The sequence below is a fragment of the Molothrus aeneus genome, chromosome 6 (assembly GCF_037042795.1).
Source record: "Molothrus aeneus isolate 106 chromosome 6, BPBGC_Maene_1.0, whole genome shotgun sequence".
Taxonomy (NCBI): domain Eukaryota; kingdom Metazoa; phylum Chordata; class Aves; order Passeriformes; family Icteridae; genus Molothrus; species Molothrus aeneus.
The window spans coordinates 40,816,431-40,872,729 of NC_089651.1; the positions used below are offsets into that span (position 1 = coordinate 40,816,431).

Below are 56,299 nucleotides of genomic sequence, written 5' to 3' on the forward strand. Positions count from 1 at the left end.
TCTATGGGCTAAATAACTGAAGAATGGAATGAAAGGCATATGAATATAAAGAGCAGACTTTCAAAGACTGTTTTAGCCACAGGCCTTTTCATGTCAAATATCTGGTGTATCCAGGCTGTAAAAAGCAAAGCAGGAATTTCTAGGATTGATTTTCATCTCTTTAACTCATCCCTTTCCTTTGCCCATTTGCTCTCGTAAGACAGATCCAGAGTGTGCAACAGGAAACCAAGCAAAAACAATACAAGAAAAACGCATTTTAATTTTAGCCACACAGCTGCTTCTGGGTTCTTTAAATACACTCCTCTCTAAGTGCTTCCATACACCAAGATATCCAAGTGCTCTAGACAGGCTGAGTCTCAACTGCAAACTCATTCCACAACTAATCTCTGTCTGGCATTGTTACAGCAATCAAATCAAGTTGGTCAAATGCCTAGTTGGGGTAAACTGGGTGCTTATCCAAGGGCTCTCTGCTATGTGACTTGAAATGATGAGCCACAGACTCCAAGTTCTTTGGGCAGAGACAGGTTTGTGGACAGGAATTAAAGACAACTTCATTTTTTCCTTATCCTCTCCCTCTGCACATTTATATACAGCATAAGAAACCAAAAATATCTTTTGAAGAAATGCCTGTGAGTGACACTGTGCCCTAGTATAATGTGACAGGTGACCTATTCTCCTTGTTCCAGTCTGCATGTAGCCTTGCCGTCTGGAAAACTATCTGGGGAATTTAAGGCCTACCAAGAGAAAAATGGCAAATCTAAAAGCTCAGTCACATACTCAGTTCTTCATCTTGGGTTGTTTTTCTCCCTATGGCTTTTGAAGGTGAAACACGCCACCTCTGAATTCCAGAGGTTTTTTACTGCCATCATGTGGAGAATTTCCTTAAAAAAAGAGAAAAACTGTCTTCCCTGACAAGATATGATTTTTCCTGCCCTTGGCAAAACTGAAAGAATCTAATTCAGTCTTACATCTACACAGAGCTACTCCTGGAGTCTCAAATGCCATAACATCTGGTAAATATTCAACTGTCCTTAGTACATTTTGCTTTTGCCCTATTGAAACAGTTTATTTGGTGGCACAGCAGAGCTGGACAAGATTGTGACAGCCAGAGTATGCCTGTCATTTCTGATATTCCATTACAGGTTTCTTTCTCTGGTCTGCAGAAACATACAAGCACTTAATATCAATGCTGTGTCTCTCCATGTAGCAATGCTACAAAGAAAAACAATATTACAGCAGGGTATCACAGATCCAATTACATAAATTATCTTGGGATCAGAAATACACATTTTTCAGGCATTCCTATTCCCACTATGCAATCCTCCATTTTATCTGACCACTATAACAATCACACTTGAGAAATCTGATAAACAAAAAAACTGTTCCAGGAGGTTGGAAATTTAGAGGGCTATATTAATTTTAATAAAAGAAGAGTATTTCTACATTCCAGAGAAGTCCAAGATTTCAAAAGTTTTCAACAAAAACCAATTACTGTATTTCAATTAGGAATGTCACCACATTTTATACCTATTTTATTACTTTTTAATTCTGTACTGTACTGATTAATATTGTATTCACGAGGAAACTATGTAATTTTTCAGTGAGCTTTTCAGAGATATTGACAGATATTCCTTAAGGGTTCTCCCTGTATTAAGTCAATACAATCTGAAAGACAATTACTGTCAGAATATTTCATAGAAACTCTGTTATTTTCCCAAAGACATACAAAAAGTGGTCCCATTTTCAAAACTGGTGAGCCCCCAGTAGCTCCTCATAAATTCAGCACAACAGAAATCAGCCTTGCACATAGATTAGAAATCAAATTTATATCTTCTGTCCATTCTGCTATATCATTTTAAATAAAAACTGGGTTTTAGTTTCTCCCTGACCATAAGCTGCAAACAGTAATTAGGGACCTCAGCAGGGTCCATAAATGACTCCAGAACAAAAGCACATTTTAATTGATACTGACATTCCCCTAACAAGACTTCTTCAGAAGATCTTCCACACTCACCAAGTTAAAAAAGTTAAAAGACCTTTTTAAAAGGTCTGAAGATCTGTGAAGTACCACCACCATGGCATCGCCTTTTTCTAGTGTCATAAAAATCTGTTCAGATTTGGCTACATTATAACAGTCACTGTAGAAATCAGCACTTAGCAGATTTTTCTCGATCTGCTCCCATAAGCCCTCCCAATTCCTGTAGCACTGGACACAAACTGTTCAGAGTTTTGCTGTGCTAGTCAGTACAGTGCAGGTTTCTAAGTTAAAGGTAAAATATATCCCACTACTGTTCCCTATAATAGGGGAACATACTTTGCCCTGCAAACCAAGAGGCAGTTCTATATTTGGCTTTCAGATGGTTCTAGTAATTCTGAATGTTTCACAATCATACTGTTAGGCAAAGCTTCAACCACTACTAAGAGAACCCCCAGACACCAGATTAGCTCAGGCATTTAACATAACAAGCCCACAGGGAAAGCAACTGAGTCACAGTGGCATCTGAGCTTCTCAGAAAGCCTCCATCCAGTCTATATGCCAGGCTCATGTGTCCATAGTGTGAGGCACAGCACAGGGCTGGATCAGTGTTACCACATCATATGATCTCCTACTGACTGGGCTGTAGGAAATGTAATCCTTCTATGTGCAACTAATATGGTTGGTCTTTAATCCTCTGCAGCACAGGTCTGTACCAAAGGTTCAACATTCAAGTTTTCTTCTGCATGAAGTCCATTTTTTATCCTTGTATATAAAGTTACAAATTCATGCCTTTTCATTTGCTTGCAAAAATGATGAAAATAACAGGCCAAAATCTTTACCAAAATCATAATCTCAAATACAGCCATGTCAAATATAGTTCCCAAAAATTAGGAAAATACCGATTTGAGATCACCAATTCATCCTTGGTTCTGCTATGTTATACATTTATGATACCAGGATTTCTTTAATTACCTACTGATATCTTAGTGTTTTTCTGCAAACAAAGTGTCATTCAGTTGAATGACTAAACGGTAAGGGGAATAAATATAGAGAATTAGGCTGTTGTTTGTAGTATTCCTATTTCATATTAGTTGCCCTTGATACATAAATAAAGAATCACAGACTCACAGAATATTTTGAGTTGGAAGGAGACTACAAGGATCATCAAAGTCCAGCTACTGTCCCTGCACAGGACAGCCCCAAGAATCACACATTTACCTAAACAAATTACATTATTTTAAAGTAAGATTTGTGACTCCTTATTGTAATCCGATGTAAATTAGACAACGGCCTTTTTACCCGAAAAAAAAAAAGTCCATAGGCAGTCCTTGATTGGACTAAATTTGTCCTTCTCGATGTCCTGTAATCCAAAGAGACTCACGACACCCAGTGGTTATTACAAGAAACGCAGGCATACAGAAGCCATGCAGAATGTGAAGATGCTTATCTCAGTGCTCAGGTTGACAAAATTAAGATGCAACTAGAAAAATGAAGACACTGGACAAGTTACAATCCATACTAAAGAGTCTGTAGAGATGGTCGTAGAAAACTCAACACTTACCAAAAAAAAACTCCCAAAGCCACCATCAACATCTGAAATATAAACCCAAAAAAATTTTTGAACACCAGGAAAACATGACATCTAGCCTGCTTTGGAACAAATAGTAGCTCTTCCATGGCAACAGTTTTAATCCTGTAGATCCTTCCCCCAGAAAAAAAACCTACTATAATGAGGAGATATCCCTGAGAGCACTGCACTGATTAAGTAAAGGTATCCTTCTACACCCTGTAGCTTTCCACACTCTGTATTGAAGAGTAGACAGAGAGGATGACTGTGCTGGGGAGGTGAGGGAACACAGAAGGCCTTGCTGCTCTCCAGAGCACTCTGGACTGCTGCAATGCTCTGATGCTGCAAGGGTTAAAAGCAGCCACTGGGGCTGCTCTTTTGCACTGCTTCCCCAAATCCTCAGTTGGCCCAAAGTCTAGAAGTTGTAAAGGGAATATTAAATCCACCTTTGTTCTCCTCCAACATAAAACAGTGTAGAAGAGTGTAAGAGCATCAAAAGTGCTTTATTATTGATATGCCAACTTTGTTAATCATTTGTTATTTTTAAATTACCTTCATTCTGCCTTGTCTTTAATTGGATATATTTATGGTAAAGATGAAGCTGCAGATGGATATAAGAATATGAAAGATTTGTACTTTGAAAAGAATACATACCTAAAGTTGAAATTTAGAAGAAAAGGAGCCATTACTAAAGTACTTTCATTAGAGAAAAATCTTGCTAAGTCAACTTCTGGGTGAAATTCTATGATCTGTGACAGACTGCAGGTGAGAGCACATGATCACACAATGTTTCCTGGTTTGATATTTATGAAAAGATATTAATTATTAACAAAATACATACGTGGAATGTCCTTTCAAAAAGATTTTGAGCTTTAATATTGTTTAATGTCCAACAACACACTTTGTCTGGATGAATTAATTCTTTTGTTGAGACCATGAAAATTTATGAGGCATCATTTAAACAATATTCTTCTATTTATATATTAAAATTACAGAAGTAACAAAGATACATGTATTAAAATATCATAAAAATTAGACTGGTTCAATGAAGTGAGGTGAATAAAGCTATTTATTTGTAAACTAACTTAATACAATGTAGCACTTGTTAAATTGTATTTTGCCTGTGATAGCAAAACAAAGCAGAGAGTATATGAAGAAAAAAGATTGAGTACATGGTGTTTTCAGACCTAACCTTTCCAGTTCAGACAGTGAAATATGAAACTACATTCTTCTGATCTGGCTATGCTTTACTTCCTAAGTTTGCCAAACATTTCTTTCTACCACTGTGTTAGGACAAAAGCTTCTTTGTCCCACATGCATTTATGAAGTCTATGCATCAACACCTTTATTAATTGTTCAGTAAGCAGACATTATTTAACCACCTAATAAGATAAAAACTTGCCTTTGTCACTCTTAAGCCATGACAGATGATTTCTGCATCTTCTCCTGAAAGAAGATATTCAACACCTTTTTTTAATAAGTGTTGAAACACCTACACTGAATAAACATGCAGTCATACTTCACTCACATTCTTTTCACTTTTTTCCTGTTGTATGACCAGAATAAACAGGGAAGTGAACAAAAAGTTAATTCTTATTCATCAAAACACTCACCTTTAGCATAAACAAATCAACCACTGTATAACGTAAGGAAAAAGGAAAACATCCTGTTGCCACTGACTGTAATCACTGAACTCACACAGTAAATGAGACCTTGGATCAGTGAAGAATCAAATAAAATGAAAAGGGAGAGAAGAGGCAGTGACAGAAATATTATTTAAACTACAAAACCAGCATATTTGGAGGAGGAAGAATTTAGATGATGTTCAAGATAAACCTAAGGTTTAAGTCAACCTTATTCAGGGACAATTTGGGTGATAAGATTTCATTCATTTAGAACAGAGGTTTACCTTGACTATCCAAGAAAACTTCTCTATTAAACAGTAATAACAGTATTTCAGTTATCCTACCTGTTGCCCCTTGGAGGAAGGCCTGGTATCACACATTCCAAATCTGTTCTGAATCACTGGAACTGAACAGCATGCTGTCTGTCCCAAACACAGGCCACTTGCTCTCTGGTGAGCTGTTTTCACTGAGCACCCACACATACTCCTTATCCTGAGAAATCCAGCCTCTGGAGAGGACAGTAAGGGTTGTTTCTGGGTACAAGGCAACCCAGGACCATGCCTGTACAAATAAGATGATACAACAGCATTCTTAGCATGCTTTTCCTCAGAACTCAAACTCCTGAACAGTAAGGCATCCAAATCCAGACTCTAGAGATCACACATCTCACACTACAGCTTAGATGCACTCAGCATTAAGTGCTCAAAAACACATCCTAAGAGTCACTAGTGTTCTCTCACAGCATTTCAGATTGGTAGGACTGGAACCCAGCAGTGCCATATTTTTTAAAATGACGGTGTCATTTCATGCAACATCAGACATTTTTGTGTTGCATTTGGCAAGTTGTTTATGAGACTATGCTGAGATTAAAGGTCTTTCTCTTTCTCATTCAGGAATTTCTTAGATCTTGTTGACCTCTTTAATCAGCACATTTCAGGTTCTTTAACAGGACCATCATAACAATGAAAGTGTTTCTTTCCATTTCTATTTAAGGAATTAATTTTGTATTTGCTCAGGTCTTCCTCATAGCCTTTTCAGTTTTCTCTAATGAAATGGCTTTCATATCCAAATGCAAAATACTCTGACAGATTTCTGGGTGCTGGTAGCATTTATGGAGTTCTCAGAACAAGAATAGCTACTCTAGTTTTTTCATTGAACCAGGGACTCACTTCCTCCTATTTATTTGCCCTTGGTTTATATGCAGTCCATGTAAACCAAATCCATGTATTTTATACTTCCCAGCCATGTAAAAGTTGGTTGGTTTTTTGTTTTCACTCATAACAGGAAAAAGTGATTCCTCCTCTGTACTCGGCATTGATGAAACCATACCTTGAATTTCGTGTCCAATTCTATGTCCCTCCTGTGAAAAACGCCAATCACTTGTTTTTAAAATTTTTAAAAGTTTAATAGTAATAAAATGGTTATAAAAATAGCAATACAATTAGAGTAATAATAATTTGGACAAATTGAATTAGGACAATATGAGACAATAAAGGCAAAGAGTTACGGACATCCGGGTACCTTTTTCTGGGCAGCACGAGCCTGAACAAAGGATTAGCCCTTAAAAACAATAGCCTGTTGCATATTCATACACTTCATACATGATGCATAAATTCCATTCAAATAGAGGATTCTGTCTGGTCATCATCAACTTCTTCCTCCGAATCCTAACAGCGCCTTTGAGGCAGGAAGAAGTTCATTTCTTCTGATAAGAGGGCAATAAATTCTTCTTCTCTGAAAGATTTAGGTGTCCTGTGGCTGCTATCGTGCTGCGAGTCCTTTCTTTTTTAAAAAAAGTATCCTACATAGCATCGTTTCTATTTTAACAATTTTTATAACCTAAAACTATATTTAACACAGTACGTAAGAGAATTAATACAGCATTACTTTCTAACACAACACATATAATATTCATTTTAATATTTGGAAAAAGCCAATCATAAAATACATGCATTTTTCACACCTCCCTTCAGGAAAAGACACTGAGGTGCTAGAGTGAGTCAGGAGAAGGGTGATGAAGGTGGTGAAGGATCTAGAGCACAAGTTCTGTGAGGAGCAGAAGGGGGTGTTCAGCCCAGAAAAAAGGAGACTCCGGGGTGACCCTATCACTGTCACAAGGAGGCTGACAGGAGGCTGTAGCCACACAGGGTTTGGCCTCCTCTCCCAGCAACCAGAGACAAGAGGACAGTCTCAAGCTGTGCCAGAGGAGGTTCAGGTTGGAGATGAGAAGGAATTCCTTCACAAAAAGGATTATTAGACATTGGAACAGGTTGCCCAAGGAGGTGATGGAGTCACCGTACCTGAAAGTACCTAAGATTGGATGTAGCACTTGATCGAGTTGACACGGTGGTGTTAGGTCATAGGTTGGACTCGATGACCCAAGGTCTTTTCCAACCTAACTGATTCTGTGATTCCTTTTTTCGCCCTGTTTTCCCTCACTGAGACAAGTTTGAGACCGCTCTGATGCTGTTTCCTTCATATTTCCTCTCACATTCATGGACTGAGAGAGGCTGCACAAACACCTAACCTTCTGTGTGGGGAAGAATCGTACTTTTTTGTACAGCATTCGGGAGGCGCAGCGCCATTCCGAACTCCGGGCTCCGCTCAGCCCGCCCGGCTCCCTCACGGCCGCGGCTGCGGCACGCAGCTGCCTCACGGCCCGCTCTCCGGCCGACCGCTCTGCGCATGCGCGCTCGGGGCGCGGCGGCCGTGAGGGCGGGGCGTGCCCGGAGCGGGTGCGGCGCATGCGCGGCGCGGCTGAGCTGTGGCGGCCCCGCGCCCAGGTGAGGGGCAGCCCGGCCCGGCCCGGCCCGGCCCGGCCCGGCCCGGCCTGGCCTGGCCTGGCGGGAGGCGGCGGCCGCGGCCGCGGCCGTGGCCGTGGCCGTGGCCGTGAGCGAGTAGTGGCGGCCCTGGGGCCCCGGGACTGTGCTGTACCTGGTGCGCCTCGCCCTGTGGCGGGGCGGTGGCTCGGGACCGGCAGCCGAGTGGCTCGGCCCGACTGCGCGGGCTCTCCTCGTGCCGCAGGAGTCTGGCGTGCGGGCCCGGGAGGCGGTTGGGTGGTATCAGCGGCACGGACAGCCCCGGACGACGGTGTGGGCGCCCGGTTGTAAGGGCGGTGCGCGGCCCAGGTCCTGCTCTGGCCCGGGGATGAGCAGGAGGTTTCTCACGCGCGTGCCTCGGGGGAGTGGCACTTCTGGTTTGTTTCTTTTCGGTTGTGGTTGTGGTGTTTTGCCTTTTTCTGTGAGAGAAGATGGTGTGTCAGCCCTTTCTAAAGCTTCGCTTAATGCAAAGCTGGCAGATGAGGTGTTCTTACTTTATTTTTAGTCCTCTTTCTTGTTTTGGTTTGAGGTGGCCTTGGTTTTTTGGGGTTTTATTTTAGATTAGCATTTCTGCTTATCACTTTCTTAAAAAATACATTTGTTTTGGAAAGGGTTAAGTGATGAAAGCGTGGATCAGGTCTTAAACTACTTCTTCTATTGCAAGGATAGCATCTAGGTTGTGCTTGTGTAACCATGTTTGTTCCATACCTGTTAGCAGGCAGGCAGGTGTGACTGAAGATGGAAAGTAAAAGTGATGCAAGTGGCTACTTGAGGAAATTTTCTTCTGCTGACCATAATTCTATCATTCCTGTAATAGACAGTCATATTCCCATTTCAGAACTCAGTACTGGTGCTAAGACTCGGTATTTTGGAGCACGCTTCTAACAAAGGTGGCAGGGCCTGAGGAAGAAACTTGGATTTTGGTGTAGATTATTTCAGAATGTCTGTTGCAATGTCATTTGAAGCAGCTTGTACTGCATGTTGCTGCTGATAGACCGCTGGCCTGAGTATGATGCAGACTCCAGAGTTCCTGTTTTTGTAATTTAAATATAAAACTTAACATTGAGACATAACTTCAGTGGGTTACTTTATAGGAAAATAATTTCTACAAATAATAGTAGAAATTATTTCTGCACTTAATTATGTCAGTTTTCTGTTAGCCAGTTTCTCAATTACCTTCTTTAAGAGAAGCAGAAACTTAGTCTTACTGGATGCTGCCTACCTTCAGAAAGCAGCTGAAGGTTGTGAGAAGTATGTAGCGTGAGAGGCCATAATGTTACTATGTTTTTCTGATTTTCATAGCTTTTAGTTTCAGCCTTTCAGTGTTTTCATTCTGGGTGTGAGCATTTCTAAGGCTCTGTCTCCCCTAGGAGTGTATTGCAGTATGTGTTGCTCTTTTAGTAGCAGATTTCTTTAGCCCCCAGTGTGTTCGCTGGTCACTCATTCTTTTCTCTGATGACTTACTCTACTCTTGAGAATGAAACAAACTGTATTCGCAAAACCACAGCTTTGCAGGTTCAGCTGTATTTATTGTAAGAGCTTCACCCAGCACAACTGTCTTGTTTTGCAATTCAGCCCTTGGGACAACAAAGTAAGATAAATAATGCCCTGAGTAATTCCCATTCTTGAAATAAATGTTGTTTATGAATAGCCTTTAATTTTTAGTTTGTTTTTGGGGTGGAAAGACATGTCCAGTACATTAGCTTTTGATCTGAATTTCATTCTTTCAGCATTTTGAGATATTTCTTAAAGTCTGCAGTTAGATCACTGGCAGTATAAAGGGAGATATGCAGCTATCCTCCATTGTTATCTTATAGTGATGGAACTTTAGATTCAGATAAAGTCCTTTTATTGTTCTTAACTGTTTTTGTAGTTCCTCAATGGAAAAGGTGTTGAAAACTGTCCACGGCACCATGGAAACACTCAGACAAAACAGTCATCTACTGACACTGGTGAGGAATTGTTGGGCAGAGTGAGGGAAATGAAGAGCTTCAACCATCGCTCCAGTATGGCAGCAGCAGAATCTGACAAAGACTCCGGATATTCAGGTTTAGAAGAACACTGTGTTACCTTTTTTGTGTGTTACCATGCTGAGGCTATGCTTTAATTGGTGGTGTTTAACAAATCTGAGTAACCCCTTCCAGTTTGTGTCTCATTACCTTGGAGGGCCTTTCTATGCAAGATAGGTTTCACCTGCAATCAGCTTACCACCAAAGTTTTATGAATGGAACATTACCAAATTACAAAGTTCATCCTGTGAATTGAATGGCATGGGAATTTAGAATTAATGGAATAATCTTAGACTCTAGAGTCTAGAAGTGGAGATGTCAAAATTACTTTTTCTTTGCAGTGATGAATGAATTGTTTGATTATACTGCCCAGTGTTTCTCATGATCTGACCATATTGTCAGTAGAGCCTGATAAACCAGAGGGTAATGGTTATAACATCAGTAAAATAATAGACATGATGTGCCATTTTAGTACTCAACAAAACTGTGAAAAAATGACCTTTAAACATGAAAAAAAAGTACTTTCTATGAAAAGTTACCTGCTTCACTGAGTTTTAGATAAAATTTCAAGACACCAAATGCCTGCATCGCAAACTGTGGATGTGGCAATGCTGGAGCCTGTAGTGCTTTCCTGTATCAGTTTTTAGACTAATGCAACCTTCATGATACTATGCAGTCCCTTGGAGACTAAGTACAAAAGAGCAGAAAGTAATAGATTTTTGGTGTAGAAAATGTCTGTATAAGAACTGACCTGAAATACAAAGCCTTTTATTAGAGGCTGCCTGACAGCTGTCATAGCAGCTTTAATTTTGTTGATATTACAGAACTAAACTTTTTTGTTCTTTATGGCAACTTGGTTGAAGGAGGCAGAATATTAGAACTGAAAGGCATGTAAGCATGTTGCATGTGGAACAACTAACAGCTGAATTCTGCATCTGGCAGATGGAAGTTCAGAATGCCCAAGTGCTATGGAGCAGACAGACTCGGAGGATGTGCTGAATGCGCTGTGTTGGAATGCAGAGGATGGACCTTGGCAATGCCCGAGGACCACAAGCAGCTCCCTTCCTGCCCTATCTCCTATGGTTGTTATGAAAAATGTGTTGGTTAAGCAGGTAGGGAAGACATAATGTCTTGAAAAATATTGCATGTTCTTAATTTTTTTTAAAAAACATTTTTCCTTTCAAAAAAGATTTTGTAATGTTGTTGCAGTCCAGGAAAAAAACTGGTAATTTAAGAAGTTGTAGTATGATTGTCTGTTCTTTGGAAAGGCAGCTGAAATCACTAAAATGAAATGTGAAATAGAGATACTCTGCTGAGTCTCCTAAACCTCTTTGTCTCAAAGGAATCCCAACAAAACACATCTTCATAGCATCAAAGATTAAATAGCACCTGAATAGCACCAAAGATTAAACAGAAAAGGGTGATTTGCTTTTGAAAGCTGCTGTTGTTTTATTATTCAAAAAAGATGATGAAGTAGGATGATAGGTTTGTTGCCTCATTCTTAGATTCTAGAAATGCTTCAATGGAAAACATAAATCCAGAATGTTATAAATGAAAAAGTTAAATCCTTATCTGAAATCCTTATCTGTGGTACTTCTGCTTTAATAGTTTTTTCACTTAATTGCATATGATGGCTCACATTGCACCAATTACAGCCCCTATTTATGTTCTTCAGTATTCTTGTGATGTTTAGTTCCTCCAGCACATCTGTGAGACCCCCTGTGTAACTTTAACATTTTAACACAAGGTATGAGAAGTACGGTCATATTATGAGACCTCGTGCTCTGTGCTCACTCATTTTTGGAGCAGAGCAAAAGTTTTTCAATGCTTTTTACTAGAGTACTTCTGAGAATACAGTGGGAAGGGGAAAAAAGAATATAAATCCTGATTCTTTTTCTACTGAACCCGTTATGACAACAAGCAAGACCTAATATTCCCTGTTAGTATTTAACAGATTATGCAGTTGTGGGGGAGGTGATTCTGCTTTCTAAGCATCGTGCTTTATCTTGACAAGAAACAATTTTATTTTATAGTCACATTCCTAGATGTGTGGACAAATTACTGTGTAAACAAATGCTGAAGTTTTTATTTGTAAAGTCAGGAATAGCCAAGCTTCACCAAAGGCTGATAGCCTTTGGCCCAGAGCACAAAAATTAAGACATTACCTGCACTGATTCCAGTGTTAAACTCCAAGTTGTGTTGCAAATAAGAAAAAGTAGCTCCTAATAATAAGTAGCTTATATAGAGAGAGATATAAAAAAATACAACCACATATGTATATATAACCCTGGTAGTATAGGAGAAAGGAAATTTGGCAAGAAAGACTTGGAGATGGATAAAATGTCCACACTTGGTTCTCTTGAGCAGTGCATCGTAATATCTAACTACATATGATTAAAGACAATAATGTCAAATTGAAAAATGTTAACTACAATAAAGGAAAGCAACAAGTCTAGGTCAGAATAATAATGAAATGTCTTTCTGCCTTTTTTCATTATGCCTAGTTAGTTCAGATGGTCATCTTTTTAAAATGGTCTTTTCAACACAGCGCTCAGTTGGGCCTGCTGGATCAAAAAAAAAAATAGCAGCATCCAGTTACTGCTGTTTATTTCTTCCAGTTTCAGTTTCCACCAGCATCATCCTTCCATCTTGGAACCACTGTGATCCTCTACAGTGGTTGTTACCTGCTGGCCCAATTTCACAATGTAAACAGCTAACAGTAATGATGCTAAAAAAAAAAGTCAGGTGGTGATTAATGCCAGTGCTGATTGTGGTAAGGTTTCTGTAAGTCTTGTAAAAGTCTTTAATAAATGGGAAGGCTTTTTAGGCAAGTGACAGTGATACATCAAGAAGTTAGCTTTCACTAAAAAATGCAACAAAACACACAATTTTCAGAGTTAGTAAAATCAAAGTGGCCTTCTCTACTGAAAATGAGATTTTGAGTAGGAGAACTAGAGCAGAGTGCTATGTGAGAAGGAAAAGAAGAAAAAACAGAGATAGGAAGAAACCCAAGAGGAAGATAAACAGTTACCACAGCTCTTTTGGCCTCAATGATTATGGGGCTCTGGTGTGCTAGGTGCTGTTCAGCAGTGCAGTTACTGGCAACTTCTGGCTCCAAAGCCTTGCTTCTTAAGGCTACTTGTTCTGTCCTGTGTCTGTATGGCTACAGTATTTATATGCTTCCTCACTCCTTACATCTCCAGATATTTTTCTTTTGAATGTTCTTTCTTCTGTGTTAAGGTAGTAATATTTATTTTTACAGGTAGCTGTTCTGTACCCCTATTCCATAAGCATCTTGCCCACTGAACCAAAGAAACATTGTGTCAGAGTAGGTAATTGAATCTTATCTCCAAGTCTCAGTGTCCTAATCAGTGGGTAGTACCTGCTTTTGGTAAGTTCCAAGTCCTTTACTGGGGGAATGGACTTTAGCAAAGCATGTTAGCGTTTGCCAGTTTAAAACTTATGAGACTGGTGGAAAGGATATGGATTTCAGATGACTTAATATAGACTAAAAATAATAATACATATTTGTGGTAGCTAAAAACTGTGCCTTCAGAGCCGGCCTGCCAGTTGTGTTCCAGTTGTAAGGAATTGGAAAAGCAGCTGACAAAAATATATTAGTATAATTGTAGCAGTGATGGCTTAAATAGATTAAGAAGTGAGATTTTGCTTTAGACAGAAATAATGTCTCTTACTGGACCATTTGATGTCTTTGGAGAAAAGCAGTCATGTTTTGGGCCAGAAGGTCTCATGAAGATCTGTAGTAAGGTGTTGGAGGAAAAAGAGGTAATGTCTTGTAAAAATGGATGTTTTCCCCTATATTCCAGAGTATGGCTTGTGGGAGGGAATAAAGCCTTGGGCGTTGTTCTTGAAATAAAATGCTTTTAAGGTTTATCAGTGCACACGCTTTTCTCCTTGCATTGGTTGATATTCAGCCTTTTTTTTTCTGTTTTATAGTTTTAAATTTACTGAAACTGTGTATTGTACTTCGGATTACAAGGCTTCCTGAACAGCTGTTGTGTATCTTAAATAACCATTTCAAAATCTTGCTATAATAATAGATTTGAGAAGATTTGAGTTGCTACCTTTCAAGAAAGAGGGAGCCTGATTTGTTCCTAAAATGTCTGTGCAATCTTTCCTTGACTCTTAAGATATTTCATAACAGAAAGCTTAATTATTTTTTCAGCTTTCCTGTTCAGTTGTAGTTTGACCCCAAGTCTGGGTTGAACTTTTAATGAACATTTTACAATATAAGCTTGCACTGTAATCCTCACTTAGGAAAGCATATATAAATTGAATTGTTTTTAAATACATCTGCTATTGCATAGTAAAAGGATTATGGATTACAGCTTTATTTCCAGCGTTACACTACACTGTCAGAAAAAGAGAAGGATGAGTTTGATAGAAAACTCTTTACACATTAATTGGATAGTACATATCAAATGTAGAAAAATGGCACAGTCCACCTGTTTTGTTTAAATTTGTTTTTATCGTCTTCTATGACACTTCTGTAAGACTTGTGGTTTTTCCCTGTTTGTGCTTCTCAGGGGAGTTCATCACAGCTCCAGTCTTGGACTGTGCAGCCATCCTTTGAAGTGATTCCAGCTCAGCCACAGCTAGTGTTTCTTCGTCCATCAATCCCACCTCCCATTAATCCTCACCCTGTTGGGAAAAAGAGAAATGACTCCACTAATTACCTGCCCATCCTGAATTCTTATCCCAAAATAGCACCACAGCCCTGCAAAAGAGATCACTCCTTTGATCTAGAAAAATGTCAGGAAACCACTTGCCATAAACGACTCTGCACAGAAGCACCCAAGATGGAGACTTCTCCTGGACTGATGAGCACAGGCTTGCCTACTAGCTCTTTTTCCCACCTACCAGTTAGCTTTAAGACCCCTCAGGATTCTAGCCAGCAAAGTTCTTCAGCACTGGTGACAAGTGGAAAACTGTCAGCTCTTCCTGGTTTTCATCGCGTTTCCAGCGATGCTCAGAAAGTGCCAGGTTTGACTCCCATTTTGCCTTTTGGAACTCTGCAGGCAGCAAAGTGCACCCTTCATGAGAGCGAGAGTGCATCACAGACTGCAGTGCCTTCTGCAGCGTGGAGCCCTCCGTTGATACCAGAAGAGATTTGCAGCACCCCTGAGTTGCTCTTGCAGCAGCAAAGCAAGTGCAGGCGCTTTCAGAACACGCTTGTTGTGCTACGCAGGTCAGGACTGCTGGAGATCACCTTAAAAACCAAGGAGCTCATTCATCAGAATCAGGTGACGCAGGCTGAACTGGACCAGCTGAAGCACCAAACACAGCTTTTCATAGAGGCAATAAAGAACAATGCTCCACAGTCATGGGCAGAGCTAGAAGCATCCCTAACAGGATCTGATAAAGCTGATAGCAACCTCGAAGACCCCACTTATCCCAACATGTAGTAAAAATGTGCATAGCTGTTGGTCAGGTTACTTCTGTGCCTCCTTTTTCCTGTCTTGGACTTCTACTTGAGCATTTTTTGAGTCCAAGATTTGTAAAGTTGCAATGCCATTAACAATTTGTCTTCAGAGCCAGCTGTGGGACTGGAATAGCATGGTGGGTTCCAGGCAGAATGGTTACTTAGTACTGCAGCGTGACCTTGAATTTCATGCTAACTCTGTGTCATTTGTTGGTCTGAATAGCATGGTGGGTTCCAGACAGAATGGGTACTTAATACTGCAGCGTGACCTTGAATTTCATGCTAACTCTGTGTCATTTGTTGGTCTGAATAGCATGGTGGGTTCCAGACAGAATGGGTACTTAGTACTGCAGTGAGACCTTGAATTTCTTGCGAACTCTGTGTAATTCGTTGGTCTGAAGAAGTTTGTATATGTTCTGCTGGCATGTTCCCATTCTTGAAGTGAAGACAGTCATTTGCAGTATTCTGCAAGCATCTTCTTATTCCCATCTTCAGATAGTTGTTTCTGAGAGTGCAGCAGCAGAACAGGCCCCACTGTTGGGCCATCATCAGTTCCAAGTAGGTGAAGGGAGTTGGTGTGAGGTGAAAGAAGTCCTTCTCCCATCCCCTTCCTTATTTTTTTTATTTAGAGAAATTGAATAGAGAGGAGAATTTGAAGTTCAGAATATGTATTTTTAGGAAGCGGTTGCCCTAGAAAACAAGATGATGGGCTCAGGGTATGTAGAGATGAAAGGGAGGCAGAAAAAATGAAGTCCAATTGTAGCTGTTTGAGACAAGGAAAAATGAGTCTACCAGTGACCTTCTCCATTCTATTTCCACTGCTCTAATAGAGTGTAAAGGAATGAAAAACTTGCTTTGCAGGGCAATACCCTCTGACTTAGGGAGACTTAGCTGGTAGAAATCTCTCGTAGTCCTTATAGTACCACATGGACTTTTTCTCTGACAGTATGGAGGGTGGGCTGAAGTGGGTGTGCTTACAGCTAATGGGCCTTTCTGCTGGTGTAATTTGTATAAATATATATTCAATAAATCTGTGAATAAAGTTCAGCAGCTGGTTAGAAATCTCCTACTGGGCATCAGTCCAGACTTAAATAGTATTTACTGAACTAGAAAAATCCACTCTGGAACTCATACTTAAATCTGGGGCTCCTTAGGAAGCATATCCCTGGATAATGGGAAACCCTAACTCAACATCTATAAAAAAATAAGGATGTTGAAGGTCTCTGGTGATAAATGTGTCATCAGGTACCACTCTGTTCCGTTTTCTTAGCTGCCTTTATTCCTGGGAGCCCTGATAAAGCTTTAAAACAATAAGGGCTTTCCTTTCTTGGCTGCAATGTAATAAAATAGGTTAACTTGGAAATGCATTTGGAAAATTAGTTGACTACATCAGGGCCAGGATAAGTCCAGATTCTGGGCAGGATCTGAAAGTGGTCCAGTAAATTTGAACAGAAGTGTTAGCCTCTGAATGGAAACTGTAAGGAGTGAACTCACAGTTGCTTTTGATCCTCAAAGCAGCAAGATTTAGTATTAAGAAGTTAGCTGAAGACAGTCTTTGTCTAATCAATCATATGGCCTGCTGCAGCTTCAGCTGTTGCTAACAACTTACAAGTGGGGTAGCTTGATGTGTCAGACAGACTGGTTTTTGTATTAAGTTTTAATAAATGTTGGTATTTTTGATTACTTTTACTATGTCTTTTTGAAATTCTACTGTTCTAGTTGGAATGTAGGTATTTTCTGTACTTTCAAAGCCCGTTGCTAGCTCTGAATACAGTAGCCTAACACCTCTGTTATAGAACATGACCTTTTTGCTAAAACTTTACAGAAATTGACTGTGAAATATGAATGAAATAAAGTATGTACTTGAAAAGTTTGTGGATTATTTAGTGCTGTTGAACTGCAAAGTCCCTGGTTCCAAAGCATGCTTTAAATACAGCTTCACAGCAGCATGTTGCCCATGTGGGAAAGTGCAGATACAGAAGTGATACTATGATGTATCTCTCTGAAGAGAGTCATGTGAGCTTTAACAGTATCTATGAATTAAAAGGTCTTTGGGAGGAGCATGCATAAAAATGGGCTGTACAGAGCTCTAAAAATATATTGTCGTGGGTGACCACTGCCATAGATCTGTCATGAACAACCTGGAAGGATTTTTCCATCTGAGCTGTTGTCTCCATGATGACTGTACATTATGCTCACCGTCTGTGCAGGGTGAACTCCTACACTGTGTCTTAATCCTGTCAGCTGGGTATGCAGAAGTTTGAAATTGTGAAGTAAGAATCTTGGCAACTGAAAGAATTACTGGAGTAAAAAATGTTACACCCTTCTCTTGAAGAAAATTCTCCAACTAAATCTGTATACCAGCTTCTCACCAACACACATTACTTCAAAATGTGGCCATCTTTATGTGATCTTTGTTTTGTTCAAACGTTACTTGCAGGGAGAACTAGGTAGTCATGCTCAAAACATCCAGCAGCCTCGTGGCATGAGATCTTTTCCTAAGATACAAGAGCTTCTATTCAAAGCTCTTACTTGACACCAGACAAGACAACTTGAATCTCATTGCCTTATATCCAAAAAGGAGTGGCATCAATTGGAATAATTTTATTTCCTGAGATTAGAAACTCAGTGTTTGCAAATTTTATGTTCACGAAAGTATGGATACAATTCAAGCAGGAAATTCTCAGGTTTCTGTCTCTTCTGACTACCTTTTCCTTTACATGATTAAGTTTATCTGCAGTGTGTCAGGCATCTTCACCTTTATTTCACCAAGGCTAAAAAGGTGAATTTCTTCTTTTGGGTGTATTGCATCTCTCTTATTTTTCTTTCTCATGTTGAAAACAGTCTGAAAGAAACAGTACCCCTGTAGGCTTGGGCTGAGCAATCTCCTGGCATGCAAAATTTCTGGCACCCACTAGATTGAACAGAGTATGCTGTTCCTGCTTTCATTTTCATAATTTCTAGTACAAAAATGAGGGTCTCTCCCTACCTACACAATTTTACACCCTTGCTGTACCTAGGTGATGCTTCTTTCAGGCTGTGCTGTTATGCATCCATATAGTCCCCACTGTATTGCATGATCCTGTGTGTCCAAAATGCTCCTGCCCGCTTCTCTTCCCTCCTTTGAGGTATTTCCATGAGAAAAATTTAACAGTTCCAGTGTAATCTGATTCAGAAGGCAGAAGGAAACAACACCATGTGTTCAGTCTGCTCTCTTGCTGAGCAGTTTCCAAGACTTCCTCAAATTCTTGTTTGAACTAAAGCTGTTCTTAGAAGAAGTATTCTGCATTGATTTGAAAGCTCCTACAATTAAGAATCCACCCAAATTGTTTAAAGTATAATTACTTACTATTAAACACATGCCTCTTACATTGAGCCTGAATTTGTCATCTTTCCATATCCAGCTGTCAGATCTTTTGTCTTTTGTCTGCCAAACTGAAGTGCATGGTGTGACATTGCTGTTTTCGCTGTAGGCATTTTCAAACTGAACAAGTCACTCTTCAGCTTTCTTTTTAAAAGTAAGTAAATAGACTCAAGTCTTCTGGATCCTGTGTTCGTGGCACTCTCCTTTGGATCCTTTACAATAATTTAAATGCATTTTTAATTCGAGCACTAATAGCAAAGCAGGACTGCTAAAAGAATTGTATAGTATCAACTCTATTGCTCCTCTACCTCATTTTTATAACAGTCTTGGCTGTGACATCACATTTGAAATATAAATAGTCCCTGTGCCTATTGCTTCTGTGGTCGGTGAAGCCCTATAATGTTTCTACATTCCTTTGAATGCAGTTCACAGCCAGGAAACAAAGCAGGCTGGTTGTAGGAAGTGGCCAGTTGTATTCACTCGTTTCCTCTGCTTCTCTCCTTTGAAACTTTTTCATCTTTAGATGAGATTTGAAAGGTAATTTCATCTTGTATTTCAATTATTGAAAATAATGTTAAATAATGTTATAGTAAAGAAGCAATTTTTAAAATAAGAACAGACAATTATGCTTAATGGATGTCTGTATACAATTCAGAAACCTTAGTTGCAACGTACTTCATACCAGAACAGTTAATTTTGTATAAATCTGGCTTCAGTCTGTCACATGGCACACTTTTAAATGCCCATCAGTAATAGAAATACTACACGTGTGTTGGCTTTTTCTTCAACCAATTTTGAATTCTAGCTGATCAATATAAGGAGTCAGTTTTATCTAACCAGCTCTATTTCTTGTAAGCTTTATTAATTTCAATTAGTTTTGCTTTCTATGTCCTGGAATGATCAAAAATTATGGGTTATTCCATTATTTCCTTCCCTTTTCCTGCTATGTCAATTTAAATCAGTATACCTACTTACTGAAAAGCTGATGCTGTCTTAGTTCTTTCCTCACCTCAGTCCTCTGAAATCTTTCCTAGAAGTGGCAAATTCATTTAAATAATATTGGTGGTCCAGAGAGCTTCTTGATTAGCTCTGTCAAATTTTCAGTAACAACTTGCTCAGACTTGCTTAATTTAAAATGCATAATAACTGTTGTTTGAAATGTTCTGAATTACTTTTTGAAGTTAAAATCAAGCTACGCTTATGATCTGAGAGGAATAATATATCTTTTTTCTAATTGCTCAACAGGAATTTTTGTGAAATGCTTTTGCCATTGTGCACTGCAGCATTATAATTTTTATCTTGAACTGAAGCCCTGCCAGCAAAGATTTCTTCTGCATCTCATACATATTAAGAAATGGAGGAAATGGATTTTCCAAGGCCAAAAGGGGAGTTTCATCAACTTCTTGTTTTCTTCATGTTATTATTGTGATTAAATTAATTTAGTTAATGGGAACTGAAATGCTTCTTACCATGCTCACTGAACACAAACTTACTTTTTTTCCATAGCAGTAGTATAGATTTTTTTTATGCCATGTACTTAGACCAGGACTAAGAAATCCAGTAACAGACAGAAAACCAATCCTTAGTGGTTTTTAACAAATAGCACTGCTTGAAAAATCTGTATGTTTTCAGTGAAAAACTCAGGTGTTTTTTCTTGAAAATGAAAAAGTCTTTTTTGAAAAACACTTAAGCTTTCTGAAAGCTTAAGTGTTTTTCAGTGTTAGTCATAGCATTCATTTTTCAGTGAATCTCAAGCACTATGGAAGTAAGTGTGGACTGTGGGAAAGGGGGAAGATGTTACTTCTCTAAAGAAATGAGGTAAACCTTCGTTTCCGTCACCTGCATTGTTTTGGGTTGTACAAGAAACACGACCCCAACTTTGATGAGTGGTTTCACCACCTCAGGCTGATGATGCAGAAGCCCACATAGCCAATCAAAACTGCTCAGTTGTTTGCAGAGGCAGAAGAGACTAATAGATCCCAAGTAAGTGAGGATGAAACAGCATCTCCTGAGAAGATTGCTGGCTTAGTGAGTACAAATGCCATATTTTCACCTTAAAAATTCTAGCTTAAAAAAAATAAAACAGTTTTTTTGTTGGCATAAGACATTATGGTTCTGGATAGGTCCTGTTCTACATTTGCCAGAGGCATAGTTCAGTGCAGTGAAATGAGCAGCGTTTAGTGTGCAAAGTGTGAAATATGACTGGACAGTGACAAAGCTGTTTTACCTAGGGTGAATGTTAGCAGTGCCTATTGTTTTGTGTTCTTGCTAAATATTATCTCTCATGCAAATGATAATGTTATACCTATCCAAACATGCTCCAAAGTCAGAATAAGATAGTCTGTATCAAAGTGAAAATGGTTTTCACTGTTCAACATCCTATCATTAACCATGCTTGTAGAACACTTACACATTAATGCTTTTTTAGAACATTCTGAAAGGGGGTTGCTGAGATTAGTTGTGTGATAAATGGCCAGAAAGCATTCCAAAATACTTGATTGCAAACTGATCCTTATTGTGTAAGGATGAAAATCTGAACTTGATGGTAATCATCTAAACAGTGAAACGCCTCCAGATGCATAACGGGAGCTGCAGCCAACCCAAACTGGGACAGAAGAAAGCAAGTAACTGCACTGAGGTCTGTTGCTGTAGTGCTCCTGGTGCTGTGCAGTAGCAGCGTTTGGGTAGAGAACGTTGAGAGACTGCAGTTAAGACAGATGTTGACATTGAGAGTGAGATATTGGTGCACGGATAAACCAATGGTCCTGACTACCTTTTAGCAGTTCAGAAACAAGCTGGGCAGTCTGAACACACACCTCATGGCCAAAGCCTCTATTTCTTTGAAAGCCTCTATTCCTTTGAAAGACTGGGATGCAAAGGTCAAACTTGCATGCACATTAAAATTGTTACCCTGTTCAATTTTTTCCACAGCCAAACTTAAAGCAATGGTGTTAGGAGAAGCAGAGTGATGAACTGCCTCTGCCTGATCCTGAAGCCACTGGAGTTATGGGAAGGATAATTGCAGTTTCTAAGGCTTGTTGTTTTTCAAATTCCACTGCTTCTTCAGCATCTAAACACCTACCAGCCTGAGACACTAGAGCCATCTGATGTGGCATGTGTATCAGTGAGCTTTGTTGGGTGAGTGGAAGAAGATGGATGCCTTCCATTCCAGGGGGCCAGGGATGTCTTGATACCACTTTTCTGTTTCCACATGATGACATCTGTTCATCTGCAGATGAATGCCTCAGAGGAGTGCCACATTCTTGCTTCATCTCACTGCTCTGGCAGTCAGCTCAGTAACAATCAAGGGCTCACTAGCCACACAGACATTCACTATTTCATAAAATATAATGACAATAACAAGTCACTGCCTACCTCTCATATTATTATGGGGAAGGGAGGAAAACACTCCATTGTCCTCCACAGCTTAGATTATCTTTGGGCATGCTTTTGAATTTTTTTTATCACACCCTGTTCTGATGTAAGATCAGTCCTTAACACATCATTTTTCAGTAAATGGGCCATTGCATCCATCTTAGGCCCCTTCAAAATATAAATATAATTAAAAATAAGCCTCAATTTTCCTGAGATTGTTTTCTGTTTGGGATGAGAACAAGTATAGCAGCACTCAATTCTACTTGGATCTTCATACATTTCCATGGCACCCAAGCTCCAGGTGAGAACTTCTCTAACTTAAGCAGACACAACAGCATGAAATTGATACTGGCAATTGTGTTCACACTTAATGTCCTACAAGTGCCAAGAGCATTGACTGTCTAACATATGCTTTTGAACTTCTTCCTTATTTTGAGATTTGCCCCAGTCTCTTTCTAGTCAACTCAAAAAAGATCTTGATGAAAATGCAATATTTACAATGTGTAGCATCAGCTCTCTGTCTTGCTTTAGAGATTACTATTAATGTTCCATATTTCCTTGGCATGAGAAAGTATTTGTTTTAAATCACACACTGTTGTCAATGCACTGTAATTTTCCATTGCTTTTCTACAGTCTAAATTGTCACATCAGGTAGAAGATAAAATAAGAGAACTTTGAGTGAGGGACTGGTTGCCATATGGCCGATACCTAAAATCTCGGCAATTTGGCAAGAAGAAAGTGGAAAAAGATGAAGTAAATTCCACAAAATTAATGCCATAAGTAGGTGGCAGCTGTTAGTAAAGAAGAACAAAGGCAAGGGAAAGGAAAAGAATACTGAACACCAATGCTACCGAAGATTTTTCTCACAGATGTGTGAAAATAGATTTCAATGTAAGTGTCCACACAGTAGACCAGTTTCCCAGGTTTCCTTTTAAAAATCTATTTTTAAGCACAAAGATTTTTTTGCCCATTTGATTTAGATACATAAGCTGAAATGTATCCTGGTGGTGAAGAGGAACTAACTTGCTGCTTTCATTGAGTGCTTCTTCCTCTCTTCCTGCCAAAAAATATGCTGTAGTCTTAAATTTGTCACTTTAATCCCACAAATCACACCCACCTCAAAAGCACTTGGCACTGGCATTGGTACTGCTGCATTAAATAATTCAAACAATAACATATGGCTGGAATTGACATGGCCCCAGGCTCAGTTTCTTGCTTCCCCTTGTAGAAGACACTTTTATCTTCTCAGCTGTAAAATGAGAAAAGCAAAACTTATTCCCTATTTGAAAGTGCTTCAAGCTCCTTGTATAAGAATTGGAACACCAAGTCATGGCTGTGAGCTACCATGGTTCTGGTGCTAGATTTTCTAAGGGCTGAGTATTTGTGTAGTTATACTAACCTACATTTTGTTTCATGTTAATAGATTAAACTACATTCTCACTGGGTTAATTTCCCTAATGTAATTCCACAAGTGAGCATAGAGACTGTTTTCTTATGGTTTGGAAAACTGAAAGGAAAAAATGTAGCTGACTAAAATCTCTACTTCTATGCCTATGCAGGGAAACTTTTATAAATATCTCAAGGTTGATAAGGCTAGAGGAAGGGATAGGGTGATAGCTGGCTGTGTTGAGACACTAACAAAACCTTTTGTGGTGTAAACAGACATCTCTTGTGCCCCTCAATCATGTGTCCATTTATGCCCATGCATGTAATTTTCCTTTCCAGCATGTAAACCTCTTCATGTAACTGTAATAATGCAATATATGAAACTGGGGTCAGAAGTCTGGAGACTTATCTGATGTCACATTATTCTATCTAAAAAGATACAATATTTGAAGTCAGAAAAATGCCCTCAATGCAGTCCTGGAAGTCATTGATTACTGCACTCTAACCAGCATACCTGGAAAACACATTAAAAAAATGGTGTGAGTAGTGCAGCTGCAGTTATGGGATTATGTCTATGCTAGAAGCTAAGAATATGCTCAAATCTTTTCTCAAGGACTGGGATACAGTTCTCTGCTACCTGTAGGACTGAGTGTTTTCATTATTGTCTTCATCTATGAAGCTTCTGTCCTGCTTGCTTTCATGTGTTTACATAGTTTGCACAATTTTATTGGAGAGATGCTGGGATTTGTCAGAGCCTAAGGTAAACAGGATCAGGACTTCTAAGTACTGACTTTTGAGATGGTATAATTTTTTTAAATAATCTCAGGTGGCTTCTAATCTATCATAGTTAATTAATGAATGGAATTTTTGCATGCCTTGAAGAGTCTTTAGGGGCACAGCCTTGCCTCTATTGCTCCTGCCTTGCCTCTTGTGAAGTGAACTGAGCAACATATTCCATTTATTTCTAATTGATAACTCTGGAACAATTATTAAGGTGACTGGCAACATGTTAAATGAAGCACTGTGCAAACAGTGTATGACACTGTATATTGAGTCTGCATGACCAGGTTTTGGTAGTGGAGAGGGTACAGGGTGGCTTCTGTGAGACACTGCCAGAAGCTTCCTCCATGTCCAGCAGAGTCAATGCCAGGTGGCTCCAAGATGTATGTGCTGCTGACCAAGGCTGTGCCAATCAGGAATTATAGTACATCTCTCTCATAACATATTGGAGAAGAGAAAAAGTTGTTGAGCACATGTAATTGCAGCCAGAGAAGTGTGGGGTGAAAACACATGACAAGAATGACTCTGCAGGACACCCAGTGGAGCAGAGGGAGGAAGTGTTCCTGGTGCCAGAGCCAAGATTGCCCTGTAGCCCATGTGAAGACCATGGTGAGGCAGCTGTCACCCTGTAGCCCACAGAGGGCCACAGGGCTATAGGGATCCACCTGCAGCCTGTGGCAGAGACCCACAGCAGAGCAGGTGGATGCCTGAGAGGAGGCTGTGAACCTGTGGGAGGCCTGTGCTGGGACAGGCTCCTGGCAGGGACCTGCAGACACATGGAGAGAGGAGCCCACGCTGGAGCAGGTTTCCTGATAGGACTTGAGACCTTGTGGGGACCCAGCTGTAGCAGGCTGTGCCTAAAGAACTATATCCCATGGAAGAGTGACCCCAGTTCATGGAAAACTGTTGCCCATAGGATGGACTTATATTGGAGAAGTTTGTGGGGGACTGTATCCCATGAGAGGGACTCCACATTGCAGCAGGGGAGGGACTCCTGTCCCTGCTAGCAGCAGAAATAACGAGTGCTGAACTGACCATAACCCCCATTCCCCATCTCCTTGCACTGCTCTGGGGGAGAGGAGGTGGATCTCAGGAAGGAGGGGAAAGAGGGGTGGGGAGAAGGTGTTTTTAAATTTCATTTTACTTCTTACCATCCCACTCTGATTTTGTTAGTCATAAATTCAATTAATATCCCCAATTTGAATCTCTTTTACCCAAGACAGTATTTGGTGAGTGATCTCTCCAAGTCCTTATCTCAACCCATGAACCCTTCCTTAGTTATATTTTCTCTCCCCTGTCCAGATGCAGAGAGAAGTAATAGAGGGCCTTTGGTTGGTGCCTGGTGTCCACCCAGAGTCAACCCACTACACACTTGAGAACTTAAAATTTTATTTGTAAACATCTGTGGAGACTAGCAAATCTGACTTCAAAAAACTTAAGGGACATGGGACTGGCATGCTGGAGCTCTGACATCACTTGCTGGTTAGATTCAGCAGGACAACCAATGCTAAAAGCTTTTTGGTGTAATGAAGACAAGGCTGCTGCCAGGACGGCTCCATAAGAGGACTGAAGCACTCTTTGGTCCATGTTTGCTGACTTTTGGTGTAATCTCCAAGGATTCTTTATTCCCCTGGCTTTCCAGAAAAGAGATGGAAAATCAAAAAACCCACATCTGGATATGTCATTATTAAAGACCATCTTGCTGTTTGTTGTCTAATATGTTTCCATAGGTTTAAGTATCAAGCAGGACACAGAGACCCCACATAGGTTTAAATTTTCTTCTCCCTTCATTTGTATTGCACAAGTAGGTCATTGCTTTACTCCAACTATGATAGCTCTGTCTTGTCTTTAAATAACTCAAAGAGAACTATATGGGCTCTGCTGTTGCTGCTTATGGTTTCTATCCATGCATCTCCTCCTTGTAATATAATTTGCTGTTCAAGAAAGAAAAACCCTTTTGGCTTTGCTGGGGCTTTGAGGTTTTTTGAGCAGAAAGTGATTAGCAATGAGTTTTTTTAACTTTCTTTATGTCCATTCAGCCAGCAATCAATGAAGTTAACTTGAAATTGTTGTCATACCTCATACTGCCTGATGGCTCTCATCATCCCTACACACACCAAATCACTTCTGCTCTCACTGGGGCCACTTTCTCTGATTGCTTTCGACCTCAGCTTTTCTTTCAGTCCAGGACTGCTTGTCCTCCTCCAGCTGTATCCTTACAGTTAATGAGTCTTCTCATTCATTCAGTCTGTCTCCTTGAAAGTATTTTTAGACTGCGATCATCTCCCTTGAGCTGGCTATTTCTTAAGATAAATGCTATTTCACGTCATCTTTTCTCCTATGTTCCCCATGCCTTATTACTTTTACATTTTAAGTCTACATCCTCTGAGGATATCTAATGCAGACCTTGTGGCATGCAGGCCTTCAGGGCTGCCCAGCAGTGCAGTATGGAGAGGAACACAGTGCACTACTTACATTTTATGAAATTCTTACTGTACATAAGAACTAATTTCTGGTTTACTTCAGAGTTGCATCCCCTCATTTCCTCTATACTGCCATTGCAAAGACTTCTGAGACCTTAGAGGTGACACCATTTTTTCAGATAATCCCACTTAAAATAGAAAAGCCACTAAGCAAATGTCTGTGATTTCTGTGCAAGGTCTTTAGCAACAGGGAGCTTTTACTTCAGCCACTAGCATTACTACAGAAGAAATATGGTGGTCATCTGATTTTCCAAAGCCAGAGAAGCCTAAGTGCTTTATTTTTAAAACCTTTGCAAGTATTTAGACATTGTCACAAGAAATCATGTTCCAAAATATATTTGCTATTGCAGCTGCTATGTTATGAAATGCAAATAGTAAGTAATGACTCTTAAAGTACAGAAGATGAGAAGCTTTTATTATTTATCCTTAGAAAACTTTAAAGTCATTGAACAGATTTAGAATTTGTGACATTGCCATTGAGCTCAGCCTTCACTTAATAAATCATGGCTAAGAGCGAAGGTTCTATTCACAGCTGTTGACCCGTTACACTTTCTTGCCAAGGATTTATGTAGGTACAGAGAAGTATGACAAGGAAGGGATGTCAGGGCAGCTGACTAATTTAAAAAAGTACTCTTAACTGTTTCTGCAGGACCACTACCCCAAGCAAGGCAGTTTGCACACTTTGGAATAAGGAGAGTAATAAGCCAATATACAGGGTCGGTCTAGTGTTACATTTTTATAGCTCTTTCCATCCCAGAGGATATTAACTGTAAAGTCTGTGGCCATCTGAAAGTCCCACCACAACTGCTGAAATCCAGTAGTTTGCTGCAAATTAACCATTTAGCTGCATAAAATGGTGATGCAGCAATTTCCAGCCAGTAACACAGGTGTCTGACATGAAGAATAGCTGTGCTTGACTGTGCTGCAGTGACTCAAACTGGGATCTATCTGTGCTTCTGCAAGGACTGAAATTTTGTGGTAAGGGCAAACAGCTGTAACCTGACACGGGCCAGGTATGATCCAGCCCTGATGTGAAGAGGCAGCAGGCTTCATGAGCAACTAATATTGTACGGGATGGATTCTGTCCTTGCAGAGTGGCCCACTGAAACCTGAGTTGTTTTGCCCTTCTCAGTGTGCAGCCCTAAGGAGCTTTAAAGTCTGAGGCACTGTGGCAGCAGGTGCCGAGTGCCATAAGCTGCCGAAGACTGCAGTGTCCCTCAAAAGCCAAAAGCAGAGGGCAGAGATGTCAAACCATAATATCTGCAGGTGGGAGGTGGCTTCTAGCTGAAATGTTGAAAGCCTATTGTCATTAAGTCTACAAAAGTGGAGAAGTTGGATCAGCAAGTCTGTGGAATAACAGAATAATCCTGAAGAATAATCCTTCCAAGACAAAGTGTATGGCATGAGACTCTGGCTCTGGTTCCAGTGTCTAGGTGACTGTCTGCTCACCTTGACATCATTTGCCAGGAAGGAAAAATTTATGCCGAGATGCTGTTTGTGGGTGATGATAATAGCTTAATTTTCCCATAGCTTTGAGTTGACAAGGCATGAGTTTGGTAGTGTAATTTGTAAATAGAAATTAGAATGGGTCTACAAATTGGTTATTAGATGCATTTTTAGATTGGTCATTACATTAAAGTAGGGAGGATGAAAGGACTTGTCAAAAATCACATGATGAATTACTGGCAAAGTGTCATGGTTTGACACTGGTACAATGCCAGTGCCTCCATGAGAATACTCTCTCCCTGGTTTCTGCTGTGAGATGTGACCAGGAATAAGCAAAGCAGGCTCCCACTTAGGGAAAAAGAAAAATTTATTAACTAAACTAAACAAGGGAAAAGAAAAAAAAAAACACACAACGAAAATGAAAACTTCACAAATACATCTCCTCCTCCTCCCCACCAAATTCCCAATACAATACAACCCCCAAATCATTGACTCTCGGTCCAGCACCACCCTTCAGAATACTCAATCCTCAGTTCATCAAGAGGAGAAGGAGTCCTTCTTGTGCCAATGGTGACCTCTTCCTTTCATGTCCAGCGCTCTCACCACTGAACATGGACCAGAGCTGCTTCTAGCATCGACTTTTAAGGATGCTTCGTCCCACTCCAAAAAGGCACAGTCTCAACTTTGGGACATCTGTCCCCCCCATATTTTTCACCCCCTGGGGCTGAGGGGTACCCACACCGAACCCTCTTGGTCCTGAGGCATTGCCTCCCCCTAGAATGCAGTCCCTGTATCCCAAGGAAACATGGTTCTGTCCATTGCTGTACAAAAAGAGTCCAGCAAAAGCTACTCCATCATCTCTTCCACCTGAGTTCTTCTCTATTTCTCTCGTGGCCCATTTCCTCTTATCTCATCTATATCTCTCTTCTCATTCAGCTCCAGGAGGATTAGCATTTGTAAGGTTTCCATCATCCAAGAAAAGGGTTAAAAATCTGAGGCTCTGTCTGTCCAGAACTCCCATGGCTGCCCTGCCAGGCACCTTCTCGCACCCCCCCTTCTCCTTCTCGGCCGGCCACTATTAAATTTCAAGGTGGCGCAAGCACAGGCACAGGCTCTCTCTCTGTCTCTCCTGGAGGGGGTGGTGGCTGCCCGATGCCTCTCAGTGCTCCTCCACCCTTCCACCCTGCAGGGGCCTTCCCCTCCCTTCTGTCCAGGCCCCGGCCTGCCTCACCCGGCCGCATGGCTGCCCCTGCCCCGCCCAGCCCGCAGCCGGGCAGGGGAGCTCTGAACCCTTCACTGACCAGAACCCAAGAGAGCCTCCCAGGGAGAGCCCTGCTTTAACCCCGTGTTCTCAGAGGCGGATCCAATGTCCCAATGGCCACATTAGGTGCCAATATTAAAATCTGAGCACCAATTGGCCTGACCACAGCATCCCAGAAAACATATTTCCTGTCAAACCACCACACAAAGCCGATAAACAAATCCTAATTTCTTCCTTTGACACATCTCTGTGTATGCTGTAACAAATGTATAGAGACAGCTAATGACAGCTAACTGTCTGTCATGGTTTGACACTGGCACAATGCTAGTGCTTCTATGAAGATACTTTTTTCTGGTTTCTGCTGTGAGATGTGACTAGGAATAAGCAAAGCAGGCTCTTACTTAGGGAAAAAGAACTAGAACTTTATTAACTACTCTACAACTACAGATAAAAAGGAACACACACACAGGGAAAATGAAAACTTCACAAGTGCATTTCCTCCTCCCCCCTACTAAATTTTTAATACAATACATTTTGTTTTTTAAATCACTAACTCTCAGTCTAGCACTACTTTTTAGACAATCAATTTTTAGTTCATCAAGAGGAGAGGAGTTTTTCTTGTGTCATGGGCTTCTTCTGGAAACACAGCTGAAGCTTCGTGTGTTTTTGTGTCACTCGTGGCATTACTCAGAGTACATCTGCTGTCGTGACTTTTTCTTTTTCATGTTTAGTGCTTTTACTACTGAACACGGACTAGAACTGCTTCTAGGGTTGTCTTTTAAGGATGTTCTGTCTCGATCTAAAAAAGGCACAGTCTCTCTTTTGGGACACCTGTCTCCACAATCTCTCTTTTGGGACACTTGTCTCCTTTATATTTTCACTCCCTGGGGCTGAGGGGCATCAACACTGAACTCTCTTGGTTCTGAGGCTCTTGCCTCTCCCTAGAATGCAGTCTCTGTATTACAAGGAACATGGTTCTGTCTATGGCTATACAAAAAGAGTCTAGCAAAAGCTACTCTATCATTTTTTCCCACTAGGATTCTTCTCTATTTTTCTACTATCTCTCACTCGCTTAGACTTCTCTTACACTGGCCCATTTCTTTCTTCATCTTCTACTCTATCTTCTAGAAAAGGTCAATGTTCTGTAAAGTTCTCATTTTCTAAAAAGGGGTTAAAAGCTCCTACAAGCGGCCGGCTGAACCCCCCCCTCTTCTCCGTCTCAGCCGTGCTGCCGGCACAGGCCCATGTTTATCAAGTCTCAAGGTTACAGTCCCAGGCAGCGGCTCTCTCTCTCTCTCTTTCTGTGTCTCTCTCTGGGGGGGCTGCCCGATGGCTCCCGGTGTCTCTCTCTCTCTCTGTGTCTCTCTTCTACCTTTCTACTCTCGGGCTCAGGCCTACTTCTCTCGGCCACATGGCTTTCTCCTCCCCCTGCCCAGCCAGCAGCTGGGCCAGGGGAGAGACCCGAACTCTTTCCCGCCGGAAACCCAAGAGAACTTCTCAGGGGAGAGCTCTGCTTTTAACCCCGTGTTCTCAGAGGCGTGTCCATGTCTCAATGGTCAGGTTAAATGCCAATATTAAAGTCTGAATATCTATTGGCCAAAAACACAGCATCTCAAAAAACACATTTCCTGTCAAACTACCACATTCTACTCTTCGCCTCTGAGAACACACTTTCTAAAATTATTAACAAAATTACAAAACACTTCAACACTTTTACAAAACAAGAAAACTTTCATCTCTAGATTTTAACTCAATACATGCTTTGTTCTTATTCTTCTTTGGTCTCATTTCACAGCTTTACTCACAACTTTATCTTATCATTCTTCCAAAATTCGATTCCCGGTCAGGGAACCAAAAATGTCATGGTTTGACACTGGCACAATGCCAGTGCTTCTATGAAGATACTTTCTCTCTGGTTTCTGCTGTGAGATGTGACCAGGAATAAGCAAAGCAGGCTCTTACTTAGGGAAAAAGAACCAGAACTTTATTAACTACTCTACAACTACAGATAAAAAGGAACACACACACAGGGAAAATGAAAACTTCACAAGTGCATTTCCTCCTCCCCCCTACTAAATTTTTAATACAATACATTTTGTTTTTTAAATCACTAACTCTCAGTCTAGCACTACTTTTTAGACAATCAATTTTTAGTTCATCAAGAGGAGAGGAGTCTTTCTTGTGCCATGGGCTTCTTCTGGAAACACAGCTGAAGCTTCGTGTGTTTTTGTGTCACTCGTGGCATTACCCAGAGTACATCTGCTGTCGTGACTTTTTCTTTTTCATGTCTAGTGCTTTTACTACTGAACACGGACTAGAACTGCTTCTAGGGTTGTCTTTTAAGGATGTTCTGTCTCGATCTAAAAAAGGCACAGTCTCTCTTTTGGGACACCTGTCCCCACAATCTCTCTTTTGGGACACCTGTCCCCCCTATATTTTCACCCCCTGGGGCTGAGGGGCATCAACACTGAACTCTCTTGGTTCTGAGGCCCTTGCCTCCCCCTAGAATGCAGTCTCTGTATCACAAGGAACATGGTTCTGTCTATGGCTATACAAAAAGAGTCTAGCAAAAGCTACTCTATCATCTCTTCCCACTAGGATTCTTCTCTATTTTTCTACTATCTCTCACTCGCTTAGACTTCTCTCACACTGGCCCATTTCTTTCTTCATCTTCTACTCTATCTTCTAGAAAAGGTCAATGTTCTGTAAAGTTCTCATTTTCTAAAAAGGGGTTAAAAGCTCTTACAAGCGGCCGGCTGAACCCCCCCCTCTTCTCCGTCCCAGCTGTGCTGCCGGCGCAGGCCTATGTTTATCAAGTCTCAAGGTTACAGTCCCAGGCAGCGGCTCTCTTTCTCTCTCTTTCTGTGTCTCTCTCTGGGGGGGCTGCCCGATGGCTCCCGGTGTCTCTCTCTCTCTCTGTGTCTCTCTTCTACCTTTCTACTCTCGGGCTCAGGCCTACTTCTCTCGGCCACATGGCTTTCTCCTCCCCCTGCCCAGCCAGCAGCTGGGCCGGGGGAGAGACCCGAACTCTTTCCCGCCGGAAACCCAAGAGAACTTTCTCAGGGGAGAGCTCTGCTTTTAACCCCGTGTTCTCAGAGGCGTGTCCATGTCTCAATGGTCAGGTTAAATGCCAATATTAAAGTCTGAATATCTATTGGCCAAAAACACAGCATCTCAAAAAACACATTTCCTGTCAAACTACCACACTGTCAAAAAGCACAATACAGCTCATGTAAAAAATCAGAATACCTTTTATTGTTCACTGTTGGAGAAAATACATCATATTACCCACAGAAACAATTGTGTGTTCATGCGAACACACACAGTGTGGAAGGATGTATCCTCCATGTTTTAGTTATCAAGCTAAGGGTTTTTCCAGTATATTTTCAAGGTTACTCTGCTCATCACAATATACTTTGTTTGTTATTGATTCAAACGTGTATTCAAGTGTAAAGTGGTCAAAGATGGTTACAAAGCCTGTAGGAATGAGTGACTCCATTCTGGCCTATGAGAAACTCAAGGATAAAAGCAAGGGGCATTCCACTATCAGGAACGCACCAAGAGCCTTTCTGAGGAAGAAATAACATTTTTCATGGCTTGTCAGCATACTCCCAGCCTATTAAAGAGAAGCAATGGATTCCTACCCAGCCCACATAAGCTGAAGCAGTTTGCCAAAGCAGAGGCTTCTCTCTTGCAGCTGCTGGGGAATCCAGTGCTATGACCCTGGTAGAGATGTTGTGGTATCCTTTGTTAAGACATCTGTAAGCACAGGATCTCAGCACTGATCTAATGGGCTGCTGCTGTGGCTAAAAAGCAATGGACACATGAAGCTGATTAATCCCTGTAGTAATTCTATTAACACCCTTAATGGAGTTATAACATGGATGATTTTACCCCTCTGCTGCAATGCGAGAGGGAATTGCCCTGGAGAGCATGTAACTAAAGTGTGGCAGGGATGTCTGAGAAAAGCATTTTTCTGTTTGTTTTAGTGCAAAATGAAGTGCCCTGATGGGCTGGAAAACTGCCTTGTTTTCTGGAATTTTGAACTCTTCACAGCCCTAATGGTGCAGGTGTTCCCTGTGAGAGGGTGATGCATCAGGGCTCTGACACAGCAGCAATGCTCTTGACACCCTCCCAAGTGCTTGCTGTGTGGCCACACTTCCTTCTGTCTCTCTCACAGGTATGCATAGCCTGTCTCATCACACAGCTTCTCGAACAAAGCATTTTCATTCACCTTTGTGGTTTCCTGTCCTTGTCCCTCGATCTGACCATGATTTATCTGCTTGCTGCTCCCTGTCAGAAGGGCAGCTTTGCCTGCACTCTGCCATTGGACAAAGGATTGCTAAAAATAAGCAGCAGAGCTACAGTCTTGACCTATCATTATATAGGGAACAGATCAATAACAGAAATGAGAAATTCTAAATTTCTTTTTGTTTTCCTCCTGTGATTTTGTTTTCCTCCTGATTTTCTAGCCCGTGGAGAGAAGGTTTATCTGATGCATTAACCATGTTCATAGCCTGTTCCTAGGACAGCTTGATTGCATTGCAGTTCTGTCATTAAGGGCTTGTCAGTATTATGAATCAAGAATCATATCTTGAGATGGAAGGGACCCACAAGGATCATTGAAATCCGACTCCTTGCCCTGAATAGGACAATCCCAAGAATGACACCATGTACCTGAGATCATTGTCCAAAAAATTCTGGAATGATGCTCTCGTGTGAAGCTCTCATGTATATAAGTGCCAACGAGCCACTCCACAAAAACCTCCCTAAGACTAGACACCATTTTTACAATCTTCCGTAACAGCCCAGGCTCCTGATGCAGTTTTTAAAGACTATAGAGGGTAACTAATAGTGCTGGGGACTGAGGGGTTCAGACAGGAAGCCACAGGAGGGTCTGACTAAGTTTTCTGCTAGTTCAAAGGCTGTTGCCACCTATGCAGGCGCAGTGATGTGACTACTAAGCTGGAGTATCTCATCTACATGGTTTGTGATTTCCATGTAAATGTGCTTAATTTATTCTGTTTGATAGCTCATCCTTTCCTCCTACAGTGGCTGCAATCCCAAAAGATGGAGTAGCCCAGCTCTGTAGTGATCCAGGAGACAGTGGGAGAGAGCAGGGAAGGTGCTGTGTGCGTGGGATGCACACACACACACGGGGATTTTATTTCTCTTTCTGCCTACGGTAGCTACTCTCCACATTCTGCACAGGGATGAGAAGTCCAAGCAGCCACTTCTTGCCAAAGACTTCTTGCAGGTTGTCCCTCCAGGGCCGGGCTCTCAGAAGCATTCCCTTCCGCACCTGGTACCGCGTCTGCCCGCGCAGGATCAGCAGCAGCTGGTGGCAGCAGAAGCCGGCGCAAGCCAGTCCAATCCCAAGCCAGAGGTAGAGCATGAGGATGACAAACATCTCAGAGCTAAGGAGAGCTCCTGAAAACCAGGAGGGAGGGAGGACAAGAAAAGAAAGTGCTTAGACACACCCTACAAGCAGTTAACACAGCCCCAGGAACCAACAAACCAGCTGTTTTCTCTGGCCACAAGTGGGGAGGTAGGAACAAGACAGGCTGGTTGCTCTAACTGTATTAAATTATTTCCTTCATAGTGTCTGATGAATGGACCAGCTGCAGAAATACTAAAATGACAGTGGTCACTTGTACGCTTCTTCTTTTGCTGTTTATGTGTGGATCTAGATTACAGGGACAAATTCAACCAGAAGTAAAGCATATCTGTAAGACTTCAGCACTATTCTGAACAATGATTAATTTATTTAAGGATTTACCTGCTCATCAGAGAATCCTAGAATCTAAGATTTCTAGGATTTTGAAAATACAAGTGGACCCTACAGCATGTAGATCCTTCTAAGAAGCCTTACTGTTTGTATTAACACAAGGCAGAAATATTTTGGATTTCTTTTTCTCTCTATATATAAAATGTTAAAATAGAAAAATAAATCAATAATGGCTTTCCTACCTTTGGAACAAGGCAGTTTTCATGTGAATACAAGAAAGAAACAGAAACCTTTCTAAATTACATTCCAAATTCCTTTCATTAGCTGCTGCTAGAATACTCAAAATACTTTGAATATCTGAAGCTCCTCATTCAACTGGGGGGTTTTAATATATGTTCGTGATGAATATATTTGAATAAAAATATTCTGTAGGCCCTTTCCTCTACAATGATTTTAGAACTCCTTCTGGAAAATATTAGTATAACAGCAGGTGTCACTGAGTGACCTTTCAGTGTGTAAGCAGAGCTAAACCCATTAATATAAAATTCTCTGTGTTCCCATATGATGTTTATGCACGTATTATGTGCATATTGGTATATTATCAAACACCCATATTTACACACAGCCATATTTACACAAAGGAAATGAAATGTGTGTCAATACTGGTATAAATAGCTGATATATTTTCACTGGTTCCTATAAGGTTTAGAAATAAAAAACTCTCACATGCTTCTGTTCCTCTAGAAGACCATGAGCCTTACAAGACCAGCTGTGATAGAGCAGGGTTTGCATGGGCAATAGAGGTGTGCTGCCTAAAAGAGGTACATGGGTGCTTCAGGTTTTAAGTTCAACAGAAGGGTCATGGGATATGCACCGCTCGTGTCCCTTATGCAGAAGGCTGGATTAGGTGGTATCACCTGGTTTCACAATCTGTGAATCCCATCTTTTCCACCTGGCAGTGTTGTAAGTGAGAGATTGGGGCAGGCTCCTCTGAGGATAATTTGTAAGGACACTGACTACAGCCTCAAGCTTTCAGAGACTGTCTTCACTTGAAAAAGGTGCAGGAATCATTCAATTTTCTTCCTAAATGCAATGTCATCTTTCCCTTCTTATTAGATCCCATTCAGCTCAGTGGGCTCTGTATGCAACACAGCGAGAGAAGAACAAGCCCCTTAGGATAATGACAAATCCTCATACCAATTCTGTCAGAATAACTTAATCTACCAGGTAAGAAGCCCAGAGCCAAATACTGGATTTTTTATTCGTCTTTTACTGGACCAGAGTGTGACAGATATTTATTTTTTCCTACAGCTGATACTGAGATGGGATATGGGGAGAGACCTTTTCTTTAGATCCTTTGCAAGGCACCTGTAGGCTTTATTTATCTGACTTGATGAAATTCAATATTCAGGAAGTAATTACCCTTGTTTCCCCTTGAAAATATTAAGCATCTCTGAGCCATCCTTTCCAGATACAGCATTTTTTAAAACCTTTTCTTCGGGCTTCCTACATAAAGCATTTTCTATAATTTATTTTGTGTGGTCCAATATGATGTGTTTACAATAATGCTCTCCATTTGCCCCTGATCCCCCCAGTCTCTTTTAGCCTTGGATTCTTTTTGTCTCTAAGTGACCCAGTGTGATCTCAAGGTTATATTGCCATATATTATCCATGCCAGAAAAGCTGTATTGTAGGCTGTAGTTATCGACTTTGGGTCAGAATCTGAAATCCACGCCTGAGTACAGTCTGGGCAGAATGAGCCAGCTGAAAACTTGCCCAGCACGAAAGCAGGAACACTTAGTTGACATAAGACCAGCAGATTAACCCTTCATCCTCCTTTACTACTTCTGCAGTACAGTGGGCATGACGGAGAAGAAGAAAGATAAAGTTTTTTCCCTGCTATCGCAGTTCTCTGTTTGGATGATACAACAACCCTTAGGTAACAGTTACATTAGCTGAAAAATACTGTGTGAGCAACCCTTCCAGGTAACCATTCAAGACTGTGTTTTTCTCTCCTGAAATGGAGGTTAAAGGCACTGGTAGAAACCCAGTAGGCCTTTCCTCCCAAGCAATCAAGACAACACATGCCTGTATCTTGCTGTGTGAGGCAGCAGTTCTCAGCAGAACTAGAGGTTTGGTGGGAGCTGCTGGAAGCTGCTGCCTCTCAAGGGTGTTCTGGCTCTTAGCTCTGCATCCAGACCCATTGTGTCCCACTCAAACACTGTCCACATGCTGTATTGGCATCACAGTTGCTTCCACCAGAGCTGGGGCGCTTCAGTGTCTCTGCAAATATGTGCCAGGACCCATCACTGTGCAGACAAGCCCTCAGAGTCAGAGAGAACTAATTCCTTGATAATCTCCTCCCATATCCCTGCTCCCCCTCCCAGAGTGCTGTGCTGAGCAGAGCTTAGGCACAGGGGAAAATCATTCCCAGTGTTTTTAGTGCTAGTAAAGCTCATGCAATATTATTTACAAAAAATTCTTCTAGTTGGAAAAAATTATTCCATAAAAACGTCATGGCAAGATTTCATGTTTATTGTCTTTCAGTAATTACCATGACAAATCTGCCAATTTGCCAAGCAGGGAGATATTTGTTTGTTTTCAGATGGCATTCCAGCCTGGAATCTGAAAAGCAAGCTAGGACCTCTCTGGCTCCTGTATTCCCAGCAGTGGAATCTCCACACTCAGATCTTAATCAACACTTCTGGTGACAATGCACAAGCCAAAACAGACTCCCTTCTTACTGAGTTCAGCTGAAGCTGCAAAGCAAAAATATATGGGCTACCTATTTTAGTCTAGTAAAAGCTGATGTAAGTGCATGAGGCTGGAGCTCATAGTGGGAGACAGCAATTTTCTGCAGCCACTCTCAGGGCAGAGTAGTAGTCTAGGCTGTCTGCATAATCCCTTCTCTGAGGTCAGGATCTATCTAACTCTTGGGTTTGGACAGAGAAAGGGTTGAGGTTGGAGAGTTTGAGGGTGTGTGAAAGGTGAAGAGCCAAGGCTTCTTGCTCTGCAAGAACAGAGGATGAGTTATGGGAGCAAAACCAGGAGAGGGAAGGAGAAGGGTTGTGGAGATTTACAGAAAGGCAGGGAGAGAGGGGGAAGAAGTAGAAAGAAGGGTAAGGAATGGAAGCAAGGAGAAGGATGTATTTGCTTTTGGTGTGGAGCTTTTGCAAAAAGCAGCACAGAGAATTTCCCATGGTTCTCTGTGGACTTGTGTCCCAGACTGGGGTCACAAGACAGGTACCTAACCATGTCACATCAACTCCTCTCTCAGTTTCTGTTGCCTGAACCCCAATTCTCCTGTGCTGGAAGGATGAAAAGATCTTAGTAAGTTTGCACTCCCAGGAGGCAGGAGGTGGGTGACAGTGGAGGCAGTGAGTAGACCTGGATAAGATATACCTGCTGGGATATGGGGAACCTGCAGATTTGTAGGGCACAAAAGCCTACAGGGCCACCCCCACCTCTACCTATAGGACAGGAAAAAGATCCCTCATACCTGCAGTGAAATCCATCTCCTCTGTCTAATTACAATACATGTCCTGCACCACAGATAGCTCTATTCTATCACCACCAAGCTGGTTACGGGGCATATTCCAGAGCCTAATGCATTGGGAATGTAGCTATGGACGTAACCTGGAGTGGGTCCCAGCTTCTATTTCAGGTGAAGTCTTTTGGAAAGGCTGGCTGTAGCCTCCAAAGAAGGCCAATTGCCCCTCTGGACCATTTCCATACCACACCTCCGCACAGATGACTATCCAAGGCAGATCAGGTCCCCCCATCCCAGGAGCCCTGGAGGAGGAACATGCTCCTCATCTCTGAGCAAGGAGTCCTTACCTGAGAAGAACTGGCTGATGGAGTGAGGCAGAAGAGTGAGGAAGGCCAGTGGGTCCGCAAAGGACATGGAAAGTGTAGCAGAAATGTAAGCCATGCCTGCCACCAGGGAGTCAAGGCAAGCCAGGGAGGTGTAGAGGCAGAACATGATGAAGTTTCGCATGTTCCTGCTCCCGATGCAGTTCCCTGTGAAGAAACAGTGGTGGTCATGCCTCTGGGTGACTCTGGAACACAGTCTACAGAAGTGAGTGCCGGGCAAGGCTGAGCCAGGGGACCTGCTTCCATCCAGCCAGTCTGCCACTTCGGCTCCTTTGCCCAAGTTAAAGTCCTTGCCCAAGTCCTCGGGGGAGTTCTGGATCACAAGGACGTAGTTGCCCAGGGCATTAGCTGAGAGGAAGAGGAAGAGGGCCCCATGCAGCAGAGCAGGCGAGAAAAGTGGGGTGGTGGAAGGGTCTCTGAACATGCTGGGGATGAAGACAAAGATCTGGAGGACGAAGGTCACTAGGGAGATGCACAAGAAGTAGGCTGGAGCGACAACATTGAGCAACCTGAGAACTAGCATTGCGGATTACGTTCCTGCGGGGGAAAGCAAGGAGAGAAGGAACATCACCGCTCCGGCTGCACACTTCATCCTTCCATTTCCTGCCGGGTCCCGGCCCCGCTGCCTTCGGGAAATGCCCTCCGGGGGCCGCTCTCCCTCGCCGCCGCCCCACGGCCCCCCCCCGGGCCGAGGCAAAGGGACAGCCCGTGGGCAGCGACCGCTCCCCGGCTCCCGGAGGAGACACCCCGGCCCCGGCGCCAGCCTCCGGGGAACTTGCAGCAGCGGTGCCCCGGAGGGGCTGCAGCGGCTGGAAGGGGAGAGGCGGCTCCCGCGGTGTGGTGGCGACGCGAGCACTGCTCTGTTCGCCTAGCAGTCTCTCTGCCAGGCAGGGTCAGTTTTGGTATTGCATGAGAGGAAAAAAGGTGGTGCTGGAAGAGGGGGGAGTGAATTGGAAAGGAGGGGTGGGAGGAGGAGAAGGGGAGGGGGGAGAGGTTGCTCTAATCCACTGCAATACGGATCAAATCCAGTGCTCTAATTTATCCCTTAAAGCCACGGATCTACAGATTACCTCTATGACCGCTTGCCCCGCTCTGCACGAAATTAGAAAATGTACAAAACAGCTGGTCAAGCGCTGTCCGGATGCAACCTGCGGCGCTCGGCTACCGAGCCGGAGCAGCCCCGCAGCTGCAGCCGCAGCTGTGGCCGGGCAGGACGCATCCCCGCCGGGCAGGCGGTCACCCCCGGCCCCGGGGCTCAGCCTGCATGGTCGGGGCACAGGACAGCCCGAGGGGCACAACGCGGCGGGCAGCGAGCTGGGTGGCGTTGCGGGTGCCCCGAGCACACCCGCGCCGGCAGCCTCAAGGAATCCCCAGCGCCGGTGTCTGCAGAGCCCCGGCGGCCCCGACCCGGCTCGGCGCTGCGGGCTGCCCGCTGCCACCTTGCAGTCCCCTTGTCCCCAGGCGCGCCGGGAGCCGCCCGGTACCGGCGTGTCTGGCGCCGGCGGAGCCGCTCCTACAGCCGGCCATGCCGAGATCCCCGCGGCAGCCGAGCCGGAGTGCACCCGGAGTCTGACGTGTTCTTCCTCTCCCTTCCTGCTCTGTTCCTGTCCCTCTTTTCTATGCCCCTGCCCTCTGTCTGTCTCTCTCCGTCCAGTGCCTTGTGTCCCTCCCTGTTCCTGTCCTTGTCCCTGGGCTTTTCAACCACGGACTTCTCCTTCTCCCTCCCTCCCCACAGCTCCCTCCCGCGTCCTGTTCCTGTCCGGTGGTCTCCCTTCCCGACCCTCCCCGAGCTCCTGCCCCGGCCCGGCTCCCCGTAGCTGTCCCTTCAGCACCAGCCGCACCTGCAGCAGCTCCGTCCGCCTCCCACCGAGCACAACACGCCCCAGGAGAAGAGAAAGGTGTTCTTGGGCCTCTGAGGTCCTGATAACTCCCACGGGGAGAGCAGAAGGGTGGGAAGAGGCATTCTGCCCCTCCAGCCCGCAGAGCACCATTCCTTCCCACAGTGTGGGTGAGGGAGGCAAGGTGAGTTTTCTGTGTGTCCCCGTGCCTCCCCAAAGCTGCCCCTGTTGGAACCAGCACTGGAGGCAAGGGGAAATGTGGGGGGGAGTCGTTGCAGGTTCAAAGCCTCCCTTAACACAAGCAGGAAAGGCTTTGATCTGGGCAGGTGGTGCCTGGGCAGCAGCCTAGTGCTGGCACAAGTTTTGCAGACACGTGATTGCTCTCTGACAGCTACACACCCTCATCCCCTCTGCCCACCCACGCTCTCCTTGTACTGTCTACACAGGCTCTGTGCACGGCCTCTCCTTCTCCTACACACCTACGTGCTGCACCCTCCCAGCTCTCATGAACAGCATCCCTGTCTCCCTCCACAGATGAGCCCCCCATGACAGGAGAAGGGGAGAGAAGAGGGCTATTGGCCTGCAGCTGTGTCCCTGGAGACAGTCAAATTCTGCACTGGTGAAAAGTCAAAGAAAAATGCATTTTACACAATCTTAGGTCCTAGGTTTACTGGCCAGTCCGTCAGCACAGACTCTGCAACTCCACAGGAGACTCTGCCTTTGCCTGAAGGTTCAGAGCAAAATGAAAGCGTGTTTCATGTCTCAGTTTCTAGGGAGAGAAGACTGGAGAAGAGAGCGGCTGTGCTTGTCTCCTGCACATGCACTAGTGTGGAAGGTGATGACAGCAACCAAGTGTTCAAGGGCTCTTCATTAGAAATAACTTTTCTCCCAGGTAACCTTAATGGTTCGACATTTCTGAGAAAAGCAGTGGCAATAACACAAGCAAGTGCAAACCAATCCCGTAGGCACTGGATCTGCAGTGATGAGCAGCTAAGAGACACCTCTGGCAGAACTGAAGGGGAAGCTGCTCAGAGCAGATCTAGTTTTCACTCCCACCTCCCTCATTCTCCTGTCACGACTACTGAGAATAAAAATCCTCCAATATTCCCTCAACTCATCAATTTAAAGTAGACTGAGCCTTGCAATAGAGATACATGACCCAGTCTAGGTTTTATCTTTAAATAATCAGACAGTGTTTTCTCCATATTTTAACAGCTTACATCAAAATAATAATAAAAAAAGAAAATTACAGAGAAGTCTTTTCATGTCATGAAAGACTCTCAACTGAGGGGACTGCATCTCATGAAAGACATTAAGCCTGCCTGCATAAGGAACATCAAAAGCTGTAGCCAAAATGGGGGAAGGGAAGGGAAGGGAAGGGAAGGGAAGGGAAGGGAAGGGAAGGGAAGGGAAGGGAAGGGAAGGGAAGGGAAGGGAAGGGAAGGGAAGGGAAGGGAAGGGAAGGGAAGGGAAGGGAAGGGAAGGGAAGGGAAGGGAAGGGAAGGGAAGGGAAGGGAAGGGAAGGGAAGGGAAGGGAAGGGAAGGGAAGGGGAAATCTGGTTTCCACTGGAATGGAAGATGTGAGGCAGATTATTCCCCACAATCTCATTAAAATTCTTCTGCACATTGATGCTTATGATTTGGCAAAACAGTGGATTCATATTTAACAATATAGCAAAATATCCTCTTTCAGTGCTGTTGTGTTGATATTATGAGCTGTTTGTGGAATGGGGGAGAAGTTGACTGGGGATGAATTTGCTTATGTATATGCATGTGTATATAAGAGAGGGATGGGTAAATAAGGAGATTAGCACAGGAAGTAAGCAAAAAATGGGAACAGTAGTTAATTTGGAGCAAGCATTTAAAAGTAGCAACATGTACTGCATGAATTGGGTTTTCTCCTGCTGTAAAATCAACACATGAGACAACTTGGGTGTGTGACACTCAAAAATATTTTCTCCCTTTTTCTTCTCTGGGTCTGGTTGTGACCCAGGAGATGGATTCCCCATCCCCATTTCCCCATTCTGCTTTTCAATGGTAAGTAAAATCACTTCACTCATGTGTCAAGGTTTTCTTGTCTTTTGAGTATGGCAAGGGTTATGCTATCTGCCTTTGTCCGGAAGAACTTGGCAGCTGGGCATAAGAAACACATGTGAGAACAGTTTATTGTTCTCATTACCTACTGTGCAGATGTTGTCCAGAAATTAGCACAGCATACCACAGCCAGACCCTCTCGCACCCCAGCCTTGGTGATTCTGTGTCACCACTCCACTCTTCCCTGATGGCCAATTGTGTGCAGGGCCTTTCCCTACTATGGACTCTTTCCCAATATGTCCCTTTAGCAAGTAGGGTAGGAAACCACTGACAGAATCTATCAGTTGTCAGCGAGCTGGTGATTCCATCCTCCCATTCAATCATCTGGGCTACACTTGATAATGACTGGAAGATGACAGTTTTCATAGCTTTGTACCCAGATCTTCTAATTCTTTGTGCTCAGCGATTTCAAACAGAATAAAATACTGTTCCAGTTGATGCCATGCTCTGGTACAGTCTGCCCAACATTTTTGAAGGTTTCACTTTAAATTGCATCCCAAATTATGTATAATTTCTTCCATCTCAAAGTGTCCATTGCCTTAGCCTGCACCATTAGTTTATTTTTCAAGATACATTCTGATGGTGATTTTTCTCTGGAATGAGTAATTTAACCTCTGCTATTTGTTGTGACATTTTCAAAGAAATGAATTCTCTCTGTGGTAAACCAGGTGCTGCTTGATTTAAATTATCACTTAACTGCAAGTTTTATGAAGTAGTTTCTGGTTTGGTTTGATTTTTCTTTTTCTGGGTAGTTAGCCTTCAAAATCTGAATACCCACAGTGTCTAGAGAGGTTTTCTCTTTGATTAGGTAAAGCTGAATGGCTAAGAAAATGTGGTGGTTTGACAGGAAATGTGTTTTTTGGGATGCTGTGTTTTGGGCTAATGGATATTCAGACTTTAATATTGGCATTTAATTTGACTATTGAGACATGGACACGCTTCTGAGAACACGGAGTTAAAAGCAGAGCTTTCTCCTGGGAGGGTCTTCTTGGGTTTCTGGCGGGAAAGAGTTCTGGTCTCTCTCCCGGCCCAGCTGCTGGCTGGGCAGGGGGAGGGGAAAGCCATGAGGCCGAGAGAGGTAGGCCTGAGCCCGGGGGTGGAAGGGTGGAAGAGAGAGAGAGAGACACAGAGAGTGAAAGAGCCGCTGCCTGGGACTGTAACTTTGAAGCTTGATAAACATGGGCCTGCGCCGGCAGCACGGCTGGGACGGAGAAGAGGGGGGGGGGGTTCAGTCGGCCGCTTGTAGGAGCTTTTAACTTCTTTTTAGAGAATGAGAACTTTATAGAACATTGACTTTTCTTAGAAGATAGAGTAGAAGATGAAGAAAGAAATGGGCTAGTGTGAGAGAGGTCTGGGCGAGTGAGAGATAGTAGAAGAATAGAGAAGAATCTTAGTGAGAAGAGATGATGGAGTAGCTTTTGCTGGACTATTTTGTATAGCCATAGACAGACTTATGTTCTTTGTGACACAGAGACTGCATTCTAGGGGGAGGCAATGGCCTCAGAACCAAGAGGGTTCAGTGTTGGTGCCTCTCGGCCTCAAAGGGTGAAAAAATATGGGGGGGACAGGTGTCTCAAAAGGAGAGATTGTGGGGACAGGTGTCTTAAAAGAGAGACTGTGCCTTTTTTAGATCAGGACAGAGCATCTTTAAAAGACAACCTTAGAAGCAGTTCTAGTCCGTGTTCAGTGGTGAGAGCACTAGACATGGAAAAGAAGAAGTCACGACGGCAGATGTACTCTGGGCGGTGCCACGAGTGACACAGAAACACACGAGGCTTCAGCTGTGTTTCTAGGGGAAGCCCATGGTACAAGAAAGACTCCTCTCTTCTTAATAAACTGAAGATTGATTGTCTAAAAAGTGGTGCTGGACTGAGAGTTGGTGATTTGAAGAACAAAATGTATTGTGTTAGAAATTTGGTAGGGGGGAGAAGAGGAAATGCACTTGTGAAGTTTTCATTTTCCCTGTGTGTGTGTTCCTTTTTATCTGTAATTGTAGAGTAGTTAATAAAGTTCTGGTTCTTTTTCCCTAAGTAAGAGCCTGCTTTGCTTATTCCTGGTCACATCTCACAGCAAAAACCAGAGAGAAAGTATCTTCATGGAAGCACTGACATTGTGCCAGTGTCAAACCATGACATTTTTGGTTCCCTGACCGGGAATCGAATTTTAAGAGAATGATAAGATAAAGTTGTGAGTAAAGCTGTGAGATGAGACCAAAGAAGAATAAGAACAAAGCATGTATTGAGTTAAAGTAGATGCATAGTAAAATCTGGAGATGAAAGTTTTCTTGTTTTGTAGAAGTGTTGAAGTGTTTTGTAATTTTGTTAATAATTTTAGAAAGTGTGTTCTCAGAAGCGAAGGGTAGAATGTGGTGGTTTGACAGGAAATGTGTTTTTTGGGATGCTGTGTTTTGGGCCAATGGATATTCAGACTTTAATATTGGCATTTAACCTGACCATTGAGACATGGACACGCCTCTGAGAACACGGAGTTAAAAGCAGAGCTCTCCCCTGGGAGGGTCCTCTTGGGTTTCCGGCGGGAAAGAGTTCGGGTCTCTCCCCCGGCCCAGCTGCTGGCTGGGCAGGGGGAGGGGAAAGCCATGAGGCCGAGAGAGGTAGGCCTGAGCCCGGGGGTGGAAGGGTGGAAGAGAGAGAGAGAGACACCGGGAGCCATCGGGCAGCCCCCCCCTGAGAGACACAGAGAGTGAAAGAGCCGCTGCCTGGGACTGTAACCTTGAAGCTTGATAAACATGGGCCTGCGCCGGCAGCACGGCTGGGACGGAGAAGAGGGGGGGGGGTTCAGCCGGCCGCTTGTAGGAGCTTTTAACCCCTTTTTAGAGAATGAGAACTTTACAGAACATTGACCTTTCCTAGAAGATAGAGTAGAAGATGAAGAAAGAAATGGGCCAGTGTGAGAGAGGTCTGGGCGAGTGAGAGATAGTAGAAGAATAGAGAAGAATCCTAGTGAGAAGAGATGATGGAGTAGCTTTTGCTGGACTATTTTGTATAGCCATAGACAGACCCATGTTCCTTGTGACACAGAGACTGCATTCTAGGGGGAGGCAATGGCCTCAGAACCAAGAGGGTTCAGTGTTGGTGCCCCTCGGCCCCAAAGGGTGAAAAAATATGGGGGGGACAGGTGTCCCAAAAGGAGAGATTGTGGGGACAGGTGTCCCAAAAGAGAGACTGTGCCTTTTTTAGATCAGGACAGAGCATCCTTAAAAGACAACCCTAGAAGCAGTTCTAGTCCGTGTTCAGTGGTGAGAGCACTAGACATGGAAAAGAAGAAGTCACGACGGCAGATGTACTCCGGGCGGTGCCACGAGTGACACAGAAACACACGAGGCTTCAGCTGTGTTTCCAGGGGAAGCCCATGGTACAAGAAAGACTCCTCTCCTCTTAATAAACTGAAGATTGATTGTCTAAAAAGTGGTGCTGGACTGAGAGTTGGTGATTTGAAGAACAAAATGTATTGTGTTAGAAATTTGGTAGGGGGGAGAAGAGGAAATGCACTTGTGAAGTTTTCATTTTCCCTGTGTGTGTGTTCCTTTTTATCTGTAATTGTAGAGTAGTTAATAAAGTTCTAGTTCTTTTTCCCTAAGTAAGAGCCTGCTTTGCTTATTCCTGGTCACATCTCACAGCAAAAACCAGAAAGAAAGTATCTTCATGGAAGCACTGACATTGTGCCAGTGTCAAACCATGACAGAAAAGTAACAGGGTCAGCCTAATGTCTTCAGTTTAACAACAAAATAAATACAGCATGCCTTTATGCTGACCAGCTTCAAATCTGCCTAGGTGGAGGCGTGAATGCTGAGAGCAAAAGGGTGCTCAGCCCTTTCCTCATTCAGTTCTGGTTTATACTACATAGGTTGTCAGGATGTGATCTTCCATAAACACAAATCTAACACTAAGCTTCTACTCATAGTGAGAAATGGCCTTCAGAGGCCAACTCATTGAGCTGCTTCACTTGTGCTGAGGGAGGATGTTTATTAACAAAGGAAGAGATGGTAACACATTTCCAAGGAGTTGGGATACCACATTGTTCATGATGCTCTGGTCCATTCTAGCTAGCCCATGCAATGGAGAAACAGCCTGTGTGAAAAAAGGGCTCTAAGCCACAATTTATGGCGTGCCCTGCTGTGTCAGGAAAGCTGTTGCAAAAATCAATATTTCATTTATTTTCTGCTTGTTGGTGGTGTCAGGAAACAAATTTTTGCAGTCAAGTAAATTTCAGTGTGCCAGAGCACAACAGCAGGAAGAGAAAATGTTGATGATAGGTGGGAAGGGAGTGTTGTGGGAGGGAAGGCACTCTTGGGCCCAAGCTCAGGCCAGGGTTGTTGTCCCTGACTGTGGTCCACTCTCTCCTCCATCTCCCTGGCCTTGCAAATGCCCCTGAACTCTGTCCTCATAATGGTGTGGGAATTCTTCCTCTAAGAGACTCAAGATTCTTCCCTTCCAGTGCTTACAACTGCTCCCTTTGTCAAACCCTGCCCATAATACTGTCTCAGCACCAGAGGAATGGCTGAATGCTGTGGCAAAACACCCTATGGAAAAGCTCCAGTAGTGGAAAGAAAAAGAAGGACAAGAGAGGGGGAAGTACTTCAGGCATTTTGTTCCTGCAAAGCTCTGAGCATCCTCTCCGGGTGTCAGGGTGATCTCGAATTCCCGACATCCTCAGCAGGCCTCAACACCAGATGTTATATCCTGACAACAAGGTATCATGGTGCCACTTGATGGGACTCTTCTTGCTTTCAAGATACTTTGACTATCAGGTAAAGTACACAATAAAACATCTCTAAAAACATTTGTCTCAGCTGACTGATTTGGAGCTCCTGAGCTATAATGCTCAAGCCAACTGAGCAGACCCATCACTCCCAGGTAACTATCATGGAAAGTTATTGGAGCAAGGTTCCTGACATTCTGCATCATTTCCAGGCAGGACATTGCAGGAGCAGAGCTCTTAAGGAGTAGAAAATTAAATGAATAAATGTAAATGGTGTTCATTGCAAGGGAGGATTAAGCCCCAAACTAACAGGCATTAATATGTGAGGATGGCCTTCCGAAGCAATCTTCTGTCAGTAGAAGCAGCTACTGCTCCAGAAATTGTGCACTGCCCTTTTTCACAGGTCTGGCATTTTCCTTCTCACCCCCAGCTGGCTGTCCAACCCTCGTCTGCCATCACTGGATGCTTTGAGCATTGTGTCAAATTTATACTGGACACATCAAGATGCAGGAGCCCTGGTCTTCCTTTCTGCTTGTGAAGTGCCAAGCACACCTAGGGAATCCTATAATAATAAATAACAATAACACATGCACATATTCATAACCAAGTCATTGTTTAAGTAGTGAATATTCAGCACACACCAGATGGTTCTTCTTTCACTGCCTCCAAAATGGAAATGACCAGTTACTAAAGATAAAATATTCCTTCCCTCTGCTGCTTCCCTAGGGCTCCTACTTGTTGTTCTCTTGTAGAACTGCTCCTCCCTAGAGAAAAAAGCCTTTCAGCCTTGGAAACATTGAAATCAGATCTGAAATATGAAATGTTTCAGCAGAAGCTGCAGATAAATGAACACAGTCTTAAATCAATTCCAGAAAATAGACTTGGATTAATTCTCCTGCCTGCTGCAGCAGTGCTCTTGGGAGAAGAAATCTCTCTCCCCACTGTCACATGGCTGCTGCCTCTGCTATCAAGATGTCCCTCCACTGGATCTGTAAAAGCAGTTCCTAAATTATTTTTGCTCTTCAAAAATGGTAGCTAGCAGCCAGTGCACTAGGTGTACTGCACATGACCACCACCCGGCCACACTGCAGGTGGCAATGATTTTAACTGACTGATTTTTACTGATCCTACACAGAGGGCCAGACTCTGCCTGCTTCATTTCCACCCATCCCAGTGGCAGCAGTTTTCATTTATGATCTCTTACAAAAGATGCACTAACAGCACTGGGAGCAGATACAGGTCCTCAGCCACTCGATGCCAAGTCAAACCATCTTGCTTCTTGGCTTTATTTGTCCCCATGTGCAACACATAAACTTGCCCAGCTCCATTGAAGGAAATGGTCCCATCCCATCCCATCCCATCCCATCCTATCCCATCCCATCCCATCTCATCCCATTCTTTGGTATGAAAGACACTGGGTTAAAACCATGGCAGATTTAGGAGGACCTGAGCCCAGGCACTTCACTTTCCAAGCCCCAGATTTGGTGCAGAAGAAGGGCCATTATCTCTGCCAGTCAGGTGTCCATAAGGAGGGGATTCCCACTCTGATCCCCTAGTCCCGGTGCATTCTGTGCAGCTCTGAGCTAGATACCTGTTCAGTGCCATCAACAGCCAGGGCATGCTCTGGGCAGCTCTCTGTCCCTCTGGTGAGGAATAGCATCTTTCCCTGGAGCCAATCTGCTTGCTTTAAGAGAAGAAATTCAAAGTACTGTTTAGGAAGAAGAGGCAGAACTATGTCCTCTTCTCAGGAGGCTGGAGGCAGCCCCACACTCACCTTTCCCCAGCCCCCATGTGACCAGGACTTTCAGGGGAGTCAACTCTTTCTCTGTGCCAGAATGATGGGGGTAGGGGTGGGGCTGGGCAAGCTATCCCTACAAATGTTGGGAGCAAACCCCAGGCCCCTGAGGCCAATATCACCTCTGGGCTAGGCAGGGCTCCAGGGTAAACCTTGTTCTAGGAATATCAACTGCCTAGATGAGCCAAGGAAAAATAATTGAGATGCGACTTTCTTTTCTCAGCTGTAGGAAAAGAAAGCCATGTTTTGATCATGGGTTTGGCAGTTTCCAGGAATCACCTGGTGTATTCAGTATCAAACTAATGAAGACCTTAGCACTGCTTTGAGTAAGACTAAGGTTAAGCTAATGGCACTGCAACAAGCTCAGCTTCATATGAGTCTGCCAGAAGAAAGAGCATGCATGTGTCAGATGGTCAGGTGGTAATTTCTCTTATTCCCAAGCTTCAAGACACCTCCAAAGGCCAATGGTACTCCAAGGACTTCAGAGCCACTGTGGTGTCTCCTGTGGAACAGCACCTTCAGTCACATTCTCCCTCCTTGCAGAGGTAGTGACTGAGTGAGGAAAACCAGAGGACTTCACTGGAGAAGCAGTGGCTCTCCTCAGGGGAGGACTGTAGGGGATAACTACTGAGGATCACAGTGTAAATAGCAAGAAGAAGGGTGAATTATACCCACCTGGAGACCCACTGAGGCACTCAGGGAGGAAATAGAAAAATGAGGAGTAAATATAAGGGAGAAGTTCCATAACAGTGAGACTTGGACGTTCTCCAGACTTGTCTTCACTTGCTTCTCTCAGATTCCTGTCTGGTGGATTTGGGGTAAGCACAGCCAGTAGCTAGGTTTCCAAAATGCATGCCAGAAGCAGAAGCCAGAATCTGCTTCATTCACAGCTTGGGAAAGGGAACTATCCCAAAGAATTGGAGCGGGTAGAGGCATCTTCTGCTCTGGGAGCAGAGGAAGCAGTGGTTGTATACTGGAGAGCGAGGACACTTTTTCCGGGGTTCAAGGGGACCAGGGCCAAGAAGAGCCCTGTGGAGAGCTCAGGCAGAGAAATTCTGGCATGAGGTGGAGGACAGAATGTAAAGGAGCTGGGAAACAAGAACGGAAGAGATGAAGATGTGGGGATGGAGGGGATTTCGGTGTGATGTGAAAGCTGGAAAGAACATGGGCAGCTGGGGTCAGAATGATCCAGCAGAGAGGCTGGAGTGATGGCCGGGATGAGAGGGTCAGGGGGCACTGCTTCCCAGGCACTTCCCAGGCACCCTTCCGGCACCGACCCTCCTCGCCAAACCTCCTCGGGCACCCGGCCCCTGCCCGGCTTTCCAGCTGCTGCTGGCCCCGCTCCGACACAGCCAAGGAGGAGCTGCGGGGCCACGGGTGGCAAGTGAGTCTGTCACATCCCGGGGAACGACCGGCGGGGTGCTGGGGACAGACTGGCGCATGGAGACACAGCTGCACGCCCCGGCCCGGCCCGGCCCGGCACGGCACGGCTCTGGGCGTGGCAGGGATGCCGGGCCGGGCCGGCAGATGGCGCCGGGAACCCGCCGGGAGCTGCGGGAGGAGGGAGCGGAGGAAGGAGATGCGCGGAGGGGAGGAGTGCGTGGCGGTCTCAGCGGTCTCACCGGGCGAGGACGTTTGTGGATGTGGGGTGGGAACTGTACACCTGTTTCGTGCCATCACCAGCCAGCCATCCATCACCACCCAAGAGAAATCTCTGCCCTGTCTCCCTCTCCAGCTCCGCTGGGGAGCCCCCAGCCCTGCAGCTGGGATCAACCTTGAGAGCGCAGCTCTTTCTTCCCGAGCAGGACCCACATGCAGAGCAGCATCCCCCAGGCACAGCTCCCCAAATTGCCACTGGTCAGGATTGCCATCCTCAGTACAGAAGGATAAAAGATATATCAGATGTGAATCCTACCTGCTGCAGTGGGATGTTCTTTTGCAACATGGCTAAATGTGCTCCAGGAGTCCTCCAAGCTTTTGCCTGGGAGGTGCACTGCTTTCTCCTTGTTTGTTATGCCACATACTATATTGGTCACCAACAGAGAGCCAGAGAGCTGCTGCATCTGCCTTGTCCCAGTATGGTGGAGCTCTCCCTGTGACACTAGCAGATCTGCTGAAGCAGCGGCAGAGCTGCCAGTTGCTGAGCTACCTGCGAAGGTGGATGAGGGACCAGAGAGATGTAGGGCTGTGATCAGCAGTGACCACCAATGTTCTCCTTGTCATGGGGTGGCTTTATTAGCCATAAATTGTTTGTCATTCACTCACATCTCCTTTCTGGTTTCAGTTCAGTTAAGCATTCCCAGCTTCTCCCAGGTGTAACTCCAGCCTGATAAACTCCATATTATCTCCACCTGAGTGGTCCCTTCATTTCAGTGCATGTGGAAAGGAAGGGAGGGATAAAAGAGGTGCAAAGAATAGAACCATAGAATCAGAGTAGTTTGGGTTGGAAGGAATTTTCTACATTACCTAGTTCCAGTGTCCTGCCATCAGCAGGGACACCTTCCACTACAACAGTGATCAAAGCCACACCCAGCCTTGGCCTTGAGCATTTTCAGAGATGGGGCCACCACAATTTCTCTGCTCAACTTGGTCCAGTACTACTCTCACAGTAAAAAAATTCTTACTAATATTTAATCTAAACCTTCTTTCTTTCAGTTTGAAGCCACTGCCCCTTGTGGCTGTAAGCTGCCGTAAGCTGTCCCTGGAACCTTATCTTTTCCAGTCTGAACAACCCCAATTCTATCAGCCCATCTTCACAGAAGATGAATGAAGTTGAATGTGATAAATTATACACACAGTAAAAATATAGGTAAAGCAAACAGCATGAACAGGGAAATTAATAAATAATTCTTTGTTGTCAACTAAGTTCAAGTGCTGACCACATGTTCCAGGCAGAGAAATGGGTGAAAGTAGCTTGCAGTGGGTCAGAAGAGGCACAGGGAGACATTGTGTCCCTCATACAATGTGTGGCTTCACCAGGGAATATCTTGCTGCAGAGTGCTGTGGATGTCCACATTTCATATGCTTCTGAATCTCTTTCAAAAACAATGTATTTGCTGGTGATGGGAGAGGACACTAAAAGAGCATCATCCACCTGCTCTGTTATTATGCTCTTCTCAAGGTGTTTGCTGCCAGCCACTTCCAGAAACAGAATGATAGCTACACACATGTTTTCTGTCCTAAAACAGCCCCTCCCTCTTTTTTTTTGAATTTAATTTTATTTTTTTATTATTCTGCCACTATTCTTTACATAGAAGAAGGGGCAATGAGCTACATAGAAAAGAAGTTTTTGTGGAATACTTTGTTTATGAGACAGCCTATTTAGAGTTAATGACTTTGACAAAGGACTGTGCCACAGTGCATTAGCTAGCTGCGCTGCTGGCAACTGTTCTAGCCAGGGAGAAAATCAGTGCATTGAATGTTTGCTCCCAGGAAGGCTGGCATGTGGGCAGAGACACAGCCTGCATGCAGAGCCCCATTCGGCCAGAACAGTATGGTTCATTACATGATGTGCATCTTCCTCACTGCCTCTCCTAGCTCAGCCTGTTAGCTTACATCTTTCCCCTATATTCCACTGTCATTCTCACTAAAACTACCACCACTTTTCCCTCATCTATCTGCAATCAGTCTTTCATTGCTCTAAACATCATAAAAATGCCATTTACTGCTTCAGAAGGTCAAATGCTCAGCCTGGATCTTTTTCTCCTCTGTCAGGAATTACCAGTTGCACCTCTTGAAGCAGAGGGGTCATTTCCCTGAGATTTCCAGAAAACATTTCACTCTGACCCATGACCTCCATTTCAAGCTCCATATAGCCAGGTATTTATTTTGTTTCTCTCTCATACACATTTGTCTAAGAGAGGGAGATGTATTTTACACAGAGTAAATGAACCCATGTTCCTTTCTGCATCCATCTCCCCAGGGAAGTGACACAGCACATCCTAGGCTTTGAGAGCAGACACGAGGGGCCACGTCTGAATGTCTGGTATTGAGGGTAGGTGAGCAGCAGGCCTGACCTCTGGGGAAGTGCGGACTACCTATGTGCAGAATAATGCAAGGATGTTTGATGCACAAAAGCTGGATTGGGGTTATCAAGTGCAAGCCTGAATGCCTAGCTCTCCACTGGGGCTTTCTTCAAGGAGGTGAGTGAGCTGTTCCATGTTGCTAACACAGTATCAGGGTAGGGTAAAGTGGAAGAACATTTGATTAGTGGCAAGTTGTTGGGGTGAAGAGAGAAATGCCCCAAACAAGAAGTTGCATCATTTGCTTGTAGTGATGGAGGAGCAGGTGGGAGCATCCACAGAGACACTGCTGCAGGCACTAGAGGCTGACAGCCAGGAGGGCTGGGGATGGTATTTGTGAAGATGACCATGCTGGGTTTAGGCTGCAATGGGGACTTGGACAACTTGAGTTGCATGTGCTGAGGGCCCAGCTATGGTGTCTTTTGGACCAGGGCTGGTGGTGAATGGGCAGCGCCATGGGAATATCTCGTTTACCCAGGTCAGCCAAGGAACAGAAATAGAGTTAGAGAAATCCTGTGCCTGCAAGTACTGAACCACACTGTCCCACCTGACTGGCAATTGGGAAGAGCCAATTAGCATATTTTAATGCAACTGATTAGTGCGTGGTCACGCAGCCTGGGTGGTGGGTGATTTTTGAAGCAGATTTGAAATTATAAGCATGCAGACACCAAACCACAAGGGAGCTGGCATGGGGGAGAGACGATTTCCCAGCATAGTCGCTGCAGCCCCAGTTTCTCAGCTATTCCCAATGGCAAGCTGCCTTCAAAGAGCCCTGAGAAGGTCCAGGGTGAGCACTTGAAAATTAAGAAATTAACTTTTTTAATTAACGGAACTGAGGTGGGGGGTGTGATGGTGGCTCAGCCTCTGCTGGAGCTCTTCTGGCTTCTCCTTTTGTACAGCTTAAGTCCCATGGTCTACTGTGGGAAGGGAGACGCTTCCTTGGAGCCCTCTCCGGCGCACGGGGCTGTGCTTGTGCGGCAGCCGCCTCTGCCGGGCACAGAGCCCTGCCCGGCGCCTCTGCCGGATGTCGCGGGTTGTGCGGGACCTGCTGCCCCTCATTCGGGCTCTGGCAGCGGGCTAGGGGGCAGCCCGGCGTCCCCTGGCCGGGCTGGGCTGGGGCTGCCTCCGCCCAGGGTGGTACCCGCATCTCCCCCGCCCTGCGATGTGCGCACTGCCAGAGCTGCTGCCGACAGGAGCTCCGTTTCCTTAGTTACGGCAGGCAGGAGATATTCCGGGAAGGAGGCAGGCAGCGCTAGGAAAGGCCGGCAGCTCTGGGGGGAGGCAGCCCTGGCGGGGCCCGGGCTTCAGCTGCCCCTTACACCGTGTCCGAGCTGCCTGCGCTCCGTGTCCCGGGTGTCCGCCCGGGGCCCCGCAGTCCAGATCGAAGAATGCCGGGCGCCCACGGCCGGGACTGGAGTGGGCACAGAAGGGCTGCAGGGCCGTGCCGGGGAGAATCCAACCACGCAGAGGAGAGCGTAGCTCCGACCTCCGCAGGTGTGAGCTTCCATCTCTTCCCAGGGGGTAATCCCCCACTTGTCCAGGGATGAGAAGAAATTAATTCCTGCTTTTGCAGCATGAAAATAATGTAATGATTCTATCAGCCCTCCAAGGAAATAAGTAATTCTCTCCTAGAAGCAGTTTGCAGATAAGAAAGTCAGGGGCCACATGCAGGACTGTTCAATGCCATTTTGTGCTTCTGCCCATTCCAAGCCACACCTCCCAGGTCCTGTATCCAGGGCTGCCCACTCTGCAGAGCCCCGTGGAGCCCTGCACTGGCTCCCACCCCTGCACCAGGGAGATCAGGGCTCTCTTTGATGTTTGCTACAGGCAACCACTTGCCACGGGCTGGCATGATGTGCTCACCACACTCCAGCTGGCCCACTCATCCTGGTGAGGGGCAGCTGGCATGGGGATATCCTGGCAGAGCCATGTGCCATGCCAAGCTGGGCTGTCAGCCTGGGACACAAACATGGTCTAGCTGGCTCCAGGTGCAGGAATCAAGGACTAAAGGGTGTTTTCATTGCCTGAGCCTTCAAGTTTGCCACCGGTCTGGGCAAATTGCAGTTTTCCAGTTTCACAAGCATCAGATCCATAGGAGTATTCAAAGGCACATCTCCAGCTAAAGGCCACACCTTTGCCAGTATTTATTTACCATTTATTTGTTCTCTGAAGCTCAGAGATACTGGTGCTGCCCAAGGGTAAACCAACAGCTTTTAAAAAAATATAGACACAATAGTCTTTTTATACAGATGTCATTCTAAGGAACATTTGCACCATCTTGCTCGAAATGTGTCTGGACAAATTCAGCCTGAGTCCCTCAGTCTGCCTGGAGAAATTCAGCATAAATGCTAAAGCCATAAATGATGGGAAAGAGGAATTACAATTGGGAGATTCATACAGACAGCAGGATGCAGTGCTAGAGTCCCCGCTGCCCAACAGCTCCCTGTGCCTCATCCTCCTGCTGCCTCTGGCTGCAGCTCCAGGGTTATAAGCAATGCAGGAAGGAGGTATTGTGCTCCTTCACATAGAGAGCTGGAGCTGAGCCACACACCACTCACGGTTCTCAGACATGTGGAGGACTTCAAAACCATGAGTCCTTGAGACCACACCTGTAAGGCTCTTCTTGGGCCAAAATCATGGCCACTGAGGCCTAGTATAAAACAGAAAATGAAGGAGTTTTTCTCCCTTTTGGGG

The 56,299-nt window shown here is 43.9% G+C and overlaps 2 protein-coding genes across 4 annotated transcripts; one reads left to right on the top strand and one right to left on the bottom strand.

Moving 5' to 3' along the window:
- The first annotated feature begins 7,455 nt into the window (after positions 1–7,455).
- Positions 7,456–14,702, top strand: CIPC (CLOCK interacting pacemaker). Its single transcript, XM_066552547.1, has 6 exons — positions 7,456–7,476; positions 7,714–7,953; positions 9,863–10,037; positions 10,941–11,110; positions 13,261–13,330; positions 14,546–14,702. The coding sequence occupies exons 1-6, from the start codon at positions 7,456–7,458 to the stop codon at positions 14,590–14,592; spliced, it is 723 nt and encodes a 240-aa protein (XP_066408644.1). The 3' UTR covers positions 14,593–14,702.
- An 18,067-nt stretch (positions 14,703–32,769) lies between these two features.
- Positions 32,770–40,769, bottom strand: ZDHHC22 (zinc finger DHHC-type palmitoyltransferase 22). Of its 3 annotated transcripts, none has more exons than XM_066552336.1 (3): positions 40,622–40,769; positions 39,102–39,674; positions 32,770–34,966 (listed from the first exon to the last, which is right to left on the bottom strand). In XM_066552336.1, the coding sequence occupies exons 2-3, from the start codon at positions 39,658–39,660 to the stop codon at positions 34,701–34,703; spliced, it is 825 nt and encodes a 274-aa protein (XP_066408433.1). In that variant the 5' UTR covers positions 39,661–39,674; positions 40,622–40,769; the 3' UTR covers positions 32,770–34,700. The 3 variants fall into 3 exon arrangements, with proteins under 3 accessions (XP_066408433.1, XP_066408431.1, XP_066408430.1); XM_066552334.1 differs by lacking the exon at positions 40,622–40,769 and adding an exon at positions 40,208–40,281; XM_066552333.1 differs by lacking the exon at positions 40,622–40,769 and having other exon boundaries at positions 39,102–40,037.
- Positions 40,770–56,299: the final 15,530 nt, after the last annotated feature.

Excerpts from the sequence above, each read along its gene's own strand:
- ZDHHC22 (XM_066552336.1), bottom strand. The coding sequence starts at position 39,660 with ATGCTAGTTCTCAGGTTGCTCAATGTTGTCGCTCCAGCCTACTTCTTG. Across the intron at positions 34,967-39,101 it reads CATCAGCCAGTTCTTCTCAG|GAGCTCTCCTTAGCTCTGAG; the intron begins GTAAGGACTCCT and ends CCTGGTTTTCAG.
- CIPC (XM_066552547.1), top strand. The coding sequence starts at position 7,456 with ATGGAGTCACCGTACCTGAAA. Across the intron at positions 7,954-9,862 it reads TGTGGCGGCCCCGCGCCCAG|TTCCTCAATGGAAAAGGTGT; the intron begins GTGAGGGGCAGC and ends CTGTTTTTGTAG. Across the intron at positions 13,331-14,545 it reads GAAACATTGTGTCAGAGTAG|GGGAGTTCATCACAGCTCCA; the intron begins GTAATTGAATCT and ends TGTGCTTCTCAG.